The sequence below is a fragment of the Pyrgilauda ruficollis genome, unplaced genomic scaffold, assembly GCF_017590135.1.
Source record: "Pyrgilauda ruficollis isolate IOZ18807 unplaced genomic scaffold, ASM1759013v1 scaffold5, whole genome shotgun sequence".
NCBI lineage: Eukaryota > Metazoa > Chordata > Aves > Passeriformes > Passeridae > Pyrgilauda > Pyrgilauda ruficollis.
In genome coordinates, this window is record NW_024526599.1 from 11553967 (window position 1) to 11626055 (window position 72089).

Sequence of the window (72089 nt, forward strand, 5' to 3'; positions counted from 1 at the left end):
TTAAAGATCTAAATAATTTTATTTGCCACAAAAAAAAGCACTTGCAATTAGGAATGAAAATGCAGTAAGTCAACGAAGAGAAAATAAATTTATTGAAGTGACTTTGCAAATCACAGTTAATTGAGCCACAAACAAAGCAGCAAATAAAGGAAATAATGTGGTAATTGGAACCCTTATCCCTTATTGGCATAGATTATGGCTTGCTATCTTTTAGCAGTATTAAATCATTGCATGTGAATGTTGCCAAAAAACTCTTCATTTCCTTTTAGTGACTTCTTACTGCCCTCAGTTGAAGTTTAATAGAAAAGGAAGGACATGATGTAGTTTTAATGACAGGAAACTCATGGCTTCCAAATGAATAAATTCCATCACTGGCTGCCACAAAGTGTGCTAATTATTTCCTTTGATAAATTAAAAGCCGTAAAAGTCCAAAGTATATAGCATGTGGTTTACAGTTATAGTCTGCCTGTCTGCATTATTGAAAGTTCATATAAACCTCATTATTTTAATTTAATAAACATTATAATTATTTTTTACACCAGTAGGCTATATAGAAAGCACATGTTGAAGACAAACTTGTCTGACAGAAGCTGAAATAGCCCACAAACAGAATAAGCAAGAAACATGATGTGTCATGTGTCATGATAGCTCTGGTTTCCTATGATACTTTCAAATGAGCAGATGCTTATTTTTTTTAGTTTTATAAACAAGAGAGTAGTGACTAGCTTTATCCTGTAAAAGAGTATCTCATTCTGCAAAGTGTGCTTTGATGAATGATACAGTCCCTTGCATTTTACAACAGAATCTGAGAAAACTTGGGAAAAGTCTAGGGAAACATGGAGAGGGAAATGGAGGTTTTAGAATAAACATTGCAGGGAAAAAAAGAAAAAAACCCCAAAACCCACCAAAAACAAAACCAAAAAACCCTCCTATTTTATCTAAAAGAATTAAAGATGTCCAACAATGCTGAAAAATAACCAGGGATGGTTTGGTGCTGTTTGGTGGTTTTTTTTTTTTGGTTTTTTTTTTTTTTTTTGTCCAAAAAAGACCATATCCAATGACAGAATGAGAGCCTGAATATTTTTAAGGACTATTGTACTAATGACATTCAGGCCTGGTCAGTCCCTCATGGGATTAGACTTTTACCTTAATGCAAAAAAACTCAAAACAAAACAAAGACCGAAGAAACTGAAGAATGAGTAACAAAGCCAGTTTTTATAGGTTATGAAAGCTCATTTTGGCTTATTGTTCTAAAACATTTTCAATGGCAAATACTTTACTTTCAGGATATTCAGACAACACCGTAAAAGAAATCTGCTGCAATGCCAAGTCTTTTGCTGTGTCCTGATCTAATACACCTGACTACAGCTGTAAAGTGACTCAAATGCACTTTTAAAATAAAAAAAAAATTTAGATGGGCTACATGCTAATTTTGCTAAGTGTATTCCTTTGGTAATGAGACTAGGAGTTTCTGGAGACACAAGGCAGAAATGGCATGCCAGAACAGAGGGCATAGGTTTGTACAGCAAATATTTGGAACCAGCAGGAGAATGAACAGAAGTAGGTCTGACAGGACTAGGAAAAAGCAAACGACAGGCAAACCATTCTGCCCTCTCAATTTAAAATGCTTGTTAAAGAAAGCAACCACAGATACTGATTGAAATGACAGGAACTGGAGCACATATTGTTTTTCCACTGTATCTAGTAAAACACATTGCAGAGGTGGGTATGCACAGATACCTGTGTCCTGCTGTGGGACAGCTGCAGCTGCCAAATGACTGATCCCTGTGACTCATGATGCTACAGCTCATATCAGAGAGCTCATTTGTGCTGTTTATTGATCTATGCTGTCCCTAGACAGCAAATTTTGTCAAATCAAACCCTATTGACCAGCATGAATACGTAACTGGTCTGGCTTGCTTGTGCTGGAAGTAGCTTTTCTGCAAATAGGTAGAGACCTCTGGCTATGCATGTCTTTGATCAATTCAGTAGTTCAGTGCAAAACTAAGAATGTGTCTCCCTAGTTTGTAGAAGTGTATACCTAAATTTTCTGAAGCAATTCAGACTTGCATGTGCTACAGGGAGGAGGTCAAATTGCAGTGATGCTGACTTGGTGCTGTAATGATTTGATATTTCAGCAAGAACTCATCCATTTTAAAATGATTGACACTTCATCTTATGGGGAAAGATGTAAATATCTGTGAGAAAAGGAAAAAAGAAAACTAAAGTACCTGACTTTATGAGAAAGTGCTCAAGTCAATTTCTGAGAAATGTTATTTTGCCTTTTGGTGGACTGACATGGAAATATCTTTAATCTTTTGTTTGATGTGTTGGCACTTTTTTGTCATTTCATTGTTACATGGTAATATGAAAAATGATTTTGAGGAAATAGATAGAGTAAGAAGTTTTCTGAATCTTTCCTTTTTAGCTGAAAGGGAGGTTGAGAAAGAACTGGGGGCAGTGTTCTAATATCCTTGCAGAAATAATTGGTGTTGCAAGGAAGTGTAGGAGGGTGAGTTCTTCCACATTGCAATATATTGCAGCCTCAGGAGTACTTAACTGTACCATGCATTATACTTGAGGCATACTTAATTGAAAAGAGCTAAAAAAAGTATATTTGTAATACCAAATTTATAGTAACACTTGCAAGAATGTCACCTCGAAGAGGGGCACACTCCCATTACATCTGGATGTCACTATTTCTTTGTGATAACAAACCTATTAAAAATAGAATAACGGACTATTAACAGCATAGTAAGGTCAAATCAAATGCAAAATAAAAATATCATAGTAAACTGTGACAAGATTGTAGTGTACAAATTACTGCTGACTAACAGTTAAAGGACCTGTCATAGACTTGCTATGTCTGTGGTACAAAATTTAGCAGAGATATAGTAGCACTTTTTTGGTTTTTATTATAAAGGCATATTAGCGCCCACTTGGAAAATGCAAACACACATTAACCAGGTAAAGGAATTCTGCTCCTTTCCTCTTCCTTTTTTTTTTTTTTCATTAGTGAGAAGAAGATAAGATTACTGCTTTTTAGAGATTATTTGCTTAGTTGATTTTTTTCTTCTGTAATCATAATAAATCTGCTTATAACTGAAAATGACTCTCATGACAGATAATTATGCATATTTTCATGGGATCTTGCTGGAAGAATAATTAACTTTTTTATAGACGCCATTGTGAAACTATCTGTAGAGACCAAAATACATTGTAAGAGTTTTCCTTAAAATACTAAAGGTACTTAAACATCTGATTAATATTAGCAGCATGGAGTAGAAATATTTTGTTTTAATTAGTTTCATTGTCTCTTTATTATTTCCTCTTGTAGTCTTGTAATTGTTCTTAAATTAATGATGTGTATTTTGTGCCCTACATTTTATAGGATTTTTCTCTTTGATAACATATTTTTACATGTAGAACCATGTGATCTGCATTTGTACCATGTGTAGAAAAACTGTTGTCTGCAAGTTGTGTTGAAATATTAGAAAAATAAAGGCTTTTCTACAGTCTTGGAATTCAAAGGCAACAGCAATGGACATAATATTGAAGGAGCAGCTAGATGGGGAAAGGCAAGGTTGCTGTGAAAATCCTTCTGTTTTACAATTTATCAGAGGCTAAGGGGCCTAAGAGAGCTGGACAAGACTATGACCAAATGAATACGTGTCCTGTCACTTCCTGGCTTCTCAGTCAGAAGCATATAAGAGTTACCTCTCTGTGAAAATTTACTGCATTTGACTATGAGAAACAGGGGGAGGAGGGGCTGTGGTTTCTTTATATACCTGCAGGAGGTCAGTGTAAGCGACAGTGATGAAATTCGCTCCTTGAATTTTCAGGGCTGTTTACAGCTCATGTGGTACAGCACCACAGCATGTGTGGCTGAGAATATGACACAAGACCTCTCTGATGTTCTGGGGTAATGTAAAACCGTGTTCAAATGTTTTATTTTGCTTAGGCACTAGAAGAGTTCTTGATTTAAGACTATAAATCAAATGCTCTTCTATACTCCAAGCATGTCATTGGCATTCCCTGGAGAGTCAGTTGTGGCTTCTTGGTTTCAGGTTGTAAGAAGCAGTAATTTTTTGGGGGCAGTGGGATTACTTCTGCTCTATCCAAAGGGCACAGAGCAGGGAGATGGCAGGACTCTGGTGTGTTTTGTGACACAGTTTACCTGTCAAAGGAGAGGTGATTAAAGTCGGTCTTGATACATCATTGCTGCTTGGCAGAATAGGATAGCACACTATTTTCTCATTGCTAGGTGTCATGGCCAACATAGGCCACTGTAAAGCTGTAGATGTAGTTACCACCATAAAAATGTTAAATGGCTGAATTTGTTGAAATATGGTGTTTCTTATTGTCACAATGTTTTATCTGTTTTTATCGGATTTCTTTCAAGTGAGTAAGGGAGCTAAATAATATTGTTATCCTATATAATGTTTCCATCACCATGAGGTGGGAAAGCACAAGGGTTAAATATCAAATGAGCTGCTTGAAGCTCTAATTTGAAATCCCATCAGGGTCACTTGTTTACTAGCACTAATAGTTAACTAGTGCACAGCCTTTAAATTACTGCTTATTACAGAGGTGCTGTTCACACCACTGTGCTTAAGGACCTGTCAGCATTTCCAGTGGAAGTCTCTGTTAACAAAGGCTTATGACTTTGTCATGAATATTTGCTCTGAAACTTGCCAAATGTCATCTCAGGTTAGAAGCAGATTATTTCCTTTTTTGGAGACTGCTTGGCTAGGGTGAGGAATAAATTAGTTTTCAAATTGTTTTGAAATCCAGAAGAACTGCCTGTAATGTTTCTCCACTACCACACTTTACTGTATTGAAAATAATGCAAGTGAGGGGGATTCTGGGACACTGGGGCAAGGAAAGTGTGTAATACAGTGAAAAAAATTAACATACAAGTTGTTTTGTTGCAGCTTTGCAGTGGATTCTGTGGTGGTAACAAGGCACACTGACAATTTTTTGTAGCTTTTGCACAATATTGTTGAAGCTTTGGCTATTAGAATTTTGGTCTTTTGATACTTCAGTTTACTTCTTCATATTGACCTTTTTAATCTCATTTACTTAACCTAGCAACTGTGGTGGCTTGGGTTTGATTCTTAGCTGTCCATCAATATTTCTGTAGCCCCAGACCTGTAATATAAACAAACTTGGGTCTCATTGTCCCATCAGAAATGGTTTCCCTCAGCTGCCTACCAATCCCCAGAGTCTGGTCAGATGCAGAGGATGTGAGAGCTGTTCCAAGACCTCAGCTTTAGTGCTGCAAATGACACCCAGAATTCTCTGACTGAAGCACTGTTATTTTGGGGGAATTTCCTCTTGCTTTTCAGAAAATAGGTGATTTCTTACACTTTTCTTTGCTACTGATCTATATTCAAGGAATACTTCATTTCTCCAGAACACAACACAGAGCTTTTAATGGTGGACTGTTTTATGACAGAATGACTTTCATTTTATTGTTGATACACTGGGGGATGTTTCTTTCCTTTAGTTTTGTTTTTCTTTTTTAATTTTTCTTGAAAAATAAATGTACCTAAACTCCAGAGTTTTAAACTTTGTTAAATTTTGTTGACTTTTTTCTGTTGGAGCTACCTGAATACTTCATGAATCAAATTAGTGTCTTCCTTGATGTCATGTGTTAAATTGTACTAAAACTGGGCAGATAACAACTTCAAACTTTCAAAGGTCTTTTGATTTTCTTTTTCTTTTTCTTTTTCTTTTTCTTTTTTTTCTTTTTCTTTTTCTTTTTCTTTTTCTTTTTCTTTTTCTTTTTCTTTTTCTTTTTCTTTTTCTTTTTCTTTTTCTTTTTTTTCTTTGTGTACTGCTTTTATATTTTCAGAACTCACTTTGTGCTCAAGCACACATAAAAAGATTACTGTTTTGGAGATTTCAATTAACATTTTTGAGAAATCTGTAAATCTGCATTTTGAGAAATAGTTGAGCATGCTGCAGTTCCATATGGTTATCTTCAGCTCCATAGTTTGTGATGCATTTTTTTTTTTTTTTTGCTGGAACAGATTCAGGTTTTGAGGTACAATATTTCCACAGCACTATTATTCATGCTTTCTTGTTCACAGCTACACTGTGTCTTATTCAGCAGCCTTATGTCTCTTGCTGTCTGCTTGTAGGTGTTAGCCAGGAAAAAAGATGCACGTGCTAATAATTTTTTTTTTCCTGGAGGAAAATATACAAGCATAAATTTCACCAAATTGTCTTTTATTTATGGAGGGAAAGCATCTATTGCAAGTAAATATAATTTTATCTCTGTATTTTGCAAAAGATCGAAAGAAGTTAATGGAATAAATATGCAAATTCACTAAATAATCACTCAGAAATCTGAGTGAAACATCAGTGTGAAAACAAGGTCTAAAGGAAAGTAAATATGACAGTTTTAAAATTAGTTTTGACATATGATAGTAATAGTTATGTAAGCTGGGGAAAGGCAAGGTCATATTCAAAACTAGGGAGTAAAAAGTCTGAACTAACAGGCCAATGGCCTTGCATATGTTGGGGATTTTTGACATTAGAAACATTACAGGGGCAGGAAGATAAGAAAGAAAATTTCGAGTCTTATTTATTATTTTTTAGGTAATAAGATATGCAAGAAATAGAAAGTAAGTTGGAAAAGCACAATGCACAATTATTCCTCCATGTTATGCGTTCGTTAAACTGAACAGGAATGCTTACAGTAAACCAAGGTGACTGTTGATCAGATGTAGATTATTAAAGCTGAAAAGCAGAATGAAAATGAACTGTAGGATGTTGCAATGGAGGCTTAAAAGGACGTGGAAAACCAATCTAAGGTAAAGATACCCTGAAGCATCAGGGCTATTGGGCATTGTTCATCAATATTCTAATCTATGATTTGGGGAATATTATTTTAACCCCTCGCCTTCACCATGCACATCTGTGTAGAATTCTTCCACTGGGCTTCTGAGCACATCATGCACACTCATGCTGTCCCCAGTGTGAGTGCAAAGCTAACGATGTTGATTCATTGTTGTGCTGATAATGCCCAATTCAGAAAAAAAAAATTAACCTCGAAAACCAGTAAATTTATTTTCCTTCGAAATCTTTGTACCACATGCAGATGTTAATTATTTCCTATACGACTTGTGTCATTTGGGTGAAGAATCCATGTGTGCCTTCCATGACCCCAAGCAGTTGTTAGCTGCAACAGAGAAACAGGACTTCAGAGGGAGTAGCTAACCTTCACTGACTGGCCTGTCAGCCAGAGAATGATACAGAGCACCTTCAAAAGGTCCCCTAAGTAATGAGCACTAAGGAGGGTTATAATGGGCCCATCATTAGCTCCAGCTAATATTTTGACCTAATGCCCACATATACTACAGGTGTCATGCGGGGCCACCATAGGATTAATCTGCAGGATACTTTGTGGTTATATGATGACAACACATTTCTTCAGCATGTTTCTTGACTTGTAAACCTTTATATATGTGTTTTATAAAATGCAAGTAAACTATGACCTCTTGCAAATATTTTTAAATTCTTTCCTTGACTTTTCCTTGGTCTACAGTGACCAACGAAACCAAGTAAATAGCCATATAAAAGAGAAAATAAATGGCAAGATGTTAAAAGCTTACCCTCTAACAAGGATGTAACAAAATAGAAATACAGCTACTAAAAAACTCACCCTTTCTCCTACTTTGTGTTCTTCCTTTAAATTGATTGTTTGTTTGTTTGTTTTGACCTTTTGTGTGCATGTGTTTTAGTTCCACCCCCCACCCCCCAAATCCTGTTACTAGTTACAATTTTGAAAAGGATGAGACTTATGCAATAATTGTGCACTTCTTCAGACTTGTGCGCTTCTGCAAGTGTTTTTGTGAGTCTCTTGTACACTTATTCCCTGCCTTCCATGAAGAGTTTATTTCATGATAAAGACCTTCTTTTACACCGCTCCCTAATGTGTTTAGTTTTTATTTCACTAAATTTATTCACTTGCTCCTTCAAAGTGTTGGACATTGTTGCCTTCTCACTTGATAGTTAAGGATCCCACTCATTGTGTTTGCTACGGATCTACCTTCTCAGAAGTTACAGCTCTGCTTCCTTTTGTTTTGGTAGTATCTTTACATCATTTCCCAAGGAATAGCAGTCACTTTGTGGGGTGAACTGAGTGAAATTTATATAATTTATATGCTGAACCAGATCTAGGCACAAATTCATCCATTTGCCTGCACTCCTATCAACATGGTAAAGACAGTTACATTTTGAGACATTTTTGTTTTCTTAACCTGTGCAGTCGAGCTGCTGAGTGAATTTCATGTGATTATAATTTGAAAATCATACTGTAGAATACATCAAATATGAAGACAATTTGCACAGTTTTTGCCCAAAGAGACATTGGCACTCTATGATCAGCTCATTTAGTAATTGGATATTCAATTAAAGAAAAGACAATATTTGACTGATAAGTATTTACTTTTAAAATCCTTGCACAGATGCATCTCCACCCCCACCATCCACAGCTCTGTGGCTTTGTCTTCCTGTATCGCTTGTATAAAAAATGCTTGCATCCAAAATGTTGGGTGTCATTTAATCTTACGAAGGTGAAGGAACAAAGATTTTGCATTCATGTTGAAACATCAGAAATGTCTAATAAGATGGTGAAAAACACAAGTTATTTAAAAATTATATGAACTGAGTTAAAATTTCAACTTAGCTTGATAAAGCTTATTCTCAGATTCACTGAAATAGAGAGTACAGGCTTTATATTTGTGTGTGTGCTCATACAGATTATTTTTTCCTTAAATTATGTAACTGTAGATGAATATTAGTTGCTTTTTTCCTTTGGGCAGGAACTTGTTAAGAGACAGCAGAGGCTTCAGAAGGAATTGCTAAGATGTTGGTTTAAAATTGAACTAAATCTTACTGTATGACTGTCTTTATAATAATTTAAGCTAACTATGCACATTTGATGCTGAAATATTGCTAGAAATGGATTTTACATCACTATGCCAATTTAGATAACTTATTAAAGGCACTATTATTTTGGGAAATTGGATAATGTTAAACTCTAAAAGGCCATTGCAAATAATTTAATTCATTGAGAAACAGCACTTAACAGAAAAGAGAAGAGAAAAGAAAGTATTTTGGATGACATTTAACTTGACTTCATTTGGTCAGGAGACCTTGAAATTCTCATATGGGCTTACTGAATACAAATCAATGTTTGTTTGGGTTTTATTTATTTTTTTCTTCCTTTCTCAATGGGTTATTTTCAGGGACATTCAAGCAATCTCAGCACAGTCTTTTTTTTTTTTTTTTTTTTTTTTTTTAAAGAAAAAGAATGAAAACTTTTCTTTAGACAAAGATATTCAGTCCTAAAAATGATAAAGTCTGGTCAATCCATGTTTGTTGTTTCTTTCTCCATTGCTACTAAAAATAAATCCTTCAGGAGAACATTACTTTAGCTCACTTTTTCATTATTTCCAGAGGCAAAAGCTGGCAAGGCAATTTATAATTCAATTTTTGCTAAATCCACAACACCTAATATATATGTCAGGCATTTCAACGGCAGGGTACTTTGGGGATAGGTGATAAATTGTGCTGATTATAAGTGCAAGCTGTTCTTCTAAAATATCATATCCAAAAGAAGGCAAGTATTATTAGGAAAACGAAATGTATCTTTAGAATGTCCAGAAACATAAGAGATAATCGCTTCATGTGAATATATTTTCCCTTGAGTTTTACAGCTCAATATTAAGGTTTTACCATGGTTTTGATAGCACTCATCTGAATGGAAGGACCATCATAAGTTGGTAGTCTTTCAGCAGCCACATAGCTCTTAGGCCTGCAATAATTCATTTCCCCTAAAAAAGGGCTTTACTGTGAAACCTGAAACATGGTCATAATAATTTTCTGATTATGCTGGGGAATGTGAAAAGTCTAATTATTATTCTGGAGTATAATCTGTCCTGATCTTTTAAACAACTTTTCAATATTTCCATGTATTTTCCTGTGGTGTACACATGGCTAATTGTTTATCAATACTGCAGAGCAAAACCAAAAACATTCTTCATAATAATCTTGGTTGTTAAAATAATCTGAAAATGAGGAAAAAGGTACTATGTCCCGGGAACTTTCCTGTCACTTTCTGCTTTTTAAAACCAAAAATCTCTTAGTATTTCAAAGGTGAGATAAATGTATCAGCTACAAACAGAACCAAAAAATAGGCAAATGTAGGTGGTGGCTGAGATTTGGGGAGTGATGGAAACCTTTTTAATTTTATGTTGTTGGTCTGAATCTATCTTGGCTGATTTTGACTTAGCTGCTCAGCAGATGCTCCTTTTTGTCTTGCCAACCATAATTTGTATCCTGATCAGACTCTCGGAGGAACAGACTAATTTTGTGACTTTTTTAAAAATCAATTTAGTACTCATCCTATACTAGCATCTTGTCTGAGGCATACTTCCTTGTCTTTAACTTTTCAGGAAATTGTTTTCTTGCTTTAAGGCAGGCACCCTTATTATTTTTTCTAAAATTCACCTTAAAGGAAAGAAAATAAAATTACAAATTTTATATGCATCTAAGTTTAAATAAAGTATCAGTAATAAACCAATAAGGGTTAGAGTAAAAAAATACAGCTTGAAAAGCTCTCATTATTTCAAGTTTCTACTTTTCTGCTACTTTTATTTCTGTTTCTTTCAAATTGTGTCCTAAATCTTCTTTAGAGGTTCTCCTTATTTTGTATAGTATCAGCAACCTTTTGTGGACTCAAGTGCTTCAATCCTCCTTGCCCTCAAACTCTCAGTTTTTGTATTATCTAAACTCATTTAATGAAGAAGATGAACAAAATTGGAAAACAAATGATTACTCATGAACCAGACCAGCTTAGTGTGCGCACTTGTCTGAAAGACTGATGAGATAATACCTGCAAAAGAATGGTCTGCTCTGACAGGAAAAGGAGAACCAATGTATCCTGAACACCCAATAGCTCATCTGGCAGTAAACGAGAGGTCAAAATGTCACTCTTCCAGTCCTGCCCCTTGTGGTGTTAGAAATCTACGAAAGAAGTCCTAATATCTGCTCAACAGTATTATAGGCATTCTTTTAGCATGGGTGGGAAATTAAAAGTGTGCGGAATTATGGATAAAAAATATATATTCTCAAAGGAAAAATGGAACAACTTTGGAGAAGATTGAAAAATACACTGCAAGGAAGTCAGTGAGAAACAGATTCTTCAGCAAGAGGCAGGGAGAGATGCTTCAAGAAATTTGAAGAAATAGCAAAGAATAAAATGGGGAAGAATCATGCAAGTGTTTGCCCTCTTATTTTAGTCTTTCCCTTTGGGATTCAAAAATAATTCCTTAAAAAGGGGGATGAGAGAATTGTAGTTGAGAATTGCTTGCTCATGATTGATGATACGAGGCAGGCACAGTTTCTGTTTGGCTACTTTTCTTGGGCAGAGAAGGACGCTGTGTTACAATACCCTTCTAGATAAAGACATGCTGAAATTTGTAAGCCTGTTAGTTGAACCTAATCTCACACTGGTAAAAGCTGTTACTACAGCAAGTCAGATTGAATCAGCTGTTAATAATGCAAAGATGTCATTACTTCCCAAAAGATTCTTAGCACAGCTTGTTGGAGAGAATAATATTTTTTTGTGTTATTAGAAGCAGACGTAGAAGGGACACTGTCTACTGTATGAGTAGCAAGGTTTTTGATTTTTTTTCTGAAGAGAGTTTTAAAGGGCAAAGAAAAGACACAGACTAAAGAAGCTAAATAATTCAATTTTTTATCATTATTTTCCATTAGATAAATTAAAATTTGGGCTTTTGGGCTTCCAAAATTCCTATTATGGATACATCCTTGGCATTGAAGAGTGTGGTAGAGAAGAAGGTAGTTTTTTCAGAGGCAATTTTTATTTTTGAACATATTTTTCTATGCCCTGATGACACATGAAAGGACTTGTTAGAGTCTTTATGATTTGAATGGGACAGAATTGAGGATGGCCTGTAAATATTATCAAGCCAGTGTAAAAAGCATAGTTTTCAGCCTTCTGGAATAAGAGCAGACCTTTGGTGTAGATGCAGACTTTTTACTGTTTTTCTCATTCTTGGGGTTTTTTGTGGTTTTTATGAGTTATTTTCCAATTTTTTTTTAGGTGGGGAAGGACTGATTAATTAGTTGGTGGATTTTGGGCACTGTTTATCATACCTTCTGTTCTTGTGTATGAATTTATATACAAAAATTTAGAATTTGAATGACTGATGTAGTATTTCTAAAACCTCTCCTGCTGAGAGGGCTGAAGAAGACAGGAAGGTTTGGTCTTGTGAGTCTCAGGGATCTTGAATACAGGCAAAGCATATATTTTGATATTGAAATATAGATAACTATTTTCAAAATAAATACAAACACATGTCCTCCTGAATATTATACTTGTTAAGCGGACTGCTAAAATTGTTACTAATTGAGATTATTGTTACTAATTGTTGCTAATTGAGATTAAGAGAGACAATTTCAGATTTCACCCAGGAGCCAGCCTTCAGCCAATCCCCTAATTATGAGAGTCTGTTTCTATAGACTCCCTAAAATAAGCATAATTGAATAAAGGTCTTTTCTCTCTTTTTCACAGCAATCAAAAGAGTTTAGTTTGACTTTCAAAGGATTTTGCAGAAGCATCCTTTTGGGTGTATGTGCACTTAAAAAGGCAGCAATAGAGTAAGTATAGGAAGCAATGGATGAAGGAGACAAGACCAGGATCTGAGCAGTGTGATAGGAATGCCGAGGTGCCACTAAAATAATCCATTGGCCTTTACATACTTTTCTGGTAGAAAATAATAGACACAGAGTCTGTATTAACCTTGTGTTCTCTAAATCTGGGCAGATGTAAATCCTATCTCAAAAAATGAGATGAGATTATTAATGAAAGAAAGCTTTTCAGGTGATGTCATAGGCCTTGAAATATATGGCAGGATCAAAAAAGTACAATTAAGGTTTTCTTAAATCACTTCAAAGTAAATGTGATTTGTTTTTTAATTGGTTCAAAGGCTTCCCTGAGAGGTATTCCTCCTGGTTTTCCTATTATGACCAAAAGTTGAAGAAAAAACTGTATCCATTTGAACATGGAAAATCTGGAACTTCCATAGTATATGGTGCCCCTGTTTTGTTGCAAAACCCAGGTATTTAGGGTTGAGATTTTTGCAAGAAACATTTCAGAGTTTGCTGTCATTAAGAGGGTGAAAAGAGGGAGAGATACCAAGACTGTAATGAATTTTATAATGTCGAGGAAATTTTAGCGAAGTTAAAATAAATAGAGACCTTGGGCAAATGGAAATCAAACTTTCAGTTACTCTGAAATGGATTCTGGCTCATTGGATCTAGCTGACACTTTGATGTGTTTAAATCCTTGCAGACGCTATGTAAGAGCTGAACCCAGGCCAACTGCACCCCCTCTGCCCTTGCAAATGCAGAAGCGGTGGTATCTCAATGGTAAGAGAACCAGCTCTTTCAAGAAGGAAATTTGTAGATATAACATGAGCAGTGGCTGTCATTAAAAGTCAAATGACTACTTTTAGATGTTGGTGAAGGTTATCAGAAGGCAAATATAGCACATTAGATTACATAACGTACTTTCAGGATTTTGCCGTGTTTTCCTGTTTAAAACAAAATCCATGTTGTGAAAGAGGTAAAAAGGCAATGAACATAGTTTTTATTTTACTGTAATTCAACAGTAATTTCATAATCAGAGGTATCTTTAAAGGTATAAACATTTCCCATTCCTACAGTTAATATCCTAAAACTCCACATTCATAATAATGCTCTTGCAATAAGCAGCAAAACAAATAGTTTGTGTATGAAGTTATTTACAAGATACCAGTAACAATAAAGTTTGTGCTCTGAACAAATTTTTTTGCTGTGAACTAGATACAAAAAAGTCAGGAAACATGAGGAAACCCTAAGACAGTATAATTCTAGCACTTGGTTTTAATTAAAAACTTTTTCTAGACCTTAAGCCACATGTTACTTGTATATATTATCAGGATACAGGAAAGAAGAGAAATTTCACTGAGGCTTGTTAACCCAATATTCAAGGCAGTTCAGTTAAGAAAAGGAGACCAAACAATAAATGGGGAAGGCTGTGAAATGCAGGTGAAATTCTTTCAGTGAAATCAGAATGATGGCACTTTGTAGCATGGGATTCTGAAAAATGACTAGAGGCTCTGTAAGGAGAAATTAATCCTTTTTTATTTTCATGACATATTCTCAAAAATGTCTAAAGCATCTGAAACAGCCACTTATTAGATCAAAAAAGTGATCAAATTAAAATTCAATTTTTCTTGAAGAAATAAAGTGAAATGAAGGCCAAATGAAGGCCCTGTGTAACATGAATTTTTTTAGCTTTCTGTTTCTATGCAGTCAGTGAAGTTCAGTGTTAGTATCGCAAGCTGAATTTTCTGATTGGAAAGAAAGTAAAAAAAAGATTATAAAATTCTGTGATTCATTCAGAGTATCACGGCACTGGGACTTATTCTATAAATATTCCAGTGTACAATGCAGGACTGTAGCCAAATAAAGTACTCTGTGACGGACTTGGAAGTACTTAGGAAGGTGGATCATCTGAAAAAATTGTTATCTGAAAAAGGATTGACTTCCAATGCTGCTTGTGAAATAGCTTTAGCAATGAAATATGTGCCAGAACAAGAAAGGAAAACCACCAGATGAAAAAATGGGATGGATAAAGTGCATGACACAACAAAACAAAAAGCTTTCCTTAAAACTCCATTGTCATAACATATTCCTCTGCTGGGTCCATGAACAAAACACTTCCCAGGAAGTGCAGTGCAAGAGCAGGAGGTCGATGAAAGTTATAGATGGGGAAGCAAATGCAGCTGAGAGGTTCAGAACGGGGTATATAGCACAGAGCTGTGAGCCAGAGCAGCTCTGAACACTGTGCTGAGCACAGGACAGGAAAGTGCACAGGAACAAGCATATTCTGGGACTGAGCCGAGCTGCGTACAGCTGAAGTGTTCTTACAGACAAGCTACTTTAAGAAAAAAAATGATGTCACTCTTTTTACATTGCAAAAATGTAGGCTAGCATACCCTCCTGATGGGGAGTGCAGATACAGTGATAGGGCCAGGAGAGCTATGCTTGAGGTTAACTGAATGCCTAACATGTGTGTCCAAGTGGGAGGAAACTGTGGTGAGACAAGAAATGAGAGAAATAATTCATTTAGTGTCTGGCATGATGACTGTGAATTTCTTTAAAGACAATTTCTTTATATTGTGTAGGTTTGTGGGCTTTTGTGTCTTTCTTGCTGCTGGAAAGAAGTACATCTCCTTGCTAGGACTAAATTATGATCACTTCAGTTTTGTGACTATTAATCAAGAGAAGGCATTTGCAAGCCTTTCCCAGCCACATATCCTTTGAGGGTTTTGAAAGCTATAGAATGCAGTTTGTTATCTGTCACTGCGGGGCCGTGCCAAGTTCCATGATGCAGTGAAAGCAAAGTCATACGCTGCAGCTGACACTTTCCCACTGACCTCAGCTCATTGCACTGCATAAACAGAAGCTATTACAAGTCAATATGGCTCTTGGAGTGGGGCTATGCTGAAAGGAGTGCAAGAAAGCTTTCCACGTTTCTGCAGGGTTCAAAGTGAACAATGTGCTTTTTCTGTCACATCAGCAGACGAGGCTGTCATATCCTCAGTTCACCTCATAAATAATAGGCATAGAGGACAGTTGTATAAGGCTGCAGTTCAAAAGGGTTCTAATCTGACAGCAGACACTGCCTTTCCTTCAGATGCTCACCTTTAGCCATGCTTAATGGTTGGTGTGTTTCAATTTAATACTGCTTGCTTGGTGAATCAACACCCAGGCTTGTAGGCAAAGCCTTGCAAGGAGAAGCCACTGGGCAAAGGACCAAAAAAAAAAAAAAAAAACCAAAAAACTTGAGGCAAAGCCTGGCAGCACTATGGCAGCTTCTGTGAGAAGACACAAATTTTGGAGCAGGTCGCCAGGCTTGGGAACCTGCCACATACCTTTTCTGGTTTGGTGGCAGATGTCAGGGAAAAGGATTGAAAGGAATCGGCGGTGGCCTCTGGGAAGCCACTACCAATCAGGAGGTGGTGGTGGGCAGAGGGGTTGTTTTGCTTCCTGCCCCACCCCCGGAGGTAAATGTGAAGGATTGGAGAAATAAAGCAGGGATTTATTGGGAGGGAGCAGATTTACTAGGAACCGGTGGGCAGGGAAGCATTAACCTTCTGCTCCCTCTCTGAGCTGATCTACTGGTGGTGGGGCACACAGCTCCTGTCCCTGCCTGTCTTTCTCTCGGGGTCCTCAAAACAGGCCATGAGGCCATGGCACCCTGTATGGGGGCATTTCATTTCCTCCCTTTCCCCCGTGATCTGCCAACGTAAACAACTGCCTACTTTCACCTAAACTGAAAACCAGATCTGCCTCTAATCACGTTGGGTGACTGTTGACATGTGTAGAGTTTGATATTTTGATAATATTATATGTCTGTGATAATACTTCATTACAGTTATGTCCTTGGCTATAATTCTTTCAACACAGTCACTTTTGTCCTGCCCTTTGAGTTACAGGAAAGCATTGTAAGGCCACGTTTTGCTCTGATGGTCACATTACAATTCAGATGATTTAGAATCAATCAGCATTTGATATACCTTTGAGAAAGAGCAAGCAATACATATATTTTTCTTGGTTTTTTTTCTTCTAAAGGAAATTGTGCATGTGTTTGGGAGAAAGGGGAGAAGACTTTTTTCCCCTTCTCAGATTTGCTCGTAATTTGAAACCATTACTTGTGTGTTGTTATATAATATTATACTCCTCCATTTTACAGACTCTTTACAGTTAAATCCTGATTGCTTGCCTACACAGAAGAGATCATTAAGCCATAATTTGAAAATTAGCACGCTGATCAGCAGCTTATACAATGAATCTGTGGGGTTTTTTCCTTTTCATACAGAAAGAAGTGTATGTTAGATTGTGCTTTTAGTTTAATCTCTACTAAGTAATATGCCTTGTGATTTGAACAGCAGAAACTTGTTCCTATATTTTGAGTGAATAAGGTAAACCTTTGATTACCACTTTCACAGATGTTAAATTCTCTACTTATGTTTTATCAATAGTCTGAAATCCCATAAATGCTCTAGTGGAGATAATACAATATTTAAGCATCTGCCAAAACAAAAGTTTAGGTATTGTTTGAAAATGAATTTAGTGACTTGTAAAATCTTGAAGAATATTTCTGATACTTCCTTCCTTGAAGTAAAATTTTCCTTTGGATCACTAAATTAAGACATTTCATTTAGATGAACATGTAATGTATTGTGTTGCTATTAACCAGTTTTTATTAATCATATAAAGTAAGATTAAATTGGCTCTAGAAGCAGAGCAATTTGTATTTGCAAAGTTACTCTATGTTTTCCAGAAATTTGTTCTGAAGATCATGGGGACAGACTGCATAATGCCTTTGTTTTGTTTCCTAAAACCAGCAAATTAGACCAATAAAAATATATTTCTGCAAGGAAGGTAAGAATTGAGTGCTTTTGAAGTAGATGCTATGCCCAGGCTTGATGCCTCAGGTAAAAAAAGGACATTTTTTGCAGTTGGATATAATTTCTATAAAGTTTCCTGGAAGAAGTGCCCGACATATGTTTAGCATGAAGAATGTTGAAGAGACTTATATTTTGAGTCTGCTAAAGCACACACCTGGTGCATCTTCCTGCCTGTAATCCTGAGCCCATAAGATTCTGGACAATATGAATATGCCTTTTTTCCTGTTCCTGATAGTGGAAGATGGAGATGAACAAACCTATGCAGGAGCAACTGGGAATGTGTTGACTTAATCCTTAATGAGAATTGTAAGAATGTTTTTCTTGTGCAATCCTTTTAGACTGCCATCAGTACTCAAGACAAGAATATAATTCTGTCAGAGGAATTATGGTCTTTCTTGATTCATTTAGATTCACTTCACTACGGATGTTTGGCCTGAAGGCAGGGTTCTTTTGGTGTCTCCAGCTGGAACAGTGTCTGCCAACCTGCAGAACATGCAAGTTCAAGTATCTGCTTGTGCATGGAGTTCAGCTTGGCTCTTCATCATGCAAAGAGGATGCCTCCATATTATAGTTTCGTGATTCACTTTTCCCCATAAAGGTGGGAGCTGTTCCCTGAGCACATGCAAATGTGTCTCTGGAGAAGGTCTGCATCTGGGTTCCCACTGTGGTTGATATGAAGGTATTAATCTCAGATCTAGAGAAGGTCTGAAGATGCATGCCCAAACATTACCCACAACTCCACAATATCTCTACGAGATCTCTGTAAACCCCTAAATTCAGACGAGAGGTGTGATTTCTCTCTTACAACATTTGCAATTTTCTTCTGTGGGAAAGTACTTGCAGGTTTGAGATAAGACTGAAGACCTCTTATTTCTTATAATAACCTGATCTGTTTCACCTTTTAATTTTGATTTCTAGTTGTTTTTTTTTTGTGTAGTAAGAAAGAGTTATAAAGACAGGCACTGACTCTGCAGATGCAGGAGCAAGAATGAATGTCTTGGAAGTGGAAGACGTGAGGACTGAGAGCGAAACCTGAGAAAAACTACTGTTATTCTTCTTGCTGGCCTAGCTGTGTTTAACCAGAGGGGAAAAGAATTGATATAAGAAACAGGAACTAGCTCCAGCTGCTGTCTGTCTTTCTCATGAATACTCAAAACTCCCAAGCTTTTTGTGAAAGTCTCCCTCACATTTTTATTTTGTCCAGCCTGAATTTTTTTTTCCCAGCAGATGTTAAAACCAACCTTTTACTTGCAAGAAGTTTTGCTTTGATGATTCATTATAGTCTGAAAAAAAGTTCCAAATCAACTGTTAGATAAGAAAAGAGTAAAGCAGTGTTTGGAGAATAAAACTGACAGAATAATAACCTGGCTGATTACAAGGTTAGGTGCTGGTGTTTCACTTAATAAGCTAAATATTCACAATCTCTTTTTGACTTAGGTGTCCAACCTATAGATGTATCTTTTCTTTTTCAATGAACTTTTCATCCTTTTACTGACATTAGTTCTTCTTTTTATTCAATTAACCCAGAAAGAAAGCTTCTGGCAGGGCGAGTCAGCTGTTGTCTGCTGAAAAGAGACATACAAATCTTGTCACATAGCTTTTATTTCTATGGTCAGGAACCCTCAGGCCTGTTATTAAGGCAACTTAGGCTTGTGTGGAACTTTGCTGTCTCCTGCACACTCTGAAATAAGATTACATGATGGAGAAGATCAATTTACTGAGAACATGTAGGCTCAGAATATTAAGCTTTTTGTGCAATCACATCTCCTCTCTAGCTGTGTGGCAGAAAAGCTAGCCACAAGATCCTTGACAAATTAGATATTACCACATCTAACTGTGTATATTTAAGCTTATCAAACTGAATCGTTGCATTGTGACTGTGCTCTTACACAGACAAGGACTCCATTTAATAAATGCAGTGCCATTTAATAGTAATTAATCACCCAACTAAAATGTCACATTAAGGTCAAAGAGACCAGGAGACAAAAAAGAAGAGAACATTAAATTCAGCTGACAAACATAGGAAAAGAGAATATAGAGCCAAAGAAAGTTCTGGGACATTGGCAGTGGTAAAACATTTAATCCAAACTTCTTTACTTTCCATTCAGTTCAGAAATAATCACATTCACTTGGTTCAAAGCAAGGTCATTTTTGTAACTTTTAAATGAAATTTCCTCATTGCGTGTACAGTGACAGCCCATTGCAAGCTTGGAATTGTTGGTGCATTTTACAGACGTTGTATTCTCAGCATTTGCTGTTTCCTACCTCCCTGTGTCTCTCCTTTTTTCTTTGCTATTATGACATTCTTCATTTGTGTGGAATTTTCCTTGATATGTCCTGAATGCGAGCACTCTAGAAAGTCTCAAGTTTTTGAAGTTTACAATGCAGAATTTGATTTCACATTACTACTGTGTAGTGCTTTAGCTTTTGTTGTGGTTTAATCATTCAACGGCAACAAAACCAAAAAGAAGTCATTCAGTTAAGTAAGAGGATTATTTGTGTTCCATGTTTCTATAAACAGAAACTCTACATAGGAAGCTGTTTCAGAGGAAACATATTTGCCATCTGTGGAAGCAAATATATATAGAATTCCTCATTCTAAAAGTGGGATATTGCAGAAAAGGAGAAATTCCATTGTTAATCCAACTTCTTCACAATTGTGTTACAATTTCAATGTAAGTGTATGAACAGGTTTATACATGTGGCTGTATGTGTATACACTTGCATTATTTCTCAGTGTCCTTTTTCTTTTCCTTTCTTTTATAGAATTTAGAAGCAAGCAATCACTATCCACTTTTAAGACACATATTTTGAGAAGCTAAATATACTGGTTTCTGTCCATGAAGAAATGAACTTGTAAAATACAGTCAAGGATGAAAATATGTTATTGTCAGTGGACATTACAAAATTCAGACAAATGGCTTCTAAATAGACTTGTTTTTTTAAGCATCTATCATTTCTCCTTCCTGTTCCAGAGTTCTCAGTTTTATGTCCAAGGATTTTTGTATTAGCATTGTGAAAAAGAGTAATTCTTCAAAAATTACTCTACATTTGGCAAGATCTGTCTTTATAACTTCTGCGTCAGTCCAAAGAATTTTGGCCTTTCCAAAGGTTAAATATTATCTTTCAAAATTGTGTAATTCTGTCTTTGTCAGGAAATGTCTCCATTTTCTATAATAACCTTTTTTTTCCTTACTTTAATGTCAAAAAGTTCACATATGAATGCTCAAACTCATGATATTGAAATATTTGTCACTAATTTCTCATACTTAGATGCATGGTAAATATTAACTTGGTACTGATCCTGGCTCTGACACATCTGGAGAGGCATTTTCCTGCGTTAAGTGAAATCATAGTTTGCAGTGCTGGCTATCATACACTGATGCACATTTTAGTTTTTAATGAAGGTTTTGATGATGCAAAATTCCAGAGTTCTGATGGTAACATCTGAATTACCTTTGCAGGCTTTGTAGATGCAAAATTACCATTCTCTATCAGTTGTCTACATTTGTGCTGATTTCTGGAAGAACAGAGTTCACTGTATTTCCACAGAGCTTCTGGGACAATCCTACAGACATGACCTTATTTCTTACACAGCCCTGACAGTCCTTCAAGAAAAGCATGTTTGACAGTATAGGTTGAAATATTATCTCGTTTATTTCATGAGCCAGTGGTTTCCAAACTGTGGTCGCATTCCAACCTAGTGGGCTGTCTTTAGTAGAGTTTGGCTGGTCTGTGGTCTGCAGCAGATCCTGTGGTTAGCTGGGCTTCCATTAGGAAGAAAATTTTCTGGCCAGTAGCACAGCCTCTTCCAAGATGTGTGATCCATAGCTCCTGGAACACAACAGGGTCTTACATTCGACTTTTGGTATCATAGGCAGATTTTTTTTTTCCAAACCTAGTTTGTGCTGTGTTTGAACAAACTAACAGTTGGCCACACAGCAATTGGTAGCTCTAGTAGTAGGCGATTTGCCTTTTAAAGGCTATTTTCAGCAGCTAGAGGAAAGCCAGTCATTTTTGTAAGTGCAATACACAGCTCATAGCAGAGGTAGTTTGGAAATGTTTAGCTAAAGTATAACATTCATCAGCATTTCCAACTTTCTGTTCTGGTTCTGTTGTTTTGTTTTCTTTTCTTTCATTGGCATCTCTATAATGGCACTCCACCTCCACTTGTGTCTTGCATTCATCCTTTCATACACTCTGACTTTGGCCCTTCTCTTTTTCTTTTACTTCAACTTTGGTTTCTGCCTTCAGTTCCTTTCTCACCCTCCTTCTTGCCCTCTCTCAACTTTGCAACTCCTATAAACTTGCTGCATTTCCAAATATGCCTTCTACTTGTCCTGGCTGTACAGGCCACTACTTTTACTCCATTGCCTCTCTGCCTGGGGTGCACTGAGAGTGAAAGGGCTTTGGTCTCGACTCTGTCCTTTCCAGAGACTGCTCTCGTGCTATCTGTTGCTTCAAAAAACTCCTTGTTCAGCTCCTTGTAGCTCTAGATTGAAACATGCTCTTCTGACAGACTTCTTGGGGACAAACTAGTTATTGTATGTACACTCTGAGCATGTGCAGCGTGAGCTTTTGAGAAGACTTGGCTAAATATGGGTGCAAGTATGTTGCTGTTGCTTTGGTAACCTTGTCAAAGTACCCTGCTAAACAAACAAGTACACAAAGAAGAGAATATCTTTCTTTATATCCCAGGTGTTTGAAATGCGATTGTAAAATGTTTATTTGTGAAAAAAGAATCAGGAAGCAAACTTTTCATTATAAAATGTACATTTTTTTGCCAGAAGGCGTGGCTCCAACATATGTAACATTGTTCAGTGTGTACATTTGCATTTTTTTTTGCACAACAGTATGGGTGTAACAGTGTCTTCACTTCCCACCTGTGATTTGCTTGTGATCAGCACATTATTTTCCACGGAGTTGTTGCCAGAAGATGGGGCTTTCAAAACACGAGGAAATATGGAGTAGTTTGCTGTCTAAATGAAATGCTGTAGTTTGACTCACTATACCTAAAGGACAGGGGAAAATGGACACTTTAAAAGTAAATTCAATTTTAGTTACAAAAAACCCCACAAGTCTTGTGCTAATGTCCGTCAAACCTACCTGCATTTGACACTTCTGTTAATAGTGACATAAACCCACCATTGCAGTTGCCTCACTTTAAACTTCTAAGAAATTACTTGGTGCAGTAGATCTCAAGAGAGAAATAAATCACTGATCTAAATGCTAATTTCATCTTCACTAACTGTTTGTATGACGGTGATTATGTCAGCGTAGTCCCATAACTAGCAAAAACTGGGGGCTCTCCTGTCCAAACCCATGGCCTCTACATGAGCAAGGCCCAGTTTAAAAGGGTTTTGTTTTATGAGCTGAACTTAGTGCAAGCATAACTGTGACCCAATGAATTGGGACAAATACTTTCAAGATCCCTACACATAGAGCAACCTACATAAAACACAGGGAAAGAAGCCTGCTGGCCTGCAAGGGGGGATAAATATGCCCTTGATACTCTCCTCTTCTGAGCCTTGGGGGCTACTGGTGCCTTTGAAAGGATTGCTCCCACGATGCGGCTCACAGGGAGTCAAAGCAGACACTGCATTATGTATACATATATGTGTAAAGGCTGTATGTTCTGGTCACAAAACAGAGGAAGCAGGCTGGGCTGATGAAGTCCCTTTTCTTCCAAAATACTTGCCCCCTTCCTGAGCAATGCCATAAGGAGCTTACCTTGCTGAGGATCCCTCACCCCCTCCAGGGGACAGCATTCCCCAGCCTGTGCCTGCGCTGCGACATGCTGGGTGTCTTTTATTTGTTTTCTTTCCCGGTGATACTACCCCTCTTGGGGCAGACGCTTTAGTGAGATGGATCGCACTCAGGTAACTGGCAGTTCAAGGAAGTCCTTCCCCGGGTTGTTTACACCAAGGCGTTTTAGAGCAGCCATTTAGCTTCCACCCTGTCCCACCCCGCTGACCAGCTGTAAGTGTAAAGGCCGCCAGTGGGCCTGTAGGTCGCTGATAAACTAAACCCCCATTTGGCAGGCAAGGAAGCCAGAACGATAAGGATGTTGATTTATGTTTTATCTGTCACTACATTTTCAGTAAAGTTGGGCAGCGAGCCTTAACGAAGCCAGGGCTGTTATCACCTCTCCTTAGCCCTTTAAGTGCAGCAGGCTCTTTGGTGTCTCTCGCTGAATGCCGCTTTGTTAATTGCGACGGTAAACAGGACACAGCGCTGACCATCGCCGTGTTTTGCTCAGGCGGCACTTACCACAAAACCGCTGGATTTAGGAAAGGAGCCTGAGTCCAGGGGGAGTCACACACGAAGGAGGGTTCGTAGAAGTACTCAGCATTTCCTGGACTTGCTTCTATCATTTAAAATGTATTGCATACCTTGAAGTGAATGTAATGGCTGGCTTAATTGGAGATAACTTCACTGAAGTGGCCGTAGTTACCATTTATGTCAGCAGTGAATGTGCCCTTTAACGCTGTGCCCCTCAGGTATGGCTGTTCAACATAGGAAAAACCTGACAACATTCATTACCGGTGAAATAAATGTTGTGAATTATACGTATGATTAGGTACCATTTTCCCCTCATTTTGGATATGTGAGCGTTATTTTTCTGAAAGCATCGTAAGATTTTACACATTATATTTAATGGCAAACACATTTTTGGTTTTGTGAAGCACCACATGCTTTTTGAGGCCAGTAGAAGTGCCCACAGAGAAGAGGATGGAAAGAGCTGGGAAAGAGATGCAAGCAATAAAATATTAAAATATTCTGGCAAAACCAGAACACGGAAAATCTGAAAAAATCCACCCTAATCAATTCTTGTTACACCCTATGCAGAATGGTAAAATACCGATTTTTGTTTTCCTTTGTCCCCTTTTGATTTCTTTTCCTTTTTTTATTCTTTCTCTCCCTCTCCCCAAATATTTCATCTTACCTTTCAAGTCTGTCATTATACTTCTTTCTAAACAAATCTAGAAAGAGAAAAAGGAGCTAGTTCCTGCTTGAGGTCAGTGGGAACTTTGCCATTGACTTTAAATAGGTCCAGAAGTGGGCCCAACAGAGCATGTTATAGCTTCCTTTATTTATCTTAGGTTTTATTTTGAGCAATGTGTCTTTTGTATGACTGCATTATTTCCACAGTGAACACCACAATGATGGACTCATATACATTATTATATACACACGTACTGAACAAAGCGGTTTTGATAGTCATGCTCTTTTAAACAAGAGTAAAAGACAGCTATGAAAATACAGCACAAGGATGCTATTTTGGTGCAGATTCAGTACAGCATTAATGTTCTCCATAAGTTTTTGAATGGTGCTACTCCACACCAATTGTCAAGAAATCTGTTGATTACTGAGAAACAGCTGATTAAAAAGAAGTAATTAATGCTTTAGTCTAAGAAGCCAGGCCTGAAGTTCATTAGGTTTTGTAAATGATGCCCATAGCGGATCTGTTCTTCCTGAGAGAAATGGTAGAGTGAATCACTGTTCTCCAACTGGAATACAGCAGGAACTGTACTGAAATGTTTGAGCTTAATTTCTCTAGGCTAATGGGCCAAGGATAACAATACAAAGTTTGGCAGAAATCTGGCTGATAACTGGGGATATCAGCTATGGAGTGTGGTGGCCATTTGTTACACAAGATTCAGATGAACAAATGATGGAAGGGACTATTTCAGTTTTTTGTTGATGACAGTTATGAACCTTGGGTACTTTGCAAAGCTGTCTCTGAGGAATCCCCAAAGGGCCATCTCATGTATAGAGATAATTTATCTCCATTACAAATGCACTGTATTCAAACCGTACCAATGTACATACAATGTACAATACAACCATACAATGTAAATACAAGAAATAAATGAAGATGGTTTTGCTGTAAAAGTGGCTGCTGCTATGAATTGTAATCAACAGCCCCTCTTTGTCTTGTCAAAAAATTTTATCCAGCTGGGGTAGACTCCCAGCTGGATAAAATCTTCAGGTCACAGAGGTCTGGCAATGAGGATGGATCAAAGGCATATTTTTCTCTCACAGTCATTATGAGAGATCCTCTGGATCAGCTGTTCTTAGGACAGACTAGCCTGAAAGTGCAGAACCTCTTTCACCCAAGTGAAAAGGGCCAGCTGAACTGTGAGGGTGTGTTGCAGGAACCAGAAAATATCAGAGTCCATTCCCTTCTGCTACCTGAAGTTAAAAATCAATTTTCCTTCCAGTTAATGTAGTTATTTTACTTGTAGGGTGCCTTTGATGCTGCTGGGTTTGTATTCCACAATATGTTACAGCAGCTGTCTGGAGAACATATAACCTATTTACTTCTGGTTGCCACGGAAAGAGATCTACTACCAGGCACAACAGAAGCTTTTATGGAAACCCATGGGTGAGGAGAGGCCACAGAGCTTCCAGCAACTGAAGTCCTGCTCTCTGAACAGAGGCACACAGACAGTGCTCTGCAAGCAGGGTGAAATACCAGCTCATGGCAACATACACAGTGGGATTGGTGTTTGCACCCAGAAAACATTTCTGAGGATGAAAGAAACCTGTAGTCATTAGTTACCACAAACATATACTGTTGGCAACCAGTTGTCACTCTAGCAACTTCAAGAGAAGAAACAACTGCTTGCTGAATGAGCAGCCCTAGCTGTAGCATAGCAGTCTAGTATATTTGTTGCACTGGAGCTGAGTAAGAAATTTTATAAATATAATCTATTTTTTTAATTGATAAATTTCCCACAAGCCAACATGGCTAATCTACAGTATATTTGCTTTCCCAGGTATTTGCTGAAAACTTTCTGAGAACATATCTTCAGTGCTCATAATAAATTTGCCTGCACATATAGTTTTCCAGTGTTTTATTATTTATTTGGGGCAGAACAAATAAATCTCTAAGGATTTGGATCTTATAAAAATATATAATGTGGAAATGTAGATGTTCTTGCACCAGCTCTGGTGTCTGTTTTTTCAAGCTTTCCTACAATTAAACTGAATATTCATGGAAAATAGGTTGAGAAAGGGTGTCAATAACAGTGTAATAAATCCAGTATTTTATTCAACTGATTATCCAGGAACAGTTTTGGGCCACTTTCCCAATTCTTATTAAAAATGATATAAAAAAGAGAGAAAGAAGTCCTCTCATCTTATGAGTTATGCCACTTTAGAAGTCGCTATATTCCATTACACAGTCCTCCACCCACTTGTTTGCCCAAATAGAGTTTGCTACTAGATGGAACCAAATCAGCTGCCTTGCCCCAGAACAGCTGCTGGTGCTCTATATTTGCAGCTTCCTCTTGCTCTCTGATACTCCATAAAACTGTTTATACTCCCTGTAAAAGTATTTTCACTCTGTTTGCTTAGTGACCATGCACCACAAATATTCTCTTTACCACTAACAATATGAAATGAAAATGTTTACAAAACTTTATTTAGTGCCAGTACCTAATAAACTATAGAAATGCTCTGAAGTGAATGAGTGTATGCAATATGTGTATGCATGTATGAATGAAGTATTTACCTAATTTTTCAGTGCAGCAGAGAGGTGGTGATGTACTTTTACTAGCACTACTCCAAGATTGCATGCATTTGGTGTCTACTGCCTGGTTTTATAACTCTTTGAACCTTATTTATAGTCTGTGGAAGAACTGAACTAAGTTAACTATTTTTGCAGCTTTTTTTGGAGCCTTGGCCATATCTATTCAAGATCATATGTTTATGCCACATCAATGCAAACTTGGTTTTTTTTGTACCTCAGATCAGGTATTTGAGCTAGTTTGTCCTGCACTGCTTTGATACTACCCATCATAAACCATTTGCACTTTTGTTCCTGCATTGCTGTAACCTGATGTATTCTGAAAGAGGAATTGTCCCAGAGCTTTTATTAAGGTGACACATTGGAAAATATTTTATTCTATTTAGGAGGGCAATTGTTTGCCTTAGAAGGAACCCAGCTTCGTAAGAGGGAATCATAGTGCTTTTTAATTCATTGAGTTAATTGCTGCTACCCCAAGAGTCAGAGGTAGTCTTGTTTGCTCTTCTCTTTGCAGCTAGCTTTTCTTTCTCAGATGATACACAGGGTGGCTGGACAACACTTGGTAGCTTTCATCCATTCCTTTGCTACTTTCATTTAGTATCTCACACACAGCATGTATCTCCAATGCCAAATCCTCTTTATCAAGCTCACAAAAACAGGCTGTGATGTGTTGCCAGCAGGAACAAAGTGCAATGGGGTAAAGTCTTGGAAGGGACAGATTTGCTTCTTCACAGAAAGTGCTCATACCCAACAGCAGCAGGATTTGCTCTCTAGCTGATCTGCTTTCAGTGCAGGGCAGGATTTAGGCAGAACCACCACAGTACCCCATCTCTCTGAACTTCAGGGACTGAGAAGTGAATACTTTACCTCTTGTTTTGGGTATTTTTAAAACATGCAGTTTGGCTTAGAATATTTATTGCTTTTCTTGTGATCCTGAAATCCATGACTACTGTCAGCATAGTACCTGTATTTGTTTTATGCCTAAACTTTGTTCCCAGGGTGTGTGTCTGTGTGTGTATTATAGAGATTCTTTAGTTCAGTGCTTTTTACTAACATATAAGTGAATAATAATATGATGGAATACATTCCGATTATCTTGTAAAAGGGATTTTTTTCTATTATGATTTTTTTATGTTTAATAATTTGTTTTACACTGCAAACCAAGGACATAACTCAGAAGCCTTCAGCTAGATGTAGTGTTTCAGTTCCTTTCCTGCTCTCATCAAGTGCAGGAATCAGCACTACATGGGGACAGACTGGGAAAATTTTATTTCAAAAATACATCTCTGTTTCCTCCTGCATTACAAGAGTCTCACACTCAAACATTTAAAGACCTTTATCTTTCACAGCAACTAAGGGTCAGTCTACAGAGGAACCAAAATTGTTGCATGCCACCACTAACAGTACTGCCAGAAGCACTGCCAGACCTTATGTTTTCTTAACAACACAGTTAATACATGAACCCAGATAATAAAAAACTATATTCTGACAGATGACTTTGGGCTAAAAGAGTTTGCAACAAGACAGCACACAGTATAATTTTTTCCCCCCTGGGATCTCTGTAGCTTACCTGTTCTGAAAATTGAGTTTTGTTGTGTGGAGACTTTTGAGCCTTCAAAAATCTTTCAAAATGTTCATGAAACTTGCCTCAATATCTCTTTGTCTGATGATAAATATCTTCCCTGTAAAACAGTATTTCATCTCAGTATCTCTTGACAGTGAAGAGTTTCTTTTTCTTTGGAGGATTAAAGACATTACACCTGCTTCTCTTCCTCTTTTTATTGTGCATTAACAGATAATTTGCAATACTTTTACCTGATATTCTTCCACAACATTCACGTTACAGCTGATACCTCTATAATTCAATTAAGATACCACAGATTTGCTTCTGTGCACTGAGGAGCAGGGTTTGTGTTTCTGTGAGTTCCTCTTTGTCTTTGGGAAAGTAGCCAGAGCTACCTCATGCACCCTAAATTTAGAGGGGCCTTTGTTTGTCCAAAGCAGTTCAGAATATCTAATACTATAAAATGTGTGGGAGAGATGGTTTTATCTCTTAAGCATCCTTATCCGTAGCTTCAGGAATAACTAACTTTTCCTTTAAATCTGTAGACTGCATATGTTTTAGATTAGTTTCATTTGTGTTTTTGTAGGTTTTATGAGTTTTTTTTTAAATAATTTTCCTGTTTTCTGAGTAAATTATATGAAACATCTGCCCTAAATTTAATCTATCAAGCTCATAAAGGGAAAAGGCAGACGTTTTATGAGTGATATTATAAAATTTAGATAATTATCTTGTTTGTTTTAGCAGTTTCTATTTTGGTGTCTGTACTGTATTCTTCCATTAAAAGACAATTTTTATATGGTGTACTGGTCAAGGAGAACAGCCAGTGATCCCATAAAAAGTACATTTAATAGTCGTCCTGTTAATCAGCAATATTCTATGTATTTTTAACAGAACTATATTCACTGTGTAAGCATAAACCTAATCTCAAACCTGTTATATGGTTCTCAGATTAAAAAAGGAAGAAAAGTCTCTGTGTAGACAGGATATAATTCCTGCAGCCTTCACTAGCTGTGCAACTTCTGCAAGTTCAAATAAGATATATAAAGTATGTCTAGAGCAATGGATGCAAGATGGACTTGTGGTACCCTTTTCCTCGGCCATCTGCATCAGTTCAGTGAAGTGTTGCCATCCTGTATCTACCATATGTACAAATCTTTCTAATGGAAGGTGGAAAATTATTCTAGGGGGACATCATCGTGTGCATGTTTGTTCTTATCTCCTTTACTCGGCATCTGCCACTGTCTGCTGTCAAAGACAGTATCCTGTGCTAGTGTAAACCTCTGGTATGCCCTGATGTGGTTATCCTTACTGCCCATGTGTTTATTCCTGCCCCTTTTTTTGGGTTTTTTTGGTGGTCTGTGTTTTCTTTTATTCTAAAGCAGCTACTTCCACTAGCTTTGCGGGATAGAACCAAACACACGATCAAAACCGGATGACAGAAGTATCTTACTTAAGAGAAGATGCTGATGGTTTAGCTTCAAAAAAAAAAAAAAAAAGACAAAAGAAAAAAAGTCAATAAAAAAGTCACTGCAGCTCTCTTCCTTGTAGTTATCCATGAGAATACTCACGAAAAACCTTATTGGAGCTGTAAGTAATCTTCTCTCAGAACTGGATCACAGCCTTTCAAAGCGCATATGGATTCACAACAATGTTTTGACTATGTTGTTGAGGCCTCACCTCTTCTGGGCAGTTTTTGCTCCATCTCATCTTATGCCTTCTTTAAACTCTTCGAAGTGAGGTATAACTTGCTATTGCTCTTCTAGTTCACATATTTTCTTTCCTGATTTCCACAGTACTTGCCTCAGCAAGTGCATGCTCAGCTTGTCTCTTGGGACTTCGTGCAGCCCAGGAGGTCCAACGTGTCTAGTTAGAGTAAGATCTGCGCTGGCTTAGTGGGAAAGGCTGATCCTTTCTGGCTTCAAAATTTTTTGCATGTTCTGTAAAAAATAAAAAAGTGATTGAAAATAAAATACCCCACAGGAATGTAACAATTTTTTTGTTATTTTTTATTTTTTATTTTTGCTTAGCAATGTGAAATCAGTGTATTTTTCTGAAGGTTATTTATGCTTCAGAGGAGCTGAGAGGGGAAGGCAAGAGAAGCATGCATGTTATTTTTCAGTGTAGAGAGTCTGAATTTTTCTCCCCCCGCTATATATCAGTGGATAGAGAATTCATTCATTTGGAACTTACTAAGTGGTGCCAGAAGGCAACAGAAAATAGTAGCAGTGCTAAAAGCTCAGCTGTATGAATGATATGCAGTTTGTGCCCAGAATCTATTATAGATTGTTGGAACTTCAGGGTTAAAAGACAGATTTTTCAGAGTTTCTGTTGATCCAAAGTCTATGCCAACAAGGCTCCAGGGTCACTAGTTAAAATTCAAATTCTCCCTTATGGGTAGAATATGCTATAGCATGCATTTGTAGTCCCTGTTCTCATACTAGAAGGTAGGAATAACTTAGTTACTCTCTGAAAATATCTATCTTTTCTTGCTTTCTGTTTGAGGATTCTTGATTTCCACACAGTCATCCATGGTAGAGTTTTACTGAAATATTTTTTCACATTTTTCTGACCACTCATTATCCTAAATTCAGGTTTTTCTTAGCTTCTTTTTGTTGTCTTTGCTGTTATTCCTGGTTAAACACAAAACTTTTCCTTCCTGATCAGTAGTTTAAATGGAATAAGCACTGCAGACCGGAGAGATCTGTGACCCCACCTGTATTTCAGGCTCTCACTGCTGGCCAGTACCACGGTTTCAGGGGGAATTTAAACAAGCCCAGGATGCCCGTGAGAGGCACTGCAGCTCTCCCTGCTCTCCACAGCGCAGTGAGGCTGTGGGCTGAGTAACACTAGCAGGAAAATGGAGCTGCCTGCTTTAGGATGTGGCCACTTGCAATTTTAATTGCAATAATTTCTGGTAGCTGGCTTTGATATTTATCTTCTCTAGGCCAGGGTCTATGACCAGTCATTTAAACTTTAATTTTTAACTAAGCTGTACGGCTGTGTTGGTGTGGTCTGCTTCCAAGAACGCCAGAATTCCTGTGAAATCAGTGGGTTTTCCAGTTCTTCCCAATGAAAAAGTCATGCTTGCCTGTAATCCCTTGTTGGGAGTAAGAGCACTAACTGAATTGCATATGAGTAATAGCAAGGGGCATTTTTACCTCAGAAGCCAGGGAAGGAAAGGGAGTTTAAATGACAGGAGACGTTGGGGCTTCTGTTTTGTTGCAGTGTGAGTGGAGCCAGAGGGCAAATTCTTCCCTCCTGCTCAGTCTCATTATTCTGCCCTCTGTATATCCCATCAGCCCACTGACATCCAGAGCAGAGAAGGGAAAAACACACTTCTGGGACCTAGAAGGAGAGCTGACTGCGTCTCCCTATTCTCCTGTATGTGTGAATCCAGCATATGCCAAAGCAAAGTGCAAAATTAAAATATTTTTTCCTTTATATGTTTTCCATAATACCATTTCTTTGAGAATTCAAAATGCCAGAAGGGATTGCCAAGGTTTCATCTTACTTACATGCTGATTGATGACTTTGATAATATGTGTAGTTTAATGATATTTACACTGTTTGTCCAGTTAGGTACATTAAAAGGATGTTGAGAAAACAGTAGGTGTACTAAAATCCTATGGTAACAGCTCATACATTAGTGGTGTTTTGTTGTGAACAAAGTCATTTTTCAGCCGAGTCATAAAGTAGCCTAAAAACAAGTGTGGCACTGTTTGCTTCAAATGAGGCTGTTGCCATGTGACCACCATTCATCTGACATCATTTCTGACATAGCTTTCCTTAGTATGATATCTGATTAAGGCTCCCAGCCCTGGTGGAGCCAGACTAAGTAGTCTGAGCGAGGTGGCTGAGGAAAGTTAATGTGTCAATGTTGCTGCTGGGTGAGAGCTTCTGCTCCAAGTTTCCTTTGGAGAAGGAGGATAGAAATGGCTGACGATCTTTCTAATGGGAATCTTCCGAAAATATTTGAGGATCTGGTAGTAATTAAAGATGTGCTGAGCTCCAAAGGGAGATGTAATCAGTTCAGGAAAACATAAAGATACCCTTTCTGTGTGAGGAAATGCAAATATGGAGAAGAATTTAAAAAAGAAAAAAAATGCTAAGAAAAGAAATTAATCACACATTTGCAGAAACTAATTAAATGTCTGTGCAGCATGTGAATATATTTCTGGCCTGTACATGTAAATAAACAATACTCCTTTTTTAGGTCTAAATTTCTCTCTAATTAAAAAAATATACATAAGGCTTGAGGTATTCTTGTTACCTTAGGAAAATATAGTTTTCAACAGGTTCAGTGAAAAGTAATTTGCAATGTTCATCTGAGATGGGATAAATTCCACTATTTCTACTTTGGCTTTTGAAATCCACAGACATTATCACTGTATCTAGTAATTTGGAAAACATACTGTCTAGCTGTTTTTTGAAACCATATAGACTAACCTGAAAAAAATATTGTCATTTTCTTTACAAAGGAATTAATGGATTGATGAAATAATTTTTTTTGGTAATTCCATTTCTTAAGTCTGTTGTTAATCTGTGCCCCAATTTTGGTTTTGAATAAGGGAATTATGCTAATATTCTTCAATTTTTCCTTTTAAAATTAGAATATGGTAGTTTTTTTTCCTTGCACAGATGCCTTAATTCTTGATATATTTATTATACTTTGAAGAGCTGTGGGACTAAGACCCATTTTAGACTGGTATGGGATTCAGATCCACAACTAAGACCTCCAGAATGCTTGAAGAATTACCTTCTCCTACCTGAGGCTCAAGTGATTTGGGAACATTTACATTGTCAGGGGTGACAAGGAAGCATAAACCAAATAAGTTTCAGTGGGAAGTATGATTCCCTGTGTCTAGATCATCTTGGGAAAAGGATTTAGGTCAAAAAGAAGAATTAAGGGTTTGATATTGGAAAGAGGCAACACTCCTCAAAGAGTAGGTTACATATATATTAACAAGCACTTTTAGGTCATGGAAATCTTTCATTCTGATGCTAAATGGCAGTCTGACCCAGGGTATCTAGGTACTGACTGTCTAGATGACCAAAAGTCAGCAGTTCAGGAGAAGTACTGCATTAACATGGCACTTTTTCTTAAAAGCACAGCTGTTGGCACCATCAAGGGATACAGGCCATTGCAAATTCAAAAGGGAAAAAATCAAAGGATATGGCTTCCTGTGAAATTTTTCAGATGAGTCTTATTTTTTCTTGTACAAATATACCTGAAGAAAAATAGAGCCTGTTTCCAAGAAATACAGAAATATTCTTGGTATGGGTTACTCACCCACATTCAAAACCTTTAATAGTCTAAATTCTGTATCATTTGGCTTGTGGCCAGCCAATGGGAAACGCTAAGATTTCATGGGGGATTAAATTGGTGCAATTTAAACATTAATTCTCCAATAAAACCAATGAAATTAATGGACTTATAGTTTATTTTTGCAAGAAAAATGTAGTAGAGTCTGCCCTATCTTCATATAGTTTGCAAAAAAATTAATAAAATATATTTGTTTCTACTCAAAGGAATGATGATAAAATCACTTTGAAATTGTTAGAAAAATGCTGGCTATTAATGTACTACACCCTTTTAAATGACTGATCATATACATTTAGTCTTCTTTTCCTTTAATTAGAATGTGTTGTAATGTGATAGATCCATTTGACATTAGACTCAGCAACACATTACTTAGATGAAATCACACTTAAGAGTACTGCAGACTGGATCTGAGTAGCTCAGCTGATAAGGCACTAGTTTGTCATCTACGAGACAACAGTTCAAGACTTCTCTGATTTCTTAAGTCAAATTAATTTAGTTATGTCAGCTATGCTGCCATAAGATGATAATCCAAGCTGCATGGATGCCAGGCATACTATTACCTTCTTTGGCTAGATTGAAACTGTGTCAGAAACACTGGGGGTAGCTAGAATTCATTGCAGGTGTGGTGAGAAAAACGGAACACATGAATTTCAATAATTCTAAAATAACTGTCAATATACAATTGCTCCTTTGATTCAACTGGACTATGTTTTTTTATTCCCTGTAAGACCCAGAGTGAAACATGCAAAACCCACCTGAACTCTGGCTGGACCTAGGATCTATCTATTAAGTTTACTTAAAATAAGCCCTCAACAATCTCACTGGAATGCCCACATTGCTGCCTTCTCTGTGCAGGGCTCTAGCATGCATTATTATCATGACTCAGCAGAGGAATTGGTCACTCTGTGTATTTCTATTCTCAACCCACAAGATACAAACCATTCCTCTGAAGTCACACAGTCTCCACTGAAAAACTCTCTCTTCTAGGGTGTCTATTTCCTCCATGGATTTCCACTGTGACAGTAAACCTTTACAGGAGAGATACGAGGATAACAGAGCCTAAATGCTTACAGAGAAAACACAAACATTCTTGGGCAAAAGTGACTCACTCAGTGAGAGATAAAGGGGCTGGAATTTTCCTAAGGAAATGTCTTATTAACTTATGTTTTATGTCTGTATCTCTGTCAGAAAAAAACTGTCATTCCCTCTTCTTCAATAACTTCAATTTTAGCCAAAATTTTGTAGAGGGAGAAAAGATGAAAATAACTCTCCAGTTTTGTCAAAATATGTGGCTGGGTAGAGAGACAAAGTATTTTATCATTCCCACTGACAAAAAAAACCAAAAAAAAAACCAAAAAAAACCAACAACTCAGCATGAATGTTCAGAATATCCACTTATGAAAGTATTGCTCTGAAGATTCTGCAACACATATACCCACTGTACTTCTAGCACTGTGCATAGATTTCCATCCCAAAATAAGTCTGCTGTTTTGTGAATGTCTATAAGAGAGCATGTTGGCAGAAATCAGCATAAAAGAAGAATGAAATAATTCTGATAGTTCAATGAACTGCCCAAATTTATATAATATTGCAGAAACCTGGAAACATTGACACCATTCAGAAATCTTAAATCTGAAAGTAGTGATGCTAAAATAACATCCCTCTCTATTTTAGTGCCAAGAGAAGGTATTTAAGCTTGTTGCAAAAGATTAGGATATCAGAGACAGAAGGAGAGGTGCAAATAAAAGTTTGGAAGTTGTGTTGACTGTAGAGATTCCATCAGTTTAGTGTAATTCAAGCAAGGCAACTGATAGCTCAGCTTGAAGATAACTGATCTCCTGAAATTGTGCCACTGTCATGCTATTTCCAAGAGACCTTGTTTGCTGTGGAGTTATGCAATTGAATTTCTTATTCACTATTAATAAATATCCTTTACACTAGTCTTCTCATGCAACTTCTACATCCATATCTAAATTATAGGATTTACTGAGCTGGTAGCATATCTTCAGCTTTTGCAACAGTCTCAGTGATGATCAAATTTCTCAGGAATGATTGTCCACAGTCCTTCAGAGCTTGTAAAACTTTTACATTTATCATAGAGCAAATAATCTGGTAAGCAGCCAAGCCTTCATTTTCCATCAAAGAATACTAAAAAGAATCCAATTCCAGGAATCTGATGCAAATGTGTTTTCCGTGAACTGCTATGTATCCATGCACAGTTTAGAATACTACATCAGAGAAGTTATTTAATGAGTAAAATATTGTTGTTTCTCCCCCTCCCTCCATTAGAATTCTACATATCAAGTTTTCCAAGACACATATGCTCTTTTTAATGACTGGAAATAGTTTCCTAGTGATTAAATTCTGCTTAGCTCTAGTAGACTCTTCCAGAACTTTTATAAGCCAGCATAATGTATGCATCTGATGATAGGCTATAAACATTCATTTTTAGGTCACTAAAAGCAATGCTTGGAAAACTGAGCTGTCCATAACCAACTTTGTTTAACAGCTCGTGTGGTAATCATTCCTAAAATTATGTCTTGTGACTCAATAAAGACATTTGGCAGTGCATAAGTGCTGTCCAGCTGTCCAAGACGTCCAGCTACTTAGAACTGCGATGTCTAAATTTTTCAGTTGCATTTCCACAATACTTCTGAGTCATGAAGGGGTTTTTTTGCCTTGAAGTTCAGTAGGTTGCTTGAAATCAAGATGCAACTTCTTGAAGATTTGGAAAGCAAAAATCAACTATGTAATGTGAAGGTTGTGTTTTCATGCTGGCAGGGATTTTTGGTTTCTATACTTTTCAATAACTTCCAGACACAAAAATTTGGGTAAATTTTTAGTGTGAAGCAGAAGGCAAGTGTCTGGCACTTTACACCTCAGAAGCTTCAGGAGATAACTGGTATCTGTACATGCAGGTGATTTGGATAAAGTTCAGCTTGGCCAAAGACAAACAGTGATGGGGACAAGGTACCATCTCCAGTGCAACTTCTGTGGCGAGGCAATCTCATTTATTTTTTCAATCACACAATTGTTCATTAGAATGTGAAGTTATCAGCTCTGCTGCATGCAGGACATGGAATGTGGTGCTGTTCCTGTCAGCATCTTCTGTGCTCTTTGGTGTCTCACTTCACAATACGTACTGAAAAGTTGGGTGGTGCTGCAAAATTAGGCATCTGCCCTTCATACACAGACTGGCAAAGGTTCAACCTTCCTAAGCCATCTTCCCACAGCTGCTGACAGAGAACACAAATTTGTATGTTGTGTGAGACTTTCTTTCCTGGTCCCCCACAACTTTATTTAACAAGCTGAAGCATTTGCTATAAAACCACCTTGCTGTTTGCATAGTTTCCAGTTGTTCCTAATGTCAAGAAGACATGACCCAGAGCAGTGCAGGACATCTTAGCATGGACATCTTTGGGCTCTGTGTCACCTTCCATCCCTCCCAAAACAATTTATGTATTCACCTCTGTAGTGATTAGGAGAAAGTTCTAGGACTTCATGAGACAGGGATGGCACAGGAATTGTGCATTTATTCTGCAGCTTGAGAAGCCAACCTTGCCCAGGTTCCCTGCCATTCATCAGAGTTCACATCTCTGTGCCTGGTGTGTGCCCTTCACCAGCTTTTCCTTTCAGTAACTCCTGCATGTATGCCAAGAATCCTGTGGGTCAAGGACACCCCAGTTTCCATCTTTTACAGAAGTAGGATGTTCATCTCCTCCCATTTTTTATTCTGGTGGCCAAGTTGCTTGTTCTTCTGGCATCTTGACTCTGGATCCCTTTACTTATAAAATTTTTCCTGTTTTCCATTGAGTCTTCCTGCTCTGTTCTCTGGGTTCTTGCATTTTTTCCATGTTTCCAAATCCACTTTTATATTGCTTCCTCTTTACCCCACATCCGCTGTTGCTTTGTTGCCTGCTGTTTCTGTCTTCCTGTATAGAAGCTTTTGTTTCTTCCCACAGGCTGCTCTGGAAAGCTCCTTTTATTTTTTTGGTAGACTCTCAGCCATTATCTGCTCACACATAAGATTGATTTGCTGCCTTTGAGGTATGCAGGCAGTAGAAAGTAGCAATAGTAGAATTAAGCAGTCTGGAGAGCATGGCTAATCCCCAAGCAAGGTTTTTCTTGTGTTTTAAATTGCATGAAAATCAAAGCATCTGCATCTATGAGTTTCTGGAACTCTTTGGCACAGCTGAGCCACTCCTTGATTGCCATCTTATAAAAAGAGCAGCTGGGGCTGGTGCTGGATTTTGCTTTACCATGCCACTCAGAAGCTGATGGCATGATCAGGGAGAGAGAGAAAAAGAAATGAACTGCTATGGAAGTTTTGTGGAAGTTTCTTGAGTGTTATATAATTTTCTTATATGATCAGCGGAAAGGTTTTTTTGCAGACTTTTAGTCATAAGCACAGACTCCATTACAATATGCAGGTTCTCAAACTCCAAATCAGAATGGTTCATAGTTACTTACTGGCATTTTGAAGTTCTTTAAATTTGATACTTTGAACCTCCAAAGAAAGGAACCATGCAAATAAAGGTTTAAAAAAACCCAGCAACAAAGCCCAAAGTGAAATCCTGGAGTCAACACTTGGTTTTCAACATTACTACTTCTAGTTCTTTGGAATATCTTGGCATTGTAGTATGGTTTTCCCATATTTCAGATTCTGCACGGATCATCTCAACCTCTACTTCATTGTACAACAGTTTAAATCCAGCTGACACCTTGAATTTCAAAACTAAATAAAGTAGATCTGGAAAATATTCAGAGAAGTGGGGACAGGATTGTATCGGTGCAAAGAAAGACCTGCTTTGAAAAAAAAAAAAAAAGCATTTAGGGAGAGAAATAGAATGGAGGAGGCAGAACATGAAAGAGACCAATAAGCTTGAGACTAGCATGGAGAAGTTAAAAAGACATTAAATTATTTGTTATTTCTCTGAATATTGCAACTAAGGATCATCAAAGCAAACACAGAAGAAGTTCTTAGTGCAGATGAGATCAGCTGAGAACTCCTTACCAAAGAATGTAACAAATGCCAAAAAAAGTTTGTGGTTTGTGGAGAAATTTGACATATTAATGAAGCAACTATTTGGTGTGACTGTACATATAGAAATAATTTCTTAGCCAATCCCTAAATTAAAAAAAAAAAAAAAGCAGATTCTGAATTTATCTTCATTTTCAGAGGATTTTAAGGTGTCCCACTCTTGGGAGCCAAGTGTCCTATAGGGACTATAAATAGTGTACGTAGTACTATTTTCTTGTAATTGCTTATGTCACAGAATTGTCTGACAGGTGATTTTTACTTGTTCTAACAAACATATAAATACTTACCAATCAAAAAAAATTATTGTATTGCAAATATTGTAATGTGGAAGCTGAAGGCAAGGAAAAAAAGGGAACAAGAACACTACAATTTGTACAGATTTATTATTACGCTTGAATTGATACTTCAAAAGATCTTGTTTTCTGCTGGCTGTCCTTTCTTGGCTGTCATATTTTAACAGCCTAGTTGAAATTTTCCAATTTATTGGCTCTTTTGAATGACAGGTATTTAACATCCATTGCCAAAGTGATGTATTTGAGAACTTTTTGAATAGAAGCAAAAATGTGGCCATGCCCCAGAAATGCAGAATACTGTTTGTGAGTAAAAGCCCAAGTTGAGAAATCTACAGATACAGCTGCTGGGAGGGTATTTCCTGTTCTAGTTCTCAAGACAGATTTGGCAAGACACAACAGTGGTAAGGAAAATAGATTGCAGGCTTTTAATCTCTGCAAGCTCTCGAAGAACTCAATCACTCAGAAAAATTGGCCCTAGAGCTCAGTGTGTACTTATTATCTATTTTACTGCTCTGTTCCATTTTGTTTTAATGAGTCCTGTTAGATAACATGAAGTCTGGTAGCAATGTTGGATTTCTTTTCAAGCAAGTTTAATTTTCATCTTGATCTTTTACATTTTGCCTGCTCTTGGCTTTAGAATATTTAGCCAAAATCTTTTGTTCTGTGTCCACTTTCTTAACAGTTTTTTTAAAGATATGGAGAAAATTGAGAAGAAGGTGATTGCAAAAAAAATTTATCAGAGCATAATACAGAAAGGTGTACTGGGATCAAGGGAGACACCTTTTATAACCTATCAAATTTAATACTCATATAGGTAACAAACCAAACTGTACTAATTTTTTCTTTACTAAAATATATATATCTATAGGCAGTTAACTGATTAGCCATTCTTAATTTAGTTTTTTAATAGCAAGCTAACATTTTCCTTACACTGGGGAAGGCCAAAAAAACCCTAAAAAATAGGCTGCGTGTCCTTTCCTCTCTTGCAACCTATTTTGAATTGGGGCCAGCATGGGCTTGGAATTTGGGTGCCAGCTCAAAGTTAACTGTAGACCCCGCTACTAATCTGTCCTGTGTAATTTGTCACAATCCTGAACTAGGTCTGTGTGCAGATTAGGCGAATGAAGCTGGCAGAAATTTAGGTCAAGGGATGGCAAGAAGCACTTGTAATTGTCTCCAGAGGTCATGATTAATGTTCAGAACAGCACTGAGAAGAAAGTTGCAGTGACAAGGCCAGCAGGCCCTCAAGGGGTGAACAAAGTCTCAAAATGCCTGTGAGTTTTGGGAGGCAAAGGTCGTAGGAACAATATTGGGCCACTCCAAGCCTATGTCATAAACTGTCAATAAAGAGCTCTTGTGCAGGGCAGGCCTCATGTTTTCTCTGCCTATGTTTGTTTTTCCCCAGCACCCCATCAATTCACAGTGCAGGGTTAATAAAAATCCACACAAGTCTCAAGGTGTTTCCTTTAAACTTCTTTGGAGGTTGTGTGGGTAGACAATAACACACATCTGACTTCATGCTCAGACCTCTAGTGGTCCATGCTCTTTTTGCAGTGCTTTTTAGCACACATTGCACATATCTGGCATGATTAAACTGTTGGGCTGCGTTTTTTGGTTAAGTTTATCTGGACCAAAATTTTGCATGTAACATAAATTGTAGGGATCTGTCACAAGAAGAAGACGTGAATCATCTTGGCCACACTGCCAGCATATCTGATCAAATTTATCACTGCATGACACAGACTCAACCCCAGGTCTGGTAAAAAAGATGGAGCTCCTCTGTCTGATCTTCCTGGACCTCAATTCATTTTTATTCAACTTTTTAAAAGGATATCTATGGCCTATAATCTTATTTTGTCCTCTTAAACATCTTATGTCTGTCTTCAGATTCCATAACATTTCACAAAATTATGCTTGGGTTGAAAATTCATATTAATAGCAAGGTTGAAAGAAGAAAAGACTAATACCTTGTAATCACAGCAGCTATTAATCAAGTTTAATTGCCACCAGGTCTACTTAAAAGATAGCTGATTTACTTACACTGCATTGCAGAGTGAAGGAGTATTACATGGAAAATACCAGAAAGAGACAATTATTTTAGCAGGTGCACACTCTTTTGAGGTTGAGCTAATTTCCAATATAATGAGATAAGTTCCCATGTTTTGTTTATTTTTTTCTCATAACAATCTGGAAAAAGATACTCTTTTACAGGTCAGTTTTACCATGGATTTCTGTGACCATGAAAGAAATTTTGTAAATAAATGACAGAAAGCCAGATTGATGCTGTTCAAACGTAGCTGGATTTTGCAACCCACTGCTTTAAGATACAGATAGAGCAACTGAAAATTATTTGATCAGTCGTCTGTCATCTCCAAATGCTCTGTGATGTTTTATCTCCAGTTCTAGCAATTTGAAAGGTCAAATGATTATTTTAAAGAAAAAGCAGCTAAAGCAGAGTGTCAGGAAGTGAGATAAAGAAAATCCTTTTATGTTTGAAAATATAGCCTTATCTTAAAATTCACTTTTCATGTAAAAATAAGGCCAGCTCTGAAAAGAACAAACAATATTTTATTTTGTAAAGGAAGCAAATACAATTGGTGCATTTTTTTCCAGTGGAATGCAAGCATGCTTTTTAATACAACTGTCAGTCCTGCACCTATCATAACAAATATGGGTTTATGTATATACATATATGTATTTTTTAAAATTTAGTTATTTTTCCATATTTAACATAATCCCAAACCTCATATCCTGACTAATCATGAATTACCACAGTAGAATAAAGATTGGCTGAAATAACCAACAAAACACTTTGATACTTTCATGGTTTGGAATTTATCATAAATTTGCAATACACACCTGGTCAACTGAAAAGTTAAATACATGTTTACAAATTTTTTATCTTAGTTTTATTGTATTTAAGCTATCTTAAAGCCTATCCTAAAGTAATTTAGTTTATAATATTAAAAAAAATCTTATAAATTTTTTTATTTATTCAGGGTATTTATTGGCTGCAGAACAGTTCTTAGATGTTTCTGTGTACTAATTGCTGAAACCTCCTCTTCACCTTCTTATGCACTTCGTTTCACAGAATTTCTACAAGAGAGGAATTGGAGTCCTGGCAGAGTGATCAGAAGTGTGACATTCAGGAGAGGAAAAGGTATTTCTGTTAACCACTTGCATGAGGCTTTAATAGTAATCACCTTTAAAAAGCTTGAGGAGATCTACCTGGGATGCTTAACAGAAGTCTGCTTTTAGTATAAACAATGCATGAATAAATGTAAGCCAATTAACTTGCAAACAGAACCCCTAAAAACACCTTGCTAGATGAAGACCAACCAATAGGACTCATCTCTGATGTATCTCAGATAACATGGTACCTTACTTGCTTTTTAACATATATCCTCATCTGAAAGCAAGGTGGTTCTTGGAATTTTAATATCTATTCCAACAGCCCTTCAGTCTTTTCTGATTTAGCCTCATATATTCAGTAACAACAACCCCATGCAGCACTACAGACTAGGGGAGGTAGCTGGAAAGCTCCCCAGGGGAAGGGGACTTGGGGGTGCTGATTAAACTTGGGGGTGCTGTTGAACTTGAGCCAGTGTGTACGACTGATGAGGCCACACCTCGAATCCTGGCTCCAGCTCTGGGCCTGTCTCTGCAAAAAAGACATTGAGGAGCTGGAGTGAGTCCAGAGAAGGGCAATGAAGCTGGAGAAGGGTCTTATGAGGAGCAGCTGAGGGAGCAGGGGTTGTTTAGCCTGAGAAAAGGAGGCTCTGAGGAGCTTTATCACCCTCTACAATCACCTGAAAGGAGGCTGTAGTCAGGTGGGAGCTGGATCCTTCCCCCATGCAAAAAGTGGCAGGACGAGAGGATATAGCCTCAAGCTGCAGCAGAGCAGGTTCAGGTTGGACAGCAAGTAGAATTTCTTAATGGAAAAGGTTGTTAAACATTGGAACAATCTTTTCAGAGAGGTGGTAGAGGCACCATCCCTGGAAAAGTTCAATAAATGACTGAAAATTACACTTAGTGCCGTGGTCTAGTTAACAGTGTGGTGATCAATCAGAGACTGGACACAATGATCTCGGAGGTCTTTTCCAACTTATATAATTCTGTGATTCCATCATTTCACACTTTTTTCAGCATTAATGTACTGAATAATGAAATATATAATATAGCAAATCTGTCAGATGAGAAGAGTCTGCAGAGTTCGTGTTCATCTATACGCAGTCTGAAAGGCAGTAGCATTAAGAACTTTGAGAACTTGTGCAGCAAAATAAAGGCTCTCCAAAAATGTGTTTATACCCTACTGTAAAAGTACAAATGTAGTCAAAAGTACAGATAACTGTGCAATTCCTATTTGCACATTCATGTTGTTTGCAGATTGTTTTCTTCTAATGACTTTATATCAGTAGAAGTCATTGTATTTTTACATATCCCAAACAAACCAATTGATTAATTAGCAATGGTTGCAGTTCAATTGCTTTCATTCTACAAAATTATTCTGGAAATATTTGGTAGCATTTCACAATAAGCAATTCTGTGAATTAGAATGTTTTTTCTGTGAAATTCTCACATATTTTTAACGAATATATCTTCCATCAGACAAACTTTTTTTATTTATACAAGAAAAATATTTCACAGAAAAAATGCTGGACTTCTTTAAAAGAAGTTGCTAAATGACTAATGTTGAAGTAATATTATCAGACGTTATCACCACAGAATTATAAATAATCAGTAAGTGGAGAGAATTATTTGGAGTAATTTCGTTGACTTGAAAAGAATTTTCTGTTAGCCTTGACAGAAAATTCCACCACTAATTTTTGTTTCCTCTGGAGGAATATTTCTAGGTGAGGAAATAAGCCATGCCTTTTTAATGAATTATCTATTACTAATTCTTCCCTCAAATCCAGTCATCAGGTCAAACTTTTATTATTGCCTGTCAAGAGCTTTAAAATGTTTTATATGTAAAAGGGAAGAATTATGTTTATTAGCATCCAGCCTTCCAAACTGCCCAAGTCTATCTAATACTTAGTTGCTTCTCATTTTAGGTTAGTTAGTTTTCTACAGCAGAAAAGTGAGGCATTTTATTAAACTTCCCCAAATTACAAGTATAAAGCTCTCTCACAATGAAACAGAAAAGTGACTTTTGAACCACTGGTATTGGTAGCAATATCCTCTTTCTCCCATCAAAACATAAAAGGCAAGTTAAAGCCTTATTTCTATACAGAGTTTCTGCTTTTTGCATTAGATATACTTCATAAGATGCATAGCTGAAAGCTTCCCTTTTTTTATTCAAAATAATGGGAAAATTTCCACCTAGGTTAAATGGAATGCAATATGGTTCACAAGGTTTTAAAGTAGGGACTAGGAAAACAATTTGGCGAAAATAAAACTGACCTGAAGCCTTGTGCAACAAAAGTTGCATAAAAGTTGCATTAAAAAGTTGCAAAGTTTTTAAACAAAACTTTGTAGTTTGCAAAAATGTGACTTAAAATAATCTGCAAATTTAACAAGTCATCATGGCAGGGAAATAATACAATTTTTGTCTATTCTGTAAGGCCTATACTCTTATTTTAGGGATCTTGATTTGGTTTAGATAATCATCCAGGTTTTTAGATGCTTATTTAATTGAACCTCTAAACTTTTTGAGTTTGCCCATCTCCAAATTAAAAATCCTCTCTGGGAAAGTTATCCAGATGTAAGTTCTACAAAAGCACACCTGGCAAAACAACATCTGCCTGACAATGACTTAGTGAGCCTCAGTAAAGGCTGACATATGTGCACATGCAATTGGACCTTATACCAACAAAGTGTTTTACATATTAGTGTACACTTGGGAGTCCTGAATCCTGACAGAAAAATATGATGGCTTTTACACTTTAAATTACAGTGAAGCTGTATCCACAGATGGTGCAGGTACAGCATGTGCTCTTATACAGCTGGCAGGTAAGAGGAGGTCATTTCCCTAACAGCCTCTTCCTGATTTCTAGTGTTTGCTACGATGCAGTTGCAATTTGAGATCAGCATTCTGAGTGGAGTTAGTTCCAGCTGCTGATACAATGCTGACTGAAAACTCCAGTTTCAGTGAAGAGGCTTCTGTTGATGCTTACAGATGACAAAATATCATTTCCTCTCCTCTATTTAAGAGATCTCCCCTCTCTTTCTTAAGGTATGTGGGGCACAATTTGTTGTGGTTTGGTCAGACACAGGCCTTGAGTAAATTAGCAGAGTTTTTTTGAGATTAGTCAGCTGGAGAACTCACAGAGCCATTCCTATGTGCCAAATGGCCATGCTTTGAAGATAGGGAAAGTAAATCTTACGCGGTCAGGTTCTTGCAAACTAACAAAGGAGCTTTAATTCTGAAGGAAAAAGGACTGATACATAGTCTGTTCTCTTGTGCTGACCTTTTACTTATAACAGAAATTCCAGTAAATATTTATGCTTGGCCAAATTCTGAGAACAGGACATGGCCCAGCTGACCACCAGCATCTGAGGGTGGAATAGAAGGACACTTATGTTCACAAGACAGAGCAGCAGTGCTGCACTTCTTGCTTGAGAGCTGCAGAAACCCTCTAAGGCAGGATTTATTAATTTTTTTCCAATGAAAAATGTAGTGGATTCCTCTGAACACCCAGCCTGACTCATAGTCCTTCTCCTTCTCAAGCTGCCTAATACCTTTAGGCATTTGTGAGAATTCTGCATTATAGAGTTCAGTCTTAGAAGACCAAACCAATACTGCTATTAGAAGGGCAGGTCTGAACTTTTATCAAGGTATCTTCAGAGCATAAATGGGCTGAGATAAAAGTTGTCTATGAGAGCTAGGAAAATCCTCTGCCCACTTCTAGTAGGCCTAATTTAAACCCAGAGTGCACTCATCCATTTTTAAAGTAACCCTTTCCTGCCTCATGTTTTGGCATCTGCAGCTCATGGAAATGTTCTTTCATTTCCAGACAGAAAGGAGTGGCTGTACCATAGCATAGGATTAACCAGGAATAGTTCCACAAGCATAGTTGTATAGCCTAGTGACCAGGAAAAAATGAGCCAGAAGTGTAAGTCTGCAGAATTTGCTGTAGAAAGACACTGGGTTCTGCTGGAAAAACATCATGAAAATCATTCCCCTGGTCCAAGTTGGGTTGTTTATATGTTGTCTTTAATCTCTTTCACTTGGGCATTAATCAGTTCATGTTCAAAGCCTACACTATACAGCTGCCTCTTCCAAACCATTTCCAATCATTTCCTTGTGTCTCAGCACCATGCTACCTCCCAGCTCACTTCTGTACCATAGACTTTTCCAAAAGCTTGTGTTGGTCAGGTGTATGGTAACATGTGACTCAAGTTTGGGCAGTGGTGTCAGCAGACCTAAGGGCTGCCAAGGTGTAAAGCTGTCTCCTTAACACAGGCACTGCTCCTAACAGTGTGCATCACACTCATCCCCCTCTTTGTTGTATTCATGGAAGCGTCCTTTTTAGATGTTGAAAATTCTGAAATCAGATTTCTTTTCCTGGAAAAGGGTGTGAGTAGTGAGTAAACACAAGTTAGGCTACATCTGCATTTGGAATCAAATAGCCTCTTGGGGCCTGACCTCAGAGACCAAGGCCAAATCTTTTAATGAGAACTTAGGCAGCGTCTTACAGCAACACAATTGACTTGTTGGGAGTTTGTATAACACCTACCAAAGTAAATTTCCATCAAGTTGTGGCATTTACACACTTCAGCAGCACACCTTTTATATTTTTTTCTTTGAATGGGTAATTAATTCCTTGTTTTTTCACTAATAGAACAAAAGTTCTGTAAATAATTAGATTTTTATAGGTATTAGAAATAACTGAGTAACTTCAGATTAATATCCCCGTGTCAAAGATCAAAAATAAATTTGACACAAGCCTAGACAAAGGACCCAGCCAAAAGTAAATCTTCTCCATTTTAGCAGAAACCTCCAAATCTGACTAGATAGCCTGAATAGACTGAAACATTGATGTCTTCTTTCATGAATAATGAGGATTTCAATGATTGTCAACACAGCTTCTGAGAAAATCTAATAATTGTTAAATCACCAGCTTAAGTGAGATAATGAAAAAGCAGTAAATATTGAGAAGAGGGTAAGACTAATGAACTGAGATTCATGTAATTCGCAGGCTTTATCCTGAATTTGTTCAACCCAGAGAAAGAAAAAGTAGAGAGTGAGAATTTCAGATGTAGACTAGAAATTCTGAGTTTCTATATTGCAGCAGGGCAGGACAGTGGCTGAAAAGCACAGGGAAGTTGGATAGAGCATTGTGGAACACAGGGTGAAAGGTTATTAGAGACCTCAGTAAAGGACATTTGCCCAGCAGGAAATACCTCATTATTTTGGGCACGTGAGTTAATTATAGTAGGGACAACTTACAAATATAGGTGGACAGAGCTAGCAGTTGGCCTTTCTCACCTATCATTGTAGCAGAAGCCTCTGTTGAAGAAAGCTTAAAGCAGTATCTTGTAGCACTGATGCTGCTGGGCCTACAGAGGTTTGGTCTCACTGGTCACTGACACAGCTATTGGCACATGGGCTGAAATGCTGCTGGCTTTGGTGGTCTCAGCACTTCTTGTTGAATGGGATCAGAAGAACTTGTAAAGGACTGTGAAGCTGCTGGGTTTTTTCCAAGCTTGGAGGAAGCCAGATGATGCATGCTGTGATTGCCCATGAGACTGGAGAATGAGAAACCTGAATTAGCTGGACAGAACGATGCCAATTAAGCATATGGGAATGTGTTCCTTGTGCTCAACTATACATTTAAATTCAAACAATTGAACATCAGTACAACATTTTGAAGAATGGACACTAGTAAATCTAGTCTCCAGAATGTTCTAATTAAAGTTATTTTAAATAGGACTTACAAAGTTTATATTTTAAAATGTTTCCTGTGTTGACTGCAAGACCTTTTTTCAGAGATTTCTTTATGGTAAACTTGAGGTTTAATCCTGTATTTTACCTTTTGAAATACTGTAAAACAATGGATCCCCAAGCTCTGTTTCATCAAGAAATTAAAGTGAGGTGCAGAAAAAAAGAGCTGTAATAATTGTGCATAATATAATCTCATGACTCCTCCACCATTTCTGTCATACCACAGATATTTCCGGATCCTGTCACAGCATCTGTAGAGCCATATTCCAGCTGTTCTCAGACTTTCCCATTTCTGGAAGCCTGCCTCTCCTTCAGCTCCAACCACAAATGTCCATCCACACAATAGAAATCCAGTCATTCTCCAAGAGGTCAGTCAAAGAATAACTAAAGATTACCCCAGAATGTCTGTTATTTTTTCACTCCCATCTAAGGACCTTTAGAATCACAAAGTCAGGCATGAACTCATTACGTCAAAGCAAGACACCAACTTTTTTGTGAACTCGCCCTGTTTGAATTGCGTGTAAATGTCTTTCCCAAAGTTGCTAAGGTCTTTAGCTCAGGCATGTCCAAGCTGCAAATCAGGATGTCAAAATATGCAAGAAAATGTTAATGTCACAACCCCCTCCAAAATAAAGGAATTAACAGGTTTTCTGTTCTCTTTAAAATTTAGGCAACTTGCTTGATGACAATCAGCAGTCCTGTCACTTTCAGATGTCACCAGCTATATCTTGCTGCTGCTTTACTATAGATTTGAAGTTCTATCTGCTCTTTGCTCTTTTTTGGTTGAAAAAAACTTCCCACCATGGTGTCTAAATACTTGGGAAAGCATTTTCAAAAGACCCAAAAATATATGCGGGATGCTTCAGATTTTGTTTAAAAAGAAAGAAAAAGGAATAAATCTTCAGAGTCCTGTTGAATATTTGTACATCTGGATATATTTGATTCCTCATGTCTTTAACCTCAACACTAGTGCACTGAACTGCACTGGATCCTAATTTCCAATAACTTTTAGTAACTTAATATCCTAGTTAATTTTTACAATATTACATATTAAGCTTACCTTCATGCTGACCACTAGAACACATGCTATGTTGCTCAAATATGTACATGTAGAATGCTTGTGTGTGTACCACAAATTAAAAAAAATTGATAAAAAATTAAACTGCTAAACCCAAACTGCATTCAAATAAATAACTTACTCTACTCCCTAGTCTACCCTAGTCCATTTTTCTTTGGTTGCTTTTTTACGGTAAGAAATCTGCTTTTGCTGCAGGATTTTTAAAAATTTTGCTACAGAATTTAGCTGATTAATACATAATATCAAAAAACCCTAATGCAACCCAAACCAAAACCAAAAACACCAAACTGGTTCCTGGAAGCATTAATGTGCACTTGTTACACACAAGAATTTAGACTTGTCTGCTGCAGGGAGCATTTTAGCTTGTACGTCTCACATCTGGACTATGCCTTTGAAGAAGTCTACATTTTTTTGTTTTCTAAACTTATGGTTCAAGTAGTTTTGATTCTCATCCATGTAAATAGTTTTTCTGATTCTGTTCAGAGAGATGACTATTATCCATCTGAAAAGAAAATATTTCATAAACTGGTAAGCTCATCATTATATGCTATTGGATAAAATAGAGGGATTGTCACAAGGGTTTAAAGCAAATTATTCTCATTATCATTGTTATATAAAGATAAAAACTAGATAGATTTCATTATGGAAGGCACAGCAAATCAATGCATTTCTCCACTATCATGTTACTGAGAAGCATACTAAATGCAGCTTATTAGGAAGTGTCATTCCTATCCCTAAACCAGAAAGACAAGAATAGAACCAAAAGGGGATACTGATAAGAAGAATTATTTTCCTATGCAATTAGCAGTGTTATTCCCTTTTGCAGGATGACTTTGTAGCCAGGAGTTCATGAAGAGTTTTTTCCCTAAGAGATTTTTTGGCCATAGAAAACATCCTGTGTAGTTTGGGCTAAAATAACAAGAGATTCGCAGCTCTGTGACTGCTGATCTTTAGCTCACTTTTGAAAATAGCATAGATTTAAAAATCCCTTTTCTTCTAGATGTCTTACTTACAGCAGGCTTTTTACATCAATATTTTTTCTCTTTCTTCTAAACATGAATACTGACCTTTAAAAGGAAAGTATTTCTAAACTAGCTAATCTAGGGGAGAGATGTTCAACGTGACAAGCTCCTTACAATATGATCAATAGCTTAGCGTAGAAAAAGAGAAGACTACATAAGCAAAGTCTAGGATAAAGAGTAATATTACTTGGAGGATTACTAAAATTATCATGATATTTAGAGGTTTCATTTTGCTGCTTTTTGGGCCCAAAATTAATCTTTGTCCAAAGAGCTTGACAAATGATACTGGGGTGATGAACAGACAAGCAGATATGTGAGCAATTATGGTTGCTTGCAGAAGGTGCTTTGATTTTTTATTTGCTGTGGCAGTGTTTTTCTTTGTTTCCATGACAATAAAAAAGAAGACTGTATCTAAAAACTTGCTTTAAATTTTTTTCATTGTTTTTCCTTAACTTGTACTAAACAGGCAATGAAGGAGAGTAATGGTTATTTTCCACATGGATAATCCAGGATTAGAAAAGGTGTAGGAATACTGACCTATTGTTCATTCATTTCAAATAAATTAACTTTTTTGTATAATTCCTTATTTATTTTCATGTCTCAACTATTTGTTACATTTAACTGCTGAAACAAAATCAGTACAAGGTGTTTGTGACAAAGTGCATTTGGCAGTGTCTCAATAATACCTATTCAGAGAGGGATGAACACAGCTCCAGTCTGAATAATTGTAGGGGAGTCCATATGTACATGCCTGCGTTGCACAAAGGATGAGCTGAATCATACAGCACTAATAGGGAAAGAACTCTCTTAATTATAAGTCTGGGAAAGCAGTGACTAATTTATATAAAAATAAATGGAAGTAGGATATTGGTGATAGTGAGCTGTGTTGAAGTCTCTCCTCACAAACCGTTCTCACCTTGGTAGCACGTCAGCCAGCCCATTTGCTCCAGTCCACACTGAAGACTTTGGAGTATGAGAGTTTCCTCTCCCAGGTTAGCCCCTATAAAAGGCAGCTCCTGTGAGGTCATAAAATTCTTGGTATCTGGGGCTTTAAAACCATTGCCAAAGTTATGTTTGGGTCAGTCAAAATAAAGAAACTGCTCCAAACCCACTCTTGTGGACTGGGAAAATTGCCACACTGCACATGATAGGTGGACTGTCTTGAAAGAAGAAGACATAGAATGCAGAATCATGTGTTGCTTTCATCAGCAAGTGACTTTTGATGCACATTTCTCCTACATCCAGCCCTTAGGTAACAGATAATTGTAGAATGTATTTAATTTTGGACACATTCCATATTTACTTGCAATAACTTCCCTGTGAGACTCATTAATGCTTTAAAGCTTCCTATTAAATAGAAACCTCACAGTGCTTTCTTTCTAATAAAATAAACTGAAAGGTGAAAATATTTTCTGTTTGTGTTTTAATAATGAATGTGTGTCTCAAAAAATTGCTCTTAATTTGTTGGATTATTTTAGTTTGGTGTCCTTCCAGAGGCATGCAGATGAATAATGAAAGAAAGTGCAATAAAAGCAAACAATAATTATTCATGCTGACCTGAGGCATTTAAAGAAATAGAAGAAAGTCTAAAGAAACAGATTCCCTATAGTGCTACTTGCTTAAGTATACCAAGGTAATTAGCTTTAAGAGGAGATAATTTCAGTTCACTGAGGGTGCTCTTTTAAGTCTTTCTGGGAAATTTGGATTTTCCATTGATAGTAGTTTTAACATGTCACACTGGAGCCAGAGCGAATTAAAGTGAAGAGCTACACAGTCTAAACAAATAGTCCTTCCCATGATCAGAAGCCTGACAACATAACAGCATAAATTATGTCACATGCCCACAAGTAATGCAGGAACAATTAAAAAAAATAATTGCCAAACCTCACTGCAATCCATAAACAATGTGTGATGTCCTTTATTGAGCTAACATTTTAAGCAGTCTAATTTTCCTATTTATCATGTTGCATTCTTACTGATCTGAAGGAAACAAACAACAAACATTGCCTGTTCTGTGATCTCTTATTTGTTCTGATTAAATGGTGACATTGCAATTCTCCATGAAAATAACTGGCTAAATCTTCAAAACCATCAATGAAAAACAGAAGTTCTTATCTGACTTTGAAGCAGTTAGGATAGTTACAATATATTTGTTTGTGGGTAGGAATATTTTAGTAACTTATTTTATATATTGAAAATTTCTATTTATAACTCATTTATGCCTCCTCTGCATGTCTCCTCTACAACCATTCTAAAATTTCTTTTCATGTCACTTTCTAACTGAATAAGAAATTAAAGTCTCTTACTCCTGCTTGCTGTAAGGATCTCTCTCTCTTTGACATGGATGTTCTCATGATTGAATGTCCTAGATATGGGCAATTTAAGAGAATTAAGGCATAAACTGTTTGAGGGCTCTGACTCTGCAAACAAATAATCTGACAGTGTTTTGGCCATTGCTACCTCCCTCACTCTACACAGGTGTTTGCTGCTATCCCTCTGTGAGACCCTTGTGCTCCACTAGAAAGGTTACATTTGACCTCTTCTAGTTTAAAGCCTTCAGTGGCACCTTGAGGTATCTGGAAGGTGAGGTTTAGGTGCAGGCACTATGTGGCAGCGCACCCCAGCTGATATCCCTGCAAGCAGATGCCATTCCTCCCACTGTGCTGTTGTTAGCCCACCAGCAGTGACTTCTACTCATCATCAGCTGCAACAGGAATGGAAAAAAGACTTCACCAATGGTAAAGTTGATGGCAGTGTCTCTCATCTTCTGTCCCATTCTTTGCACCTACAGATAAGAGGCTCTTCATAATGACAGTACCTTGATGACTGCCCAACTGGATGGTAAGGTGAAAGGAGAGGTTTTCCCCTACCTGAGTAGAATTTAAGGATTACTCTTTAGCACTCATGCTTCTCAACATGAAATCCTCCAATTGGATGATGCAGACCAAGAAAGAGTATTAGATCATTTCACATATCACTTTGTCCTTTCCCAACCTTAGTTTTCAGATACTGTTTTCATAGATATTGTTTGTTGATCATGTATTCATGGTCAACTACAGCTCTGGAAAGTTCTGTGAGTATTTTGACCAAAGGCTGCAGAAGCATCATTAGAAGCTACATAAAGAAAGAGCAATCACAGCATATGAATTTCTTGTTGAGGATGTAGATACAGTCCTCAGAATTGCTTGGCCATGTACACAGCTGAAAAGCTTTGGTACTCAGGTTTTCCAAAGTGCCAGTACTACAGTGGCAAAGTTAGAACCTTCTATTAATCTGTTTTTTTTGACATTATTTTTAATACATAAATGTTAAGGATGTATTTCACTGGTTTTCTGACTCAAAATTCTTTTATTTTTCTTATTACACTGCAAGAAATTATTATGAATCTCTTCTAATAAAAAATGCACTTGGAAAAGATAAATGAGAGGTGAAGATCCTTACAATACTAAAGAAACAGTAAGGTCTTCAGTAGGTCCATGTTGTTTTCCCTCTCTACAGAAATCACTATAAGCAACATTAGGCAATAAGTTAGTTGTATGTTGGTATGGCTCCATACCAATCATGGCAGGCATTTTTCAAAGAGAGAACTAAAATATTAAAAGTCTAAGTGAATTAGGTGCCCATCCCATTTTAGAATGACCTGAGCATTAGGAACAAACATTTTACCCAGGCTCCTAAAATCAAGACCAGATGCCTTTCTAAACACTATGTTGTAATTCAACCATATTATTATTGGACACAGTACAGGAACTACAGGGTGAAATTCCATGGTTTCTGTTATGTAAGAAGTCAGACTACATGATGGCATGATCACTTATGTCACTAAAATCTCTGAATAACTGAGGATGAAATAACATCTGATTGGATCAAATTTTACTTCCTGGGTTCTTGTGTTGTCATCATTTCACTCAATCTCCAGCCACTGAAGCAAGCTCTGGGGTAAACAATATAGGCAAGATTTGTATTTTTAATGTAACAAACAAGGAAAACCCTCAAAACTTTGGGAAAACCTTCCTGTGAAATTTCCACCATCTTTAATCAGCTTATTCCACTTCAGGATTGAGCTGAAGGGAATGCATATCTGTGTTTCTGCATTCACACTAATGCTGTTATCATCAGGAAATAAATCAGGGAATTTATGCTAGGTTAGTATATTAAGCATCAGCTTTATCAGCAAAATCAAAATGCTGATTAAAAGAAATAGAATCTATTTCTGGAATAGGACTTATATGAATGTACAAATGATAATGCCTACTGAAAAACAGAGGCCTTTCTCTTATTCTCTGGTTCATTATGACGGAATTTACAAATTTTCTTTTGAGTGTGGAAAATACCTTCTTATTTTCAGCACTCTAGAAGCCAAGTATTTAAAAGAATCCAAGTGTATTGAAGCCTTTGAAAGAACCCACACTCCAATATCAAGAAAGCCTCAGCATGTTAAACCACGCTCAACAATAAAGTGAATTTTAAATGTCTTTTCTGTTAGGCAGGGTCACTTGAATGAAGGAAAACTGGACATCGGTCCTGTCTAATGTAAGATTCAAGAGCCAAAAAACTCCCACCACCTTATCAAAAAACAACCCAGAGTAATCAGCTTCGGTGGGAAATGAAAGGAAACAATAGGTATGCTTTGACCTCAGCATTGTTTTTCCCTTCGGGTCTGTGAAGTCATTAGAAAACTCTGGTACCCTCTGCTGGCCAAGCAATAAATCTGTAGCCCCGGAGCCAAGATGACATTCCCACGGATGCTGACAGGCAAGCACGTGAGCAGCTCGGAAGCAAGAGCCATGTTAACTTGAATCCTCCTAAAGAGCAAAATAAAAACCCCATGGAACAACATACAAGAAAGTGTTAGTCAGGAAAAAGTTTCAGGTTACCAAGAGAGTGCTATAAAAAAGGGATCTAACTAAGATATTTAACACTAGGTTTTTATTAAAGCATTTAAAAAATATTAAGCCTCTACCTAAGGATGCTTGTTAGATTTCCTGAGAATATTGTAGCCGTGCTATATAATGACTGCAAGTGTGCTTGTGTTGTGTTCCTGTTGTCTTACAGATCCCAACTCACATGCCAAGGAGCATGGCAGGTCTAGTAGACTGCTTAAACATCTAAAATGCGCATATGCATATTTCTTTGAGATAGAGTGATACCCTCTGTTACATGAGCTCACCTCTAAGCAGATATCAGTGAAGTTAGAACTTTGTTTTATCCATTTAAAATAATGTGTATTTGGTGCCTTGCAGTTCAGGAGGTTAAAAAGGTAAATGGTTTCATGTATACCATAGGCCTCTGCTAAAAAGAGGACAATAATGATGAGCCAGACACTTTTTCAGAGGTGGAAAGTAACTAGTTAGAATAGTTAATCTTTTGAGATGCATCCCTGGCATTAAGTGGATTCTTCTCATTCAGCTGAAGGCGCAACAGCTGGATTCTGTCATCCCTGACTGGGGCGGTCTTGTTAGTGTAGGATGACCTCTGGAGCACTAACACAGATAATACTGGCACCTCTCTCCACTCTAATCAACTACCAGTCTGAGCAATTCTACAGGAGATGGGGGCATTAAGGCCATATTATTCTAAACAAAATTCATTGATGGTAGCAGAGTATTGTGACAGCAAAAGACAGATTTTACCTTTCTCACCAAAGGTTTTTAGGGCTAAATTTGTGGAATGGTCTGTAAAAACAGCACAGCTCCATATTTTCTCCCTTTTCTTAAAGTCATATTTTTGCAAAACTAGACTGTTTGTGTCAAGTGTGTCTAAGCTAAGACTCTCACAGTTTTACTGCCATATACAAAACTGCTCATTGCAAATAAAAAAAGCACAGCTCCATATTTTCTGCCTTCTTAAAGCATATTTTGCAAAACTAGACTGTGTCAAGTATGTCTAAGCTAAGATTCTCACAGTTTTACTGCCATATACAAAACTGCTCATTGCAACCACACATAGTTAATGTGCTCTCTCTTAGTCTCTTTCCACACAGATTAGAGCTGGCAGGAAATTTTTGGGCATTTAGCTGGAATGTGGAAGGCTCAGGTTCAAATTACTGTTCTGTCCTGCCCTGTTTCAGAGCAAGGCAGTGAAAAAGGATCTTCTAGATCTGAACTGACTACTCTTGTGGCTGAACCAGTACTGTTTTGGTGACAGAGCTCTTGTATTTTGACCATTCTTAAAGAAGCTTCATTAAAAACTGACCTGTTCTCATGATGTACATTAACTTTCACTGACAATATTTCCTTCTGTAAAGTTTTCAGTCATAGCTAATACAGCTAGCTATGCATGAGAAAAAAAAAATAAAGGTAACAAGACTATCAGTAGTTGTGAAAAAGCAAAATGAAGCTAGCTAGCTTTGTTGAAAGGGATTCATTTGCCATGCAGGCATTTGGTGTCCTGCATCACGCTACTTGCAGAGCACAGGCATGCTGGAGATAAAAATGCACCAGTATACCACATGAAAAATACAATATGTTGATTTTATAGGCAGCAAAAATTCTGTTTATCCTTAGCACTTATTAGAAAATTACCAATACCCACACTGTCAACTAAGTTGAGCCTTCTGCTGTGCTTGTAATTTTATAGTAATAACATATGCCCTCTGAATCCTTCGGATAATTGAATGCTGCTGCCTTGTGCCTGGGCAATATAGAGGTGATGGATTTGGTTGTGTTAGAGAGTGGCTTCAGTTGTGTTTGGGAGTGTTCACCTCTGAAATTCAGATCCCACTGCTAAAAGCACAACAGAATTGAATGTCTGCATCTGAATAAAGAGTGTTTACATTTACTTTACTATCAGTGAAGAGAAATAGGGTGTCATTTACCCCCCCCCCCCCAAAACAAATATTAATTAATTGACAAATGCTGCCTTTGATTTTTCCTGTCAAAAAAGAAAAGAACAGTGATCAGCTATGAACAATTTGGGGTGCTTACTTGCCCACAGTCCTTCACGTCAAAGATGGGAATAAGACCCAAATCTCCAGGGTAGATTAGCTTAATTGGAGTAAACATTGTGTTGCACTCTCTGTTGACAATTTTATTACAACAACACCAGGCTTTATCTGTTATACAGATGCAGCTCTCTGTTGGAAGGCAAATGAATTACTCAGTGTTTGAGACAGGAGTAGAAAGCGTCCATGCAATTGAGGACTGTGCCATGACAAATACAGCCATGGAGGTCAAATGCAGTGGTTCTTTGGTGTGGGTGGAATGCTGTAGGAGAAGTGGTAGCGTTGTGCAATTTCTTAAGCTTTTAAAAGATCATGGAAAATGAAAGCCTGATCCTTTAGTAATTCATCAATACTACTGAACTTCTTAAACAATATACCATAGTCCTTCATGTATTGAACTAATGATAGCAGATAAAAGGGAGGTGTCATCCTGTTTGTGAATCACTAAAGAAGGCTTCTTAAAGTTTTAATTTTCATAGGTTTTCATAGAAATTAAAACAATTTTAAAGTTTAAATAGTCACAGAGTACTTGCAGTTCACTTAGAGTGAAACTTTGTTGGGAGGTAAGAGGGGAGCCAAGAGAGGGAGAGCATGATTTTGACAAAACTTTCATCAGAGAACACAAATGCTAATAGAATATGAGAGGTTTATATTTCAATTAAAAAATTTAAAAAAAAAAAAAGGAAGAAAATATAATCATCATGGAAACGATCACTAACTTGGTCCTCAGGACACTTATTGGGCCCTCAGTTTCAGTCCTCTATCTGCCTGATGCCTGTAATCCTGATGTCCTATATCACATATGAATTTGTCTGCTGCAAAGAAATTCTTGCTCTTCTTGTAAGTTCTTTCAAACCCATCTCAGCTTTGGCAGCCTTCCTACTCTGTTGCTTAGAAAGATCATGTTTTGATTGCAGATTGCTCAGAGCATGTAGGTGATTTGGTGATTTTGTGCCTTTTAAAAGCCCAAAGAAGGTTTTACTCCTTTCCTTTGTGTCTGATTCTGCCCATCTCCTTCTCTCTGTGATTTCCTCTGCTGTTTCTATTTCTTATATTAACGCCATCCAAGTTGTTTGTTCTTTCCATTGTTCCCTGAAACTCTTGCAATGCGTTTTCCTGATTGAACGCTGTCAGCAGGGGGAGCATCAACAGCACAGGAGACTTCCACCAGGGCTACTGGGTCTTCATGGAGGAACGGAGACTTCTTAAGTCTTAAAGGCTTAAGAACTTCTTAAAGAACTTCTTAAAGAGAGAAGTTTGGCCATCAGCATGTACATCAATGAAGTTCCATGACCGGAAATGTTGACTCATGTAAAAGATAATGGGCTCTTTATATTTAAATGGAAAGAAAAAATGCCGGCCTACCTACATGTCAGAGTTGCCATATAAAAAAAAGGACAACATGGAAAAGATAAGATTGTATTTGAGATCTTTCTCCAATTATTTATAATTTTTTTTTTTTTAGATATTCACTTTGTTGTTGCATTCATTGTCCAGTGTCTCTCTAGAGAATGAGCTAGTTCTTCGCTGGTGAATTTCAAGGCTAATAAATTATGTTGATACTGACCAAATGAAAAATAAACCAATTTTGATTACGCTGGCACTGAAGGAAAACCGCTTGGGCAATCTTTACCATCTGGACATGCTGTACACTTGGCTGATTCTTTCCTTTAGTGAGTCATTGTTTTCTGGTAAATGCTGATTAGCACTCTATGTGCATTTGTGAAAACCTCATCAGGCTAGGCTGCTGTAATCAGTGCAAACATCAATATGCTACCAACATATGCCAAAATAAAAATGGTGCATCCTAGATTCTGTATTAAGAATCCAGAGTCGCAATGAATATTCCTATAAAATTATCATAAAATATTTTAACACAAAAAATTATGGTAGCTAGAGACCTAGATGATTCAGGATGTAAGGATGTTACAAGGATATGCGTGTTTAAACCACTTGTGTACACTGTGAGTGGAATGAAAAAGTAAGTTTTAAAACTAAGTTAACTCTGACTATTCACTAAACAGAAGATGAAGGTAAACTTTTAAGACTCTCCAGCCACAGTGGAGTAGAGAAACCTCAAGTTTTCTAGAGTGATGCTACTTGGGTGTATAAGATTGTGGCAGGATTTGCCCCTTTGCTGTCTGAAGTGTGCAGCTTGTCTTTCACTTCATGCCTATAGCTATTTGTGAGCTATTTATGGGCAACCCAAATGTCCCTGTGACTGAATTCTCTGGGGAGCCTGATGAGGTAGGTATCTATTATATGTGTTTAACTCCCACCAGTTATTCTGCCTTCAGCCACAGTAAATTTTTTTTCAAAGTAGATATAGTGCTGGCTTATATGGTTATGGTATTGATGTACATTTTTTTTATTATTACCCTGTGGGTAGAGTATTCTTCTGCATTTAATTTCTCCCTAAACTTGTGGGGCTTTCAGTTTATCACCCCTGCTGAAGAGGGCCTGTCCTGGCTGAGGAAACTCAGTGATTCTCTTTTCTCAGACCAGCAGTGAATGTTCAGGACCAAGACCAGGGACAGATAAAAGACCTGGCATTAGGTCTTACAGCTGGTGCCAGCCCTCTTGCTTCTTAGAAGAGATAGTAAGATTCCTTTCTCCTCACCACAATTATTTTCTGATCCCCAAAGCCAGAACCACACAAGGCTTCCAGAGCTTTGGCATTGGCAAAGCAGATTATGGGACTGTGATTTTTTTGGTACCAGAAGAAGATGTAGGTAGGTAGCAGATGACTGATGTAAGTAGAGACCTTCTTTGCCTATGTTTGGGTCCCACCCTAAGTGCTTCTTATTGCACAACATTAGAACATGCCACAATTTTTAAAAATACTTATCTATTTGGTTTGTATGCACAGAAGTACTACTCTTTCCTACAGAAAAACAGAAGCAGATAAAGTAGTATGTGATCACATAGGAAGACTCCAGTATTGCAAAGTCTTGAATTTTTGTCTTCTAAGTCCTAAGGCACACCCTAAACAAATAGATCTTCTTTCTTCTCTGCATGGGCTTTATGTTTTGCTAGCAAGAATTGTAAAGTTGTGATTTTCTTTTCTCCTGGGCTGTTTTTCTACAACATATGTATGTCTTTAGTTCTGCAAGTTAAGTAGGTACAGTTTTTCATGCAGTAAACCAATTGGTATATATAGTATTCCTATGTTTAAAATGCCTTTGAAGACTCGTCCAAAGCTCACTGAAGCCAATGACATCTTTGTTTAATTTCAATGGAATATGAATCAGGATGTGGATTGAAAGAGAAAATGTGGTCCTGCTTCTGCACTGAGAATTATTGCAGGCATCCTTGAAAGTATAGGATGTTATTTGGTTGTAGAAATAATGAGATCACATGGGATCATGGACTTAGCAGAAATGGCTGTTTCACACTTTCTGAAGTGTGCGCTATAGTCTGAAACCGTACCGGTCTGAATAAAACTTCAGCACACAAATATCTTCTCTGAGAAAAGAGATTTTTTTTCACCAAATTTCCTTCTATTTTGAATTCAGCAAAACTGAAGAGAATATATATATATCTATTTAAATAGATTTAGAAGAATATAGTAATCTACAAAAGTATTGTAAATCAAAATAACAGCCTGAATTTTGCTTAACACAGCAATATTTTCATTTGTCCAAGAGCTGTTATTCGTGAAATCATAGGATAATTTGGGTTGAAAGACACACTTCAAGGTCTTCTAATCCAATCCCCCTGCAATAAGCAGGGACATTTTCAACCAAATCAGGCTGCTCAGAGTCCCATCCAACCTGACCTTGAATATTTGCAGGGATTGAGCATCCACCACCTCTCTGGACAACATGTTCCAGTGTTTAATCACTCTCACATTAAAAAATTAGTTCAAATTTTTTTTGTCTGAATCTACCTTCTTTTAATTTAAAACCATTATCGCCAGTCCTATTTCAACAGATCTTGCTAATTTTTTTTAATTACTGAAAAACTGTAATAAGGTCTCTCTGAAGCCTTCTCTTCTCCAGGCTAGGAAGTCCTTATTCCGTTACCCTGCCTTCAGAGGAGAGGTGCTCCCTTGGTTATATTTGCTCCAATAGGTCCACATTCTTCTAATGTTGAATCCCAGAGAGCTGGATGCATTCTTCAGGTGGGGTCTCATGAGAGTGGAGTAGAGGGGCAGAATCATCTCCCTCACCCTGCTGGCCACGCTGCTTTGGATGCAGCCCAGTTGTGTTTCTGGGCTGTGAGTGCACGAGGCCAGCTCATGTCCAGCCTCTCATCCAGCAACAACCCCCAGCCCCTCTTGGCAGGGCTGCCCTCAATCCCTTCATGCCCCAGCATGATTGATTCCAGGGGGTGCCCTGACCCTGGTGCAGCCCCTTGCACTCAGCTTTGTTGAACCTTGTATTGAGCTACTCCCCGAGATGAGCTCAGTTGAGTGGAGCATGGTGCTAATAATGTCAGTGTTGTGGGTTTGATCCCCACAGGGGACACTCACTCAAGAGCTGGACTCAGTGATCCATGTGAATCCCTTCCAATGCAGAATATTTTGTGATCCTCAAGTTTGTCCAGGTCCTCCAAATGGTATCACATTAATTTTTAAGAATTGTTTTCAAGTTTAAAAAAGCTACAGCAAACTGAAAATTCTGTTGAGCACACACATTCAAAAGCATTTGTAAGTCTTCTGGACACATTTACGACTAATTGTAGCTGCACTGTGCCCTCTTAATTAAACAGAATTATTCAACAGTTAGAAAGTTTTCATGGGTCAATTTTTGGACTGATTTTAGAACAAAAGTGGAGGAAAACCCCATGTGCTTTAAAGTAATAGAGGCATGAAAGAACTCCACAAATTGTTATTATTAACAAGATTGTTTATTTTTTTTAAAAAATCACCTTTCAGAGATGTTTATTTCCTTTTTAAAAAAAATCAGTTAAAATGGGTTGTTTTTGAAAAAGAATTTTTAAGTGAAAAGAAAAATTATAGTTTCCATTTCAACTTTATGAAAATCCTTGGGGATTTAAATTTAAAATATCTGTTTTTTTCAAAATTTATTTACTGTAAACTGTAATACAGGAAATCAGATTTGACACAAATTGTTTTGTTTTGACCTTAAACCATTTTTCTAGAGAAGAGAAGAAAATGTTCCCCACTCTGGAGAGTGAATACACGATGGGCTACATTGAAATGGACTCACTAAAACCACAAACCTTTCAGCTGCTGGCAGCAGTTCTCTCCTGATAAATACAAGATGAGTCCATTGCACTGTGAGTGCAATAGTGCTGTGAGACTGAAGAGCTAGCTTTGAACTGAAAAACACTTGAATGTGAGAGACACATTTGCTGGTAAGATGGGTCAGACAGAATATAATTTTCCCTGTAAGCCTTCAGTATCATCTGAAGCCAGTACTGTTGCAGACTTACCTCTGGTTGGACGGCACTCTGCTTTCATCTGCTCATGGGGACAACAAAAATTGCTATGAACAGAAAGAAAACGTATTTCTGGTAAACTATAGTCTTCTCTCAAACACTTCCTGTTGTCTTCAGAACAAACCCAAAATGCCATCATTTTTCTTGACCATTAAGTCTTTTGAGCATTTTTCAGCTTTCTTCATCTATCTCAGCAATCAGCCTATTGTTGCTGAGGAAATACCCCTCACAAAGCATATTAGAGATGTCATTTCAGTGATTATTTTCTATGGAATAATGACCGTTTTGTTTCATTAGTGACTTTCTGGTTTTAATCAGACATTTATTTTTCACATTCCCCAAACAAGGTTGCCCAGCATATGTTAAGGGAGCTGTGTGTGTACCATATGGCTGAGAATAATAAATGCTGTATAAAATGGGGAGAGTAATGTAATATAATAGATAATGAATTCAGCTACATTATATGATTTTAGCATTGTGATGTTGCAAAGATGGAGGAGCACCCATGGACTTCAAACCCCAGCAATTTTCACTTTCAGTATTCTAAACTGAAATGTCTTTTGTCCCATCTTGATCAGATGTCTCTGTAGTCATGAAATGACAAAGAAGGAAGGTTTATTTCTTGTATAGAAGTGTACTGTTTAACTCCAGTTTCAAGAGAGGTAAAGCATACTAAGTCCAAATATGTGGAACTGGAATCACCATGGAGACAGGCCTGTGATGTGTGGGCATTGGGGTACATTTTCTACATTTCAAAACAGCATTCTGGTAGTTTCTAAGTAGCAAGACCATGTACTCTGGCTTATGCTAAAAAAAATGTTCTCTCCAAAATAAACTTAAAAATTCCTTTTAGAACTTGGCTGGACTTCTGGAAGAGAATTTTCACATTGCTCTAATCATCTGCTATTGAGGTTTGAAGTCTGTAAGAATCATCAGCTCAAATCACCAGAATGAAGAGCCGAAATAAAAATGTTTTGATTTCCTAACCAATATCCACAATTTTTAAAATGTGTTCAGGAAAATAAAATGCTTGTTGAATGATAGCATGAGATATAAAAGTGACATTTCAAGACATTTCATAATTTAACACAAATTTTTAACTGATATTAGACTTATTATTTGGAGTTTGGTTGATTCTGTGATCAAAATCCCACATAACACTGAAGTTTTCAGACTACATATTAATAGTGAAATGTGCATTTGGCTGGGCAGCTCTCTGACTTGCTCTCAAATAGAAATCTGAACAAATTATCTGGATGAAAGCTGGCTCGGAGCTAACTACCTTGATCCATACACAGCCTTATCCTAATAGTGCCACGTTTCATAGCTGTGTTATTGTTGAAAGTTAAACACACAGAATGCTCACCCTTCTACTTCTGGCACGTGTATTATAGTCAGGGCTGTACATCATATACTGTCCGTAACCTTGCTTACAAGGATTATAACTTATGACTGTTACAGCTGCAAGTTATTTAATACCAATACCTAAAAGCTGTGCTCATTAGGCTCCTAAACCATGTCTCTCTGAAAAGTGTATTATCATAGTTGGCAATATCAATAATTTTACTTAAGGTAAGTAATACAGCCCTGCCTTGATTTTATGATTTAAAGGTAGTTACTGAGAACCCTTGAGTTCTTAACATATAATTTAGGATCAGCTAAATGTACACAAGACCTTACTTATTGGAGAATCAGAGGTGTATATATACACATATTCATTTTTCTTTCCAACTTTTGTTTCAAGTGTACCTGGTAGATTTATTGCTTGACTGTGCTTCGGTAGTCTGACTCCCTGTGGTGATTTCCAAAAGTCTGCAGGCAGGAATATACCTTTACTGTTGCAAAAGATTATGACATCATGGATGTTAAAAAGAGAATGAATGATGTGGTTAGTCATGCATTCAATATATTACTAGAGAGGAGGTTATATGGAAACATGGCCTTTCTGTCAGGTAGAATAAATGACATATATAATTTGTTTTGTCCTTCTCTTAAAAGAACAGGGGAAAGGAGATAATCTGTCTTAATAAGGGCATGCTTAGAGTATCAACCAACAAGAAAGTAATATATTCTTAAACATCCATATGTGATCTCCTTATTAAATTAGGATGTTGAGCTAAATTTAAAGTATCAATATATAAATCAGTCAGTCAGTTAAATTAGCCAGTTTTATACTGATAAATGGGAGTTAATAAAGCAATTACTTCTTTCTGAACCATAAGGCTCTGGTTTCCAAATCAGTTGTATGAGTTATGGATTACTGACATAATTTACAAGTTTTCATTTACCTGACTTATACCCTTGATTTCTGAGGAATTAGTCCTTTATGGTATTAAAGGCACACCAAAACAGCATTTGCGTAACATTACGATTGGAGCAAAGCAGCAAACCTCTCTGACTTCTCAAATTATGATGACAGTGTCCCTTAGTCTAGCTGCTGTTGTTCATAACATATAGAGAGTTAAGGACAGAATTGTTGCCTTAATATTGAAGGTCATGACTTCTCAATGTCTGTGTCATGACCTGTGTTCTATACTTGTTGAGTTTTGCCTTTTCTTTCCCTCAACTCTGTAAGGACACACCACTAGCAGGCAGTTCTGCACCTATGCTGGCCATTTGCTATGAAAGAGGTGGCATTAAAACTTGTCAGTGTATTGCCACATAACTTTCACGTTTTCTATTTTTATGAGGCTCAGCTTTGTATAGGTTGGCGTCATTGAAGGATTGGAAATTGTTACAATGTGAACAAGGTCAAGCTTATATAAGGTGTGCCTTAAATTAATTTTCATTTTAATTTTTCACACACTTTTCTGCTTTTAATGCTTACTGCCTGATATTTATCTTATTATTCTATTCAGCTAGAAGTAACCTGTCTCCTGGGCCACACAAGTCTTGAAGAGTTGCACAAACTAGCCAAAATCAGGTAGAATTTCACTGGGGTCCAACCAGTTCTTTAGAAAGCAGTTCTAAAATTCAAGAAAGGTAATGGTTTTCAGATTAAACCATTTACTATCCTCTACCATGTTACTCATTGAGAGTACAGTAACAGCAATGGCAATAGCTGTTATGAGACAGAGCAATAAGAACATTTAAGGAAGACTTCATGATTCATGCTGACAATGGTTGTGTAGCTCAGTTCATTCAGTGTTTCAAAAAAGAACCCCCCAATACCAGCCAACCAACTGAAAAAAACCTAAATCCAAAAAAACCCAAACCAAGTCCTAAATCAATTAAATCATATTCTTGTGGAAAATATAATTATTCTCATGAAAAATATTGGTGGTGATGGAACAAGCTGAGAAATCAAACCTGGGCAAGTAGTGCCTGAGACATCTCAGATAAAAGTGAGGAATGAATAAGAAGGCAGACAAAAAAGTCAGGTAGAAACAAAGGAACCAATAGTCCATTGCAGCAGAATTCTCGGAAGAAAAACCCCCCAAACAATAGAAGAATTTTGCGGCTAAGAGTAGGATTGTCCTCAGACTTGGCCTAAATGGCAGACTCCATTTTACAGACTAGCAGAATTAACAAGGGTCTGGTGAAAGAGTAACTCTAGTCTTCGTATTTACTTTGTTATATTTACCTTGCAGGCAATCCAGAAACTGGACTAGCACTAAGTGTGGGATGAACAATTTAAGAGTTTGTCTTTCATCTCCTCAGTGCATCTCCATTCAAATATCAACAGCTAATAGATAGGAAAGGCTCACAGCTTCTGTCTTCCTTAATGGCATGATCAGTGCTGCTGTGTGATGTGGAGCCAGTAAACTTAGTCGCTCACTGTGAAGGAACTATTTTAATTAATAAAAGGAATCTTCCTATGACAAGAATTTTATTTTTTTCCTTGCTGAAATGTATTGAAACACAAAAATATTTACTCCCATAATTATTATACACTGATATCTGCCCAGTGCATCATGTGTTTTAAAGCTCAGTCCAAGCTCCAAACATTAATGATCCAAACAATAACTCATGACAGAGGCAGTCAGCTGGTCATCTCCCTGGTATGTGTTGGAGACGAAGTATTGTTTTCAGACGTCAGACTGTATAAAATGCTTCTAAGGAGATAGGGTTAATGGGTTTCTTTAATTTTACCAGCATTTACCCTCAAGCCTTATGTAATTGGCTAATACCTATTATGTTAAAAAGCTTTGACCAGAGCAATTTGGCCTGCACTGCTGGCATTAATATTATTGCAAGGCATCAATAGGTCTTCCAGTTATAGGCAGATAGGTGTTACCTATCACATGCCTGGCTAATGGAAAGATAAATGGATTTTCTCTCAAATAGGATGTATTCATATTAAAATATCGAAGCATCTTAATAAACTTAATTAAAAATGCCCACTTTTGATAGACCCAACAGAAACTTGTTAGACTGCCTAAACTATTCCACTGTTGACTCAGGAGCAGCCAAACTGCTTCCATTTATACACTTCTGTGTTTGGCCTCAATGAAAATGAAAGTTATTTAATTATTTAAAAGAAGTGGCGTTTTGGCAGAACTTCACATTTCCTTTCAGTCATCTATAAATTTATGAGATTTTAGATAACAGAACTTCCCTTAATATACCTTCCAGGATGTTAAAGAAATGCTATTTGTTTACGGTATACGGAGCGATGCCAGATCTGGCTAGTCTGGAGGCAAGATTTTTCAAGCTTTTGATCTGTAGGTTCTGGTTTCCAGAATGTTGAGATCCATGTTAAAAAGGGATCTGGTGTACAGAGTCTGTTCACTGCATTCCCACAATTATAAAACAGAACCAGATAAAAAGACTGATAAGGGTGGATTGAAAGTATGGAATAATGACTGCAAGGACAGTGACCAAAAGGACAGTGGTTTATATAGAGTAGGTATTACAAAATCAAGAAGTGTGTGGAAGAGGGGAATATAAGATCTTTATTTTCTTTTTCTTTACACAAGAACTCAGCACATGAAAACAGTGTCAAGAGAAGGGCTTTTTTCTCTCACCACATAAGTAAATGGTGGTCACAGAGTACTGTGGTACAGAGTTGTTAGCCACAGGGTGTTAATGGAAAGCAAAATACAAAAGTATTTGGAATCAAACAGTACTAAACTAATTTCTGGAAGATGGATCCATCAGTGACTCTTAAACATGTAGGAAATTGCTCCATGATTGCTAAAAGTGGAGAGATTGTATCAGATTGTTCTGTACATATTTTTCATTTCCCTACATGACCACTGTTGGGGGAGGAATACTGGGCTTACAAACCATTGTGTCCATGACACTTTTGTCATGCTTAACTTTCAAGGATTAAAGGAAAGGAAAATTCTCCCTGGTTATTATTGATTATTACCTCATCTCCCTGAACTGTCTTCCAGACCAGCTCTCCTTCTTACTCGTCTGGGCTTCCTTTCTTTTCTCCATCTTCTTCTTGTAATATACACTCCTTTTAGCATTCTTATTAGGAGGACATTGCAGATGGAAAGAACCTAATTCATGTATTCAGTATTGATATTCTGTATAGCCATGTCTGGACTCCAAAGACAGTAATTTTTCCTTCAGCATAACTATTAAGCATGATTACATTGCTGCCGTGTCCATTTTGTTGGCCAGATAAGAACTAGATTTGTCATACCTGATTGTTCTGAGCTAGATTGTTTGTATGTAACTTTTGGTTACCTAAGTTATGAGTTTGTATATAACTTTTTGTTCTAGTTAGTATAGAGGATCATGGTTCTAAATAACCACAGGATCATGACATTTAATGTAAACAAAAACCAAAACACTTTTCGTTTTGAAAAACAGAGAAAGGCAGATAAAATTCAGTCTGCATGTACTTAATATTCTCCGAAATGTTGCAGGTTGAATAGAAGGCTGATTTTAATAAATTTTTCCAGCTCTGAAGGCATGATGCAATACTTGCAAATTCCTTTAAGATTATTAGACTGGCAGTGCAGCATCTATCATTCAAGGCAGACTAGCACAATAATGATCACAAATAACTCATCACACTTCACTGCCTTAGCTCTTTGTACAGTATGGTTCATTTTGCTGTTATTCAGCTCCTACAGGTGAATTTGATGAAGTAAATCTCAGGGAATCAGTACTTAATTCTCTCTTATATGTGTTCAAGAAAACAGTCGGATGGGTTTTATTTTTGTTGGGTGTTTTTAGTTTGTATTCCTCCCTCTGCCTCTGAGGTTGTATTCTTAGACCTTGTGCATGAAACTGGGGAAACTACAGAAAAACTTCCTAGGCTGCAAAGATGTAATGGAAAACAGGCTTATACGCTCATCCTTTGTTTGGATTATCATGAGATATTTTGTCATGGCACAACCAATGTAATCTATTTTGGATGATTCAGCCACCTGGGCTAGTGCAATCCACCCCTGCCCATGGCAGAAGTGATGGACCTAGATGATCTTTAAGGTCTATTCCAACCCAACATATTTTAATATTCTGTGATTCACTTCTGTTTCCTTGGATAAGTTTGGGTGCCTCTCTTTTTGGCTGTGCTGCATTTTCCCCTCTGTGGAACTCATTGGCCAGTGCAGGCAGACAAACTTCCCTCTGGAAGTAACACTTCATGGCATGGCTGTATGGGCCATGCAGGTGCCAGGAAGGTGCAAGATCCCAGAAGGATTTTCCTTCTGCAAGCTTATAGTGGACCCTCATGTCTCTTTCTTGTCACCTTTGCTGATTCTCCACTTTCCAGAGAAGATTTATATTCTTTTGACGTTGAAGAGTTAAACAAGGGGGAAAAAAGACTTTTACGCTGCCCTGTAAAAGTCGTGTTTTGCTGGCAAACAGCAGCAAACTTGCTAGGCTTTCTTCATTAGAGCCTTGCCATTTAAGCCATCAGCGTCATTTTGTGAGGACATCAAACATGTGTACACCAGATGCCGGCAACACAGAGCAGCTCTAAGGACCTGACTCAACTTAACAATAATCTGCGGACAGCGGGTGTGAACCTGAGCTGGGCCAACACCTCATCAGACTGCATGGCTAATTGATTTCAAAATTAGAGTTGGTATTTCTGAACAATAATCTTAAAAGGCAGCAATAAAATACTTCAGAATCCTTTGAGCTAGCCAAGCTTTCATCCAAATGGCTTATTACAAAGAGCTGGCACACCTGAACTTTGGCATAGACAAATAAATCCCAAAACAGTAAATGGAAACCACATTTGGCACTGGAGGTTTGTCAAGAGAAGTTTGTAGTCATCAGGAAACAAGATTTTGGATTTTTTTTTCCTTAGTGGCAGGAAGTAATTCACTGGATGTATTTTATTCCAACTGCTGTGATTTATGCAATGAAAATATAGGTAGTGTTGAGGAGAATGCTCTTTTTAATTTTTTTTTTCTAAAATTTCGCTGTCTTCAGGATCCCAGAAGCTCTAAAAGCACAGGAAGGGTTACAGTTATCCCAACAGTGATAACTTAATTGCATCTGTCGGCCTCCCTCTTTGAACTTTGAACTGCTGTTTTGTGGCATCATGATCCAAAAGGATTTAGATCTGACTTTTGTGTGGCTACAATAAATTATACCTAAGTATCTGAGCAATGCCTGGAATCTTATCTTCAAGGCAGGATGAGGCATCTCACTTAAGGGATGGTATAAATTTGGAATACAAATCTCTTTGGGTACTAGCATTTCAGATCGGGTAGAAAAGATTGTTTTTTCCTTTGCAATAGATTGAATTATAAGAAAATCAAGGATATAAATAAAACCAATAATTTCCTTAAACATTTCCTGGAAAAATGGCTCCTCAGAACTGCTTCAAAATGGGATTAAACCAATATTTGCAGCCAGAGGATGACCTGTGCAGTATTTGAAATCCATTTGCATTCAACATCTCCATTGTTCATAAACAATTTTATACATTTGAATTTGATGACTAACGATGTAGCAGTCTAGAAGCATTTGCAGCTTTCATCATTAATTGGTCTAGGTGAAATGTTATTCACTGCTTGATTACTAGTTTTGTGTTTAACTACTAGTGGTTAAGTTTCACCATTCCAACAGTGTCGGGTTGAGGTTGTAGTAACTGAGACAGCTCTCGTAGTGGTTTTGAATAATTCTGTTCTGTACCATTAATATTAATGTTAGCACAGTTCAAACTTAGCTCAGAATGTGAGTCTTGATGGTATGCACTACACCTTCATAAACAGTCTTAAGACAAGTGCGACTGCAGAGCTATTATACATTGCTATGCCAAGGGATATAAGCAGTCTTTTCACTACGCATCTGACAGATGGAGCAAGCTCAGTTTAGTTGACTCAAAAGATTGTCTTTTCTTTTGGTTTATGTCTAATTACAATTTTCAGTCATGTCCTGATTCTCGTCTCACTTACAATGTGGGTTTCCAGATGTATCTCTGGATTTCCACAGGGTTATTCATAACGAAAAAATTGGTCTATGATATGCCAACTTTCTGATTATCCAGGGCCCAATTCAGTTATACATGTTTAAAACAAGCCTAATTCTATTAGCTGCCAATCTGTAGTGCTGTGAGAGGATAATCAGACCTTGTAGATTCATCTTACCCTTATGAAAAATTTTGCTATGCACATTATTTTCAATCTTGCCAATATATAATTGTGTCTCCTGTGGGCCAGACATGTGAGAACACCTTTTAGTCATGTACTATACTTTATCCACGTTTAATTTTAGAAACATTTTCAGTTGCACAGGTTTGGGGTATGTGGGGCAATTCATATATTTACCCATTAATTACCTGCAAAAGTTATTCTTCGCCCTATTTTGGTTTAATAAAGTGAGCTGAAAGAATGGAAATTTTAAAATAAAATACCTCATTTTATATTATGGGCATCTTGGTCTTCTTACATCCATACACATATTGATTTAGCATCCAACTACTTAGTCATTAATGATCATTTAATTGTTTGGTGTTAAAATAAAACATAAATTAAACTAAATATCTTACATGCAAATAAATACTAATGGGAGAGATTCAGAACTCTCTTACTCCTGCTCAAATAACCTCACTTCAGCAAGGGTTACAGAGGTGCAAGTGAGGACAGTTTTACCTCTAAATTTTTGCATTGCTTGTAATGACACTTCCCTTTTCATGTGCAGCCTAAAATCAGGGACTCATTTTTGTAAAGTTGAATAAGGGATTGGCATTTGTAACTTAACTCCAGCACATGGCTCTTCATGTTTTCCTCCTACTTCTACAAGTATTCATATGTAAAGCAAAAGAATACATCAAAGTGACACAAACAGCATAACAAGAGTCTGTCTACAAAGTCCTGCGCCAGCTGGGACCCTTACATGGTTTAGATTAGAGTCCAGAGAGTGCCGAGGCTGGACCACCGCAGGAGACAGAGCTAGGGGACACTGCAAGTGTTCCCATGCACAGCAATAGACAAACACCTGGGTCAAATTAATCTAGGTTTATCCACTGTGAAAATTCACAGGGTTTAATGGCTTTCCTTACCTGTGAAGGGGTGGT

General features: G+C 37.3%; 2 long non-coding RNA genes across 2 annotated transcripts; one reads left to right on the forward strand and one right to left on the reverse strand.

Moving 5' to 3' along the window:
* Positions 1 to 21199: 21199 nt before the first annotated feature.
* Positions 21200 to 23542, reverse strand: LOC121360309. The gene is made up of 3 exons (XR_005956184.1): positions 23292 to 23542; positions 22445 to 22573; positions 21200 to 21395 (listed from the first exon to the last, which is right to left on the reverse strand). It is a non-coding gene; the product is annotated as an uncharacterized LOC121360309 (long non-coding RNA).
* A 144-nt stretch (positions 23543 to 23686) lies between these two features.
* Positions 23687 to 49351, forward strand: LOC121360310. The gene is made up of 3 exons (XR_005956185.1): positions 23687 to 24061; positions 42409 to 42477; positions 48431 to 49351. It is a non-coding gene; the product is annotated as an uncharacterized LOC121360310 (long non-coding RNA).
* The last annotated feature ends 22738 nt before the right edge of the window (positions 49352 to 72089 follow it).